At 39.9% G+C, this 72089-nt stretch overlaps 2 protein-coding genes across 3 annotated transcripts; one reads left to right on the top strand and one right to left on the bottom strand.

Moving 5' to 3' along the window:
- Positions 1-13649: 13649 nt before the first annotated feature.
- Positions 13650-40571, top strand: PCGF6 (polycomb group ring finger 6; the record flags this gene model as incomplete). Of its 2 annotated transcripts, XM_079721089.1 has the most annotated exons (10): positions 13650-14012; positions 14729-14828; positions 14921-15017; positions 15811-15866; positions 15966-16025; positions 16982-17090; positions 21722-21749; positions 31118-31216; positions 37056-37142; positions 40515-40571. In XM_079721089.1, the coding sequence occupies 10 exons, from the start codon at positions 13650-13652 to the stop codon at positions 40569-40571; spliced, it is 1056 nt and encodes a 351-aa protein (XP_079577215.1). The 2 variants fall into 2 exon arrangements, with proteins under 2 accessions (XP_079577215.1, XP_079577216.1); XM_079721090.1 differs by lacking the exons at positions 15811-15866; positions 15966-16025; positions 16982-17090.
- Positions 40572-55987: 15416 nt separating this feature from the next.
- Positions 55988-67230, bottom strand: INA (internexin neuronal intermediate filament protein alpha; the record flags this gene model as incomplete). The annotated part of the gene is made up of 3 exons (XM_079716213.1): positions 55988-56297; positions 58385-58509; positions 66166-67230. 3 exons carry the CDS (start codon positions 67228-67230, stop codon positions 55988-55990), a joined length of 1500 nt encoding a protein of 499 aa, XP_079572339.1.
- Between the last annotated feature and the right edge of the window lie 4859 nt (positions 67231-72089).

The following is a 72089-nucleotide window of genomic DNA, read 5'->3' as shown; positions in this document are numbered from 1 at the left end:
TCTAAAGAGCTGTGTTCTGCACCACGTGTTTCTCACACTGCTCTGTGCCTCAGCTGAGGTGAACTGAGGTGGCCTTGGGCTGGAGAGCATCCTGTCTGGTAAGCTGTGACTTATGCTTAAAAACTTGTTAGCAAAACTGAGCTGTGCCAATCCAGATTCTTCTTTTTGGAACAAGAACAAGACAGTAGCTGCTAGAGCTGACAGAAAGGTCTTGAGGCAGACCTGGGGCTGCAGTGTCTGCTTGGGACCATAGGTACCTGGAGGCTAGGAGGATGCTGGGTGATAGAGAGTGAGGAACCTGACATGGATGGATGGTTGGTCAAAACACACAAAAGATCTGCCAAAGGTAGCCTCACACCCCTGGCCTCCGCAGTGTCCTCCAGCGTCGTGCCCATCCCGGGGACCTTCTCCTGGCCACTGGCGTCCCGCAGCAAGCCTCGTAGGGGCATGCTGCATCTAGCCGTGTTCTCCGACGTGCAGTGCAAGGTGCTGGAGAAGATGTTCCAGAAGCAGAAGTACATCAGCAAGCCTGACTGCAAGAAGCTAGCAGCCAAGTTGGGCTTGAAAGACTCACAGCTCAGCTTCCAACATTTTATCTTTCGATGTAAAATATCTCTGAGAGTTCCTTTAGTGTAAAATTTTATCCTGGTGTCACTTCCTCTGGGATGTCACCCTTTTCATCACAACTATATTCCTCATTTCTGTCCATAAGTTTGCGTTCACTAACTCCATTTATGGGAATTTCCCTTCTAGTTTTATCACTTTTCCTTTTTTGTTGTACTTTCATCTTTGTTGGCCAATTCCTTCTTTCAATTATCCAGTTTTGTAAACTGTCAAGTTAGTTTATCACTGGCAGACAAGGAGACAAGGCAACTACTGCTGATAACAAAATTGCAGTGACCAATGACCAGCCAACTTTAAAAGTAGTGAGGTGATGGTCACTGATCACAGTGTGCCTCTGTTGTTTACTTAGAAATTTGTGGACTGGAGAATTGTATAGCAAAGCTTATACGATTACTCATGGTTCTTATACTATGGTAACTTGAAATTTGAACCTTGTTATTGGGGGACTGTTGTTATTTGACTAAAATATGGTAATTGAAATTCATGGATATCAGAACGGAGCAAATGTGAGGACTTTCTGTGCTTTTTTGTCTTTACTCTGGAGGCATATAGTCCAAATTCTGTACTCAAAAGTAATTTGATAACCATTCACAGTGGTTATCTTTTTCATTTGAAATATGCTTTGGTTCATTTATTTCTCTTTGTATTCAGTTTTAAAAGTTTCTCCCATCCTTGTTGATTTCTTTCTTTCTTTCTTTCTTTTTTTTGATGTGAAAGGACTATGTGAAAAGGTATAGAGAGAGAAGTGTTATGTCCACTCCCTCTATCCTTTCCACCCCACTCTTACCAAACCCAGAGGTTCCAATCATAGCCTGAGTGTGATGGTGGTTATGCAAATCTTTTTTAAAAAATATTTATTTATTTATTTGGCTGTGTTGGGTCTTCATTGCAGCATGTGGGATCTTTCATTAAGGCACATGGGTTTCTCTCTAGTTGTGGCTTACAGGTTTTCTCTTCTCTAGTTGAGGCTCATGGGCTTAGTTGCCCCAAGGCATGTGGGATCTTAGTTCCCTGACCAGGGATCGAACCCACATCTCCTGCATTGGAAGGCGGATTCTTTACCACTAGATCACCAGAGAAGTCCCGGTTATGCAAATCTTAAATTGTAACTGGCTTATCTTTCTTATGTTAATTGTTGCTCATATATGCAGATAGATGTGTATTTCCTTCTCTCTCCTTTCTTGAACAAAAGGTGGTATGCTATACATACTCTTTTGTATTTTGCTTTTTTCATTTAACAGTGTTTCCTGGAAATCACAACAGTTTTTAGAGAACTTCCACATTCTTTTTTTTTAAGAGCTGCATAGTACTCCATCTCAAGGGTATTCAGTTGCTTATTCAGCAACTCTTTTGTATGGGGCATTAGCTGGTTTCCAATATTGTGTAATTACAAACAAAGCTGCAGTGAATAACCTTTTGTATATGTATTTTTGTATTGTGGGATTATATATTCAGAATAAATTCCTAGAAGACTGAAATTGAACTGTTTTTTTGGCATGCAGTTCTGTGAATTTCCACACATCTTCTAGATTTGTGTCACTACCACCACACTCAGGATACAGAACAATTCCATCACTCTAAAAAAACTCTCTCATGCTGGCTCTTTGGAGTCAAATCCTCCCGCCACCTCTAACCCCGGACAACCACTGATCTCTTCTCTGTCCCTATAGTTTTACTCTTTCCAGAATATCATATAAATGGAATCATGCAGTATGTAGCTTCTTTTTTAAAAAATTATTTATTTTGGCTGCACTGGGTCTTCATTGTGGCATGAGGGCTTCTCTAGTTGAGGTGCGTGGGCTTAGTTGTAGTACATGGGATCTTAGTTCCCCGACCAGGGATCGAACTGGGCCCCTTGCATTGGGAGCGTGGAGTCTTATCCACTGGACCACCAGGGAAGTCCCTGTAGCTTCTTTTTTTTTTTTTTTTTTTTTTCAGTACGCGGGCCTGTCACTGTTGTGGCCTCTCCCATTGTGGAGCACAGGCTCCGGACGCACAGGCTCAGCAGCCATGGCTCACGGGCCCAGCCGCTCCGCGGCATGTGTGATCTTCCCAGACCAGGGCACGAACCCACGTCTCCTGCATCGGCAGTCGGACCCTCAACCACTGCGCCACCAGGGAAGCCACCCTGTAGCTTCTTGATACCAGCTTCTTTCACTCGGCATAATGCCTTTGAGATTCATGCATGTCATTTCATGTTTCAATGTTTCCTTTTTATTGTTAAATAACATTCCATTGTATGGATGTACCACAGTTTATCTTTTTTACCCTTGTGTATTGGTTTCCCAGGGGTGGCATAACAAAATACCAAATTACTAATATATAGCAATATGTTCATTGCTGGTATACAGGAATAATGGTGATTTTGGCATGCTGACCTGGTATCCTATGACTTTTTTTTTTTTTTTTTTGGCCATACCATGCTGCATGTAGGATCTTAGTTCCCCGATCAGGGATCAAACCCATGCCCGTTGCATTGAAAGTGTGAGGTCTTAACCACTGGATACAGAGAAGTCCCCTATGACCTTACTTAAATCACTTAATTGTTGTAGAAGTTTTTTGTGTGTATTCTCTAGTGACAATCATGTCCTCTGTGAATAGGGACAATAAAAGGGAAAACACACTTTCTTCTCTATTCTCAACACGTGACACCAGATGTGTGGGTTTTTTCCCACACTGACCAATTGTCTGACACTAGCTGGTATCCTACAGTTCAGTTCTGACACTATCAATCTGAGGTTGGTATCTGCCCACCACCCACCACCAAATGCCAGTCATAGGTATAGGCCTTCCATGTTTCTTACCAACCTGCTATAAACTGGGGTCCCCATAACCCTCTCCTCCTGATAATTTGCTAGAACAGCTCACAGAACTCAGAGAAATGGTATACTTACTAGATTACCAGTTTATTATTAAAGGAAACAACTGAGGAACATCCAGATGGAAGAGATACGTAGGGCAATGTATGGGAAAAGGAGTATGGAGCTTCCATGCCCTATCCAGGTATATCACCCTACCAGTACTTCCCTGTGTTCAGCAACCCAGAAGCTCTCTGAACCCCTTCAGTTAGGATTTTTAATGGAGGCTTCTTTATGTAGATATGATTGATTAAATCATTGGCCATTAGTGATTAGCTCAGCCTCCAGCCCCTCTCCCCTCCCCAGAAGTCAGGATGGTGAGGCTTCTAATCACATGGTTGGTTCTTTCAGGAACTGGACTCCATCCTGAAGCTATCCAGGAATCCTCAGCCATTAGTCATCTTACTGGCATACAAAAAGACACATTATTTCAGAGATTCCAAAGGTTTTAAGAGTTATATGCCAGAAAGTGAGTGGGGGAAGTGAATAGAAACCAAATATATATTTCTTATTATGTCACAGTTTTTATTATATTCTTTCCAATCTGTACGCTGTTTATTTCTTTTTCTTGCCTTCTTGCACTGGTTAGAATTTACAATATGGTGTTGAATATGAGTGGTGAGGTGAAAGTGGACATGCTTAATTTTTTACTATTAAGTGTGATATTTACTGTAGGGTTATTATAAATGCCCTTTATCAAATTAAGGAAATTCCTAGGCAGTGGTATACCTTGTATCTTAGTTCTCAAAACCTGTGGAACACTGATTAGATTCAGATCCATGCATATGATGACAAAAACTCAGCCTCCGTGCACCAGTGCCAAATCAAATCTCAGAGACAGTTTCGGGTGAAGTAGAAAAGAATAGCTTTATTGTTTTGCCAGGCAAACAGGGGCACAGTGAGCTCCTGCTCTCAAAAACTGTGTGTCCCAACCCAGGAGGATTTGGGGAGGAGTTTTATAACAATAGTTCAGGGGTGGGGTTGCTCATAAGATTAAGGTGTGTGCAGGGCCTGCACTCCTTTAATCTGGTCTCAGGTAATCTCTTGATGAGCTTCTCTGGTTCCTTTAATCTGGCCCCAGGTGGTCTTCTCTGGAATGAAGAATGCTGACATCTTCCATTTGTTGGGGGTTTCAGTCCTATAAAGAGCTTAAAGGTACTGTTATGTGTATCCCTTGAAGAGGAACCAGGCCCCTGCCCCAAGGCTACACTATGGTTTTTTGGCTGTTCCTCCCTTGTCTCTGCATCCCCTCCCTTCCCTGATTAGCAGCTGCTTGAATCTACACTTTGGGACTCAGGGAAGGTCATGGAGGCTGTAGTCTGTTCCTTACAAACAAGGAACAGGGGACACAGAAAGGCTTCTGTGCCCAGGAGCCCCACAGGGTCCTGCTTGGTTTCACATATGCTGCTTGAAGGTCAGCCTACAAGTTCATACACAACTCTATGGTACCATTTTATTGACCTCCTTAATCTCCCCAACACTTGCATTTCTGGCTCTCTGTCTTCCTTGCTGTTCTGTGCACTCCTTGCAAATGCAACTGCCCTGGAGCCAAGCAAGAGGATAAACAGTGAAAACAGCACTGGGGGTAGCCCCTTGCTCTTGGGATCTGAGTTCTCTCAGAGTTTTAGGTGCTGGCCTGGCCTCCTCTGTCTTCCCCTCCATTGCTACTGTGGATTTTCCTGTGGACTGGTGTGGGAGAGAATGGGAAAGGAAAAACAAAGGAAACTTTGGATTCCCCTCACTCTCTATGACCTACAGGGGCCTCCTTTCCTGACACTCAGACTGTTAATAGAGGATTTCTCTTAGAGTTCTATCTGTTCATACCTGGTGCACAGTTCTGGGTTTCAGCTAGTTTTTGAGTTCAGGCCAGGAGATACCAGAGGAAAAACAAAATGGGAAACACAGTGATAGTTCAGTGGTACTTTGAGTTCTGGTTTCCTTCCCCAACCTGCCTGTTAACATTTGTATTCTGCAGTCTTCAGGTAGCTGTTCCATGCATTCTGTCCAGAATTTTTACCTGTATTCAGTGTGGAAATACAAAGTAAATAAAGTTCTTAATATCCTGACCAGAACCCAGTAATCTCAGTGTCATTTTAATTTATGTTTTCTCTTATCATTAGAGAGTTTGAACATCTTTCTATATTTGGGGAGCTGGGTTTTTTTTTATTACTTTGGAGAATGAAGTTTTATCTTTTTTTCTCTAATTTTTAAGTTTTTAAAAATCTATTAGGTATATTAGTTCTTTATCCAAGTAAGTGTTGCAAATATTTTCTCCCAGTTTGTCCATTGTCTTTTGATACTGTTTATGTTTTGGGAGCCATGCAGAAGTTTTTTTTAAATGAAGTCATACTCATCAATCTTTATTTTATTTCAGCTGGATTTTAAATCTAGATAGAAATCCTTTTCTTTCATCCAAGTTAAAGAGGAACTCACCCATGTTTTTTCTCTAAAGCCTATATAGTTTCCAATTAGCTCTCTAATCAATCTGAGACTGAATCTTGTATATGGTGTGAGGTATAGATCTAACCTTATCTTTTTCAAAAGTGTTTCAGAAGTCCCACAACCTCTTCAAGTTCGGCAATTCACAAAAGATATACACAATATTCAATTGCAGGTTATACTCAAGGCTAAGGTTTATGACAGCAAAGTATGCAGAACAAAAGCAGCAGAAAAAAGATGTATATTGGCAGAGTCCAGAGAATAAATTCAGGCTTCTGCATCTTTTCCATCCAGGACTGCACAGGACATGCTCACTCACTCTCTCTCTCTCTCTCTCTCTCTCTCTCGCATCAAACTACAGGCATATGTGGTATATGTCTCCCCAAGGAATCTTGTTTGTGTTTTAGAATCTGAGTCTTTTGTGCAGGGCAGCTGGTCATATGGGAGGCACATCCTGCTACACAGCCAGCCATGGCAACAGGCTGGACCCCAGCAATGAAATCAGTTGCATGCAAATCATCAATCTTGATGTTTGTGCAAAGCAATCTGACAAGCTGGGACAGCATGGTCCATTGCTCCAAGTGTACACAGCAAATCATCAATCACTGTTATAAAAGAACATTCTGAGGGGCATATTCCAAGAGGTTTACAAAAGATCACTTGTGGTTCTAGGTTCCCTGGAAGATAGGAAGGCATACACGAGACCTGCTATTTTAACTCTTTCCTTGCAAAAAGACTAACCAATTTTCCTAAGGACCTTTATGAAAAAGTCTGTCTTTGCCCCAGTGATTTGAGATGCCACTTTTATCATATACTGAAGTTCTATATGTACTGCCATCTATTTCTGGATTTTCTATTCTATTTCTGGTTTATCTAGTTATTCATACAGTAGTACACATGATGTTTTTGTGGGGTTTTTCATTTGTTTGTATGTTTGTTTTGGGCCGCACCTCGCGGCTTGTGGAATCTTAGTTCCCTGACCAGGGACTGAACCCGAACCCTTAGCAGTGAAAGCGAAGAGTCCTAACCAACGGACCACCAGGGAATTTCCCACAATGTTTTCATTAGAAAGGTTTTATAATGTGTTTAATATTTGTAGAGATTGTCCATTCCTAGTGTTTTCCTGGTTAGTCTTGCATGTTTGTTTTTCCATTTGAAGTTTAGCATCAACATATCTATTTCCATGAAGAAACTTGTTTCTACCTAGGACTTCCTTTCCTTTGATAATTTCTAACTATTTTCTAATCTTTAAACAAATATCATTTTTTTCTACAAAAATAGAAAGCAAGAATGACAAAGAAAAGCCACATTAATCCCAATACTCTAACATAACCATTGATATCATTTTGTTACTATTTCTTCTTACCCAATTGTAATTATACGTATTTTAATCATGTTATTAGAGTCTTCATAACCATCATTTTTAATGACTGAGGAATATTTGAACAAGGAGATAGTTATAATTTTTTCATGACATATTTAATCATTCCCTTATTGAAGAATATTTGTTATGCCCAAATTTTGGCTATTATAAACAATGCTAAATATTACATATTCATTTATTTATTTCCTTGGGGTAAAGAAGCCCGAGTGGAATTGCTATAAGGTAAAAGGTGTGAGCATTTTCAAGTCTCCTGATAAATGTTAATAAATCGCTTTCTTTAAGGTTGTACTATTTAAACTGCCACCAGCAATAAAAGGGCCTATTTTCACTACATTCTTACCTTTCATTGTATACCCTGGCTTAAAATAAAATAAAAACTTGTCCATTTCAATGTGTGACCAAAATGTAAAATATTTCGACCTTCTGACCCACCAATTCCACCTCTAGAATTATGGAAATACTTATCTGATATGCACATACAAGGATGTCCACTGAAGAATGTGACAGTGTGATACCAGGTACCCTAGAAACATAAGTGTGTTAAAGTCCATGTAGAGGATGATCATGGGGAAAGACTTCTGTATTTTACTTTATACACTTCTGTGTTATTTTAATTCTTCACAGTGAGAATGTATTACTTTTTTAAAAAATTGTGGTAATATGCATAACATGAAATCTACCATTTTAACTTTTTTTTTTTTTTTTTTCAGTACCCGGGCCTCTCACTGTTGTGGCCTCTCCCGTTGGGGAGCACAGGCTCCCGACGTGCAGGCTCAGCGGCCATGGCTCACGGGCCCAACCTCTCCGCGGCATGTGGGATCTTCCTGGACCCGGGGCACAAACCCGCGTCCCCTGCACCGGCAGGCGGACTCAACCACTGCGCCACCAGGGCAACCCCCATTTTAACTATTTTTCAGTGTACAGTACAGTGGCATTTAGTTCATTCGTATTGTTGTGCAACCATCTCCATGACTTTTTTCATCTTCCCAAAATGAAACTCCATAACAATTAAATGATAGTCCCTCCTCCCCAGCCCCTGGAAGCCACCCTTCTACTTCCTGTGTCTAGGAATTTGACTACTCTAGATACCTCATATTAGTGGAATCATATAATATTTGTCCTTTTGCATCTAGCTATTTCACTTAGCATAATGTTCTCAGGGTTTATCCATGTTGTAGCATAAGCATATTGAAGCAATGTTTAAAAAGCATTCCTTCCTTTTTGAGGCTGCATAATGCTCCATTGTATATATACATACTACATTTTCTTTATCCATCATCTATCAAAGGACACTTGGGTTGCTCCCACCTTTTGGTTTTGGTGAATAACGCTGCTACAAATATGGGTGTACAAAAGTCTCTTCGAGATCCTACTTTCAGTTATTTTGGGTATATACCCCCAAGTGTAATTGCTGGATCTATCTGGCTTTTAAACATTGATGTTCTTCAGGGCTAGATCCAGGACCCTGTTCGCTCTCTGTGATTTTCCCCTTACGTTATCTCACTGATTTCCATGGGATTTAAATATCAAGGACTATCCAATTTTTATCTCTAGCCCATACCTCTCTCCTGTATCTCTAATACTTTGTTCTATATTTCCTCTTGATGATTATCCAGCATTTTAAACCCAGTGTATCCAAAACTGAACTCCACACTTGCTCCCTCCCTGTCTCAGTAATTGGCATTGCCATCATCCAGGTTTCTCAAGCCAGTACTCATTAACCCATATCCAATCTTCTCCAAGTCCTAGTTTGAAATAGATCTCTATTTTGGCAACATATTTCCCTCTTCACTGCCATCACCCTAGACCAGACCATTAATTAGCAACTGTCATCTGGATTATTGCAGGAGGCTCCTAAAGGATCTCTTTACTTCTTTTCTTACTCTCTGTATTAGTTTCCTGAGGCTGCTATAACAAATTATCACAGGGGAATTCCTTGGTGGTCCAGTGGTTAGGACCTGGCTCTCTCACTGCCGTGGCCCCGTGTTTGATCCCTTAGTTTGAGAACTAAGATCCCACAAGCTGCGTGGCATGGCCAATAAAACCCAAATTATCTCAAACTTGGTGGCTTTAAACAACAGAAATTTATTCTCTCACGGTTCTGGATGCCAGAAATCTGAAATTAAGGTGTTTTCAAGGCCGCGTTCCCTCTGGAGGTTCTGTGTGTGTGGCGGGGTGTGAATTGAAACCTGATTCGTCTAGCTTCTGGTATTTACTGGCATTCCTTGATGTTCCTTGACATGTGACCACACTACTCCAATCTCTACCTCTGTCTTCACATCACCTTCTCTGTGTGTCTGCTTCTTTTCCTCTTCTGTCTGTCTCAAATCTCCCTCTGCCTTTCCTTATGAGAACACGTGTAATTGTATTTAGGGCCCACCTGGATAATCCAGGGTTAGATCCTCATCTCAAGATTTTAATTGCATCTGCAAAGATCCTTTTTTCAAATAGGTAACATTCACAGGTTCCAGGGATTCAATGTGGATATCCTCCTGGGGGCTTTGTTTCAGCCTACCACATCCCCTCTTTTCACCCAATAGCTAGAGTGATTTTTTGAAATGTAATTTTATTTAAAATTTTACATGCCTATAACCCTTCAGTACCTTCTCACCCCAGTTATAATAATATACAAATTCTTTCCCTTGGTCCCCAGGCTCCTGCCTAATCTGAAGCCTCTCTCAAATCTCATCTCCCATTCATCTGCTACCCACTTTACCTAGGCAGCACTTCCCCCAACCTCCATTTTCATACAGTTTACTCCTATTACATCTTCTCTCTCCATAAGTTAGCTTATCAGCTGGTGTGGGAGTCCACACCTAATTCTAGGATGTTAGTTGTTCTACAGCAGGAGTCAGCAAACGTGCCGTTTTTTTTTTTTTTTTTGGCTGCGCCACACGGCTTGTGGGACCTTAGTTCCCTGATCAGGGATTGAACCCACACCCCCGGGGTGAGGGCATGGAGTCCTAACCAGTGGACTACCAGGGAATTCCCAAACCTGCCTGTTTTTATAAATCAAGTTTTATTGGCACACGGAATTCTTTGTTTATGCATTATCTATGGCTGCTTCTGTGCTACAGCAGCAGAGTTGAGGGGTTGCAACAGAGACTGTATGACCCACAAAGCCAAACATGTTTACTACATATGGACCTTTCCAGAAAAAAAATTTGCCAATCTCTGTTCTAGGGTATTGGTTTCCTATTTAGTGCTCTCAGGTCCACTATTTGGTTTCCTCAACGTCTTTCCAGGTGCTATTGCTGCCTCCTCTAGTAAATACTCTAAGTTTTCAATAACTTGTGTTTATTGTAGATTGTGTTGCTTGGTCTCTTAATAGGACATGGTGTGACTTGTGGAACAGGCAGCAGACATCAGGCAGCCACTGATCTTCATCCATGCCAACGCAGCCCTTCATAATAAAGAGAAGGGGTGATCTCACCCATCATGAGGGAATTTAAATAACTTGCACATTTTTATCTTATAAAGGAGTGACCATTTCCCCACTTCGCCAGCTCCTGTGCCTGGGTCTGTGACAGGCCCTGACTTATGAAAGAGCATGCCCTGTTTACTATGCCCAGCAGGTGTCTATATCCAAAGCCAATGTTGCTGGCCTGCAGACTCGGTACTTGCATCAAACTGTCTTTCTCTCTGTCTAGATACACTGTTCTTTATGGAGCGAGATAAGCATGACCCACTTCTCCTACAATGCTGGAGCCCTGACCTGGCTCTTCTGTGGGAGCCCATCCTTACTGGGGTGTGTGGCTGACTGATGCTTTGTCCCCTCCTGCCTGAATATCCTGCAGGGCATGGACCACTATGCTCCAAAGTGCAAGCTCTTCTGCCATTTACAAGCATAGGACTTGGCCAAAGCCATGTCTGAAAAGAGGCTATCAGCTCTTCAAGTCTTTTCTGACTCCCACCTGGTAGAGGTTTTTCCTCAGAATTCCAATATTTTCCAGTGGAACAACAGCATATCTTCTTACAAGGGGAAAATGAAGTGAAAACAAACTCCCAAACCTGAGAAACTGCTGCTTGGATGACTTATACAGGATATGCAAAAGTATTCACTTTCAGCTGTTGGTTAAAGTGTTCTCTACCTATCTGTACCCAAAGTGATCTTAAGGAGATTGTTCCTTTACTTAACTATGTTGCAGTGGTTTACCACAAACTGGCTCCTTTTCTTTCCTCAGTGGGCCCTTCTGATAGTAGTCTCAACCAAGAAGCCATGGGTTGCTTTATCTTGCCGAGTATCTAAGTATCTTGCAGAGCATCTAAATTAAGCTAAACCAACATTGTGTCTACCAATGTATCCACACGCCCACCCCAAATGACAAGACTCTTCCTTATACACTTTAAAATATTTGGATCTCAGAACTATCAGTTGGAGACATTTCATTAGCACACACACACACAAAACCCCCTTTAACTATTTTATTTATTTTTTAAGAACAGGAAGGGGCTATCTAACATTCCTTAACACATGATGATGTGTACCAAACATATATCTGTGGGTTCACGAAACCATGTTAGAAAAACTGTGCTTAGTCTTATTTAGTCTCTGTTTCTTTGGTCCAGTGTCATCTTATGTGACAGACATTTTTTAAATTCGGGAATTATTTCTATTACACAATTTTTATGACCTCTTTTTTGAGCATAATTTTGAAGAAAAAGTTTAATGTAATCATAATGTACTATTTTCATATTTGCCATTTTACTCTCACTTTTAACTATCTTTATTGAGTATAATTCACATACCATACAATTCACACATTTATAGTATATAATCCAATGTTTTTTTGCAGCCATCATCACATTAAATTTTCATGCTTTTCATCACCCCCAGAAGAAACCCTGTACCCATTAAAAATACACGCCCCATTTACTCCCATCATGTCAGCCATCGGCAATCACTATTTTCTGTCTCTATGGATTTGCCTCTTCTGGACATTTCATATAAACAAAGCCATACAATATGTGGCCCTTTATGACTGACTCCTTTCACTTAGCTTAACGTTTTCAAAGTTCATCCGTGCTGAAGCATGTAACAGTACTTTAGTTCATCTTGTGGCTAAATAATATCCCACTGAATGGATATGCAACATTTTTTTTATCCATTATCTTGATGGATATAGGAATGTTTTTTGCTACTGTGAATTATGCTGCTATGAACACTCATGTAAGAGGCGTTGTGGGGACATATATTTTCATTTCTCTTGAGTATATACCTAGGAGTGGAATTGCTAGGTTATACGGTAACTTTATTTTTTGGCATGCATGCGGGATCTTAGTTCCCCAACCAGGGATTGAACCTGTGCCCCCTGCAGTGGAAGCGTGGAATCCTAACCACTGAACGGCCAAGGAATTCCCCATATGGTAACTCTTAGGTTTGGGTTTTTTTAAAAATTAATTTATTATTTTTTAAATTTAGTTTTGGCTGTGTTGGGTCTTCGTTGCTGCGCGCGGGCTTTCTCTAGTTGCGGCGAGCCAGGGTTACCCTTACGTTGTGGTGCGCGGGCTTATGTGCGCGGGCTTATCATTGCGGTGGCTTCTCTTGTTGCAGACCACGGGCTCTAGGCGCGCAGGCTTCAGTAGTTGTGGCTCTCGGGCTCTAGAGCGCAGGCTCAGTAGTTGTGGCACATGGGCTTGGTTGCTCTGCGGCATGTGGGATACTCCCGGACCAGGGCTGGAACCCGTGTGTCCTGCATTGGCAGGCGGATTCTTAACCACTGTGTCACCAGGGAAGTCCCTACAGCAGACTCTTAATAAGTGTTTGTTGAATTAAATATAATTGACTTTCCTTTATGTGATGGGGAATAATAGATGGCCTTCAAATTTTGATTAAATTTCCACCCTGTGTTAATACAAGCGTTAATTCCTCCAAATAAATAAACTTACATATTTCAAAATAGGAACTAAATACTTCCTAACGGAAATAATCTTACATGGAAGAAACGCATAATTGGTACTCAAATTGAAATCATTATTATTCGTAATGCAGCATGGTTATAGCACCTATTTCAGTTCTCTGTGCATCAGTCAGTGCAAACAGAATATTGTTGTCTAAAAGGTATCAATTCCGTCGTTTTCAGAAGGCAGTGCAGAGAGCGACAGCCTTTCAAAGGAAAAAAAATGGGTGAGATTCCTCTAAGATGCGGCCTGCAAGCCCCGCCCCATATACCTGAGCGGCTCCTCCTACGCCCCAGCTTAGGTGCGGGTGGTGAACCACATTTCCCAGCTGGCCTTGCAGGCCCCCCACGCCTGCGCACTGTCAGCTCAGGCAGGCGGGCGGAACTCCCGCGCTATCGAGCCACCTGGTCTCGGTCTCGCCTCGCCTGGTCTCTACCCCTGGCATGGAGGGGGTCCCTGTGATAACGGCAGGCACCGCGGGCTCTGCCAAGGCCGAGGGAGCCGCAGCCATGCCGCCCCCGCCTCCCGTCTCCCCGCCTGCCCTTACCCCGGCGCCCGCAGCGGGTGAGGAGGGCCAGCCGCCACTGCCCGAGGCGGGGGCTCCCGGCTGCTCGGGCTCCCGGCCCCCTGAGCTGGAGCCGGAGCGCAGCCTGGGCCGCTTGAGGGGCCGCTTCGAGATCGAGGACGAGGAGTTGGAAGAGGATGAGGACCTGGAGGAGGAAGAAGAGGAGGAAGAGGAGGAAGAGATGAGCCACTTCTCACTGAGGCTGGAGGGGGGCCGGCCGGACTCCGAGGACGAGGAGGAGGTATTGATAGCCCCTGTTTGACCACGCCGGGCCTCCTCAGTTAGGGCCGGGTTCCCCGCTCGCCGCTGAAGCCTTTGGCACTTGCACGGACCCTCACCTCTCCTTGCGCTGCCTGCTTGTGGCGCGGACCGGCCTTCTGTCCTGGCCCGGTTCCCTGCCGACTCATATTGTAACATTCCTGCAGTCCCTTAAGCTCTCTGGGTCCGACTCACTCATTATTGAAGCTACTGCGTGCCAGGGATGTAGGCGCCAAGGGTACCGGCCTGCTGCCCTCCAGGAGCTTACGGTCCATTTCTACAGGGTGTTGAGAGGATGGGAAACCCTTCCCCACCTAGTCAGTCTCTAATGGGGAGATTTTTTTTTTTAATGGGGCAGCGCATACTTCATAAAGTTAGACAACATACCTAGCCACTCAGAATTAATATTAAACACCAGTATCTGGAAAGTTTGTCCATTTTGCAATAATTCATATAGTAAGATGCCCCTCATCTGGCAATATACAGTATCTCCAAAAGAATGAGATCTTTTTGGAACATTGGTTTATATTGTGTTATTGTAACTTTGATGAGAGTGTTTGAAGGGTTGGAGGTAATGTAACATGTTTCCATGTTGCAAAGTAAGCGACACATTGTTGATCATATAATTTGGGGATTATCGCTTAAGAATTTGAAAAGGCAAGGACTTGTATTTTAAAACTATTTCCATTGCATTTGCAGCGCCTGATAAATCTCTCTGAGCTGACCCCATACATCTTGTGTTCCATTTGCAAAGGTTACTTAATAGATGCAACTACCATTACAGAATGTCTTCATACATGTAAGCATATAGTTCATCATATTTCCAAATAATATGTTCAAGTTTTGAAATGTCTTGAAAGTATCCTAATTTCAACATTTTTTTTCCAACAGTTTGTAAAAGCTGCATTGTAAGACACTTTTACTATAGCAACAGGTGTCCAAAATGCAACATAGTAGTACATCAGACACAGCCTCTTTACAACATAAGGTAAGAATATATAAGTAAAATTTATATTTTAGGTATACTTTTTCTGAAAGCTTGAAATTGTGTAGTTGGTAGTAAATTCTTGACCTATCTCAAAATGACGAGAAAGGGAAATACATGTTCTTTAAAGAAATACATATAGAGCACTTACTGTGTACCAGGCACTGTGATATCCACTGGAAACTTTAAAAAAAAAAAAGGCACAGATCTCTTCTCTTGAAGATTTTAATTTCATCAGTCAAGTTGATGAGGCTAGTTTAGGCTTATCCTTTTCTGTGTATCTAGAATTCTATTTTTAAAACTAATACCTGAAATAACTGGCCTCTTTAGAAAAGCCTGTCTGTCATAGGTCATTGTGGCTTATTAAATTTTCAGTTCATGCTCAGTTTCCTAAGGGAAGAAAAACACTAAAGGTGACCTGCTTTCATTTGTTTAGCAAATACTATTATGTTTTTACTACCTTCATAAAAGAGTGTTTTGCAGATGATACACAGATTTTCAAAATACAGTCTCTGCCCTGAAGCTTGCATTCTTATTAAGGGAATAAGACCAGTTCACATGGAGCAATTTAGCAAATAGTTCAAGAGTCTATAATTACTTGTAATTATGACCACATACAATTACTTGAGTTTCTCTCAGATGAGAACCATGAGTGCTACCTTAAAAGTAACTCAGCTCTGAGAAAGGAGATAGTCACCCCTAAGAGAAAACAGTTACTTACAAAGAGCATCATTCACTCTGTACCAAATGCATTTTTCTGAATTCTGAGGTATTCTCCATCCTTTCCTTTTATTAGGTTGGACCGACAGTTACAAGACATAGTGTACAAATTAGTGATCAATCTAGAGGAAAGTAAGTTTATTTTATTACATAGTTGTGAATCCCAGAATCTCTCTGACTCTGCTAGTTACATTTTAAGTGTAATTTAGTCTGTGTTTTATCATTTTTTAGGAGAAAAAAAGCAAATGCATGATTTCTATAAAGAAAGAGGTCTAGAAGTACCTAAACCTGGTAAGTTTGGGTGTATACCATAATGTATTTATAGATTAAAGAATACTAACTTAATAAAATTTACTTCCTTTGAGGTTCTTTTTGGTGATAGCTGGTTATTTTATGATCAAAGAGAGAGAAAGATTTTGAAGGTCATGATTTACTGTAATCCAATTTAATTATTTATAAGGATTAAAGAGTACAGGCTCTGGAGCTATATTGAGTGTGATCCTAGCTCTGCCGCCGTACTAGGTGTATGACTTTGGCAAATTACTTCAATGTCTCAGTTTCCTCTTCTATAAAGCAGGGATAATCATAACACTTTATAAATTGTTGTAAGGATACGTTGAGTAATACAAAGCACTTAAAACAGTGCCTGGAACATAGTAACTGCTCAAATATTAGTTTTTATGATGATGGTAATGTCACAGTATGGAAGTTAGATTTGGGTTTAAATCTTCATTCTTCCACTTACTATGTGAGAGACTTTAGGCAAATTGCCTAATCTCATTAAACTGTAATCTCATTTTCTTTACAGTTAAAGTACACAAAATTGTAAATCAACTATACTCCAATAAAATTTAAAAGAAAAAAGCATTAGTACCTATGCCATGCAATTATAATAAGGGCTAAATGAGATGGTGCATGTAAAGTGCTAAGCATGAGCCCTGAGCCCTGGCACATAGTAGTGCTTATTAAGGGCTACCTACAGCTATTGTTGCTATTATGCTGAGCTCTTTCTGTGGCCCTGATAAACCAGCCATACATGTCTGCCTTCCATTGTGGAGTGCTCCCCAGGCTTGTCACTAATTTCACTGGCTTTGACAGATTAACTGATATTATTTTAAAAAGGGAGAGTGAGTGCTTTGTGATGTTTTAAATAGTCAACATAGTTAAATTTCTGTAATTATTTTCCAAAGATCTCAGTTTATGATATTTATATTCTAACTTAACTTTTTTGTTTGGCTATCAAATAGCTGTTCCACAGCCAGTCCCTTCGAGCAAAGGAAGATCTAAGAAAGTCTTAGAATCAGTGTTTCGTATTCCACCTGAACTTGACATGTCTTTATTACTAGAGTTTATTGGGTGAGTAACCCTAAACCTCTACCCTAAACTTTAAAATAAAGAATTTTTTAAGTCCCAACAGTTACAAAATCATCCTGAACTAAGGTCATATCGAGTTTTTCTGATAGCCTTTTAAAAAATAATTCTGAAATATTTAAGACTTAGAAAAAGGTACTAAAGAGTAGTAAAATAACCACTTGTATCTCCATCATCTGGCTTTTGAAATAAACCATGCTAATATGGCAGGAGGCACTTGGCTACCTCTTCCTGTTCATTCCCCCCTTCCCTTAGGGGTTAATAACTGTTCTCCTAAAAGTAATGATTGTCATTCCCATGCATTGTTTTTGTGTGTTTGCCACATGTGTATCTATTTCTAAACAATATGTAGAATTGTTTTTGGCCACTTAAAAACTTTAAATGGTATCATACCATGTTTTCTAACTTGCTTTTCTCACTCAGCATTGTGTGATTCATCCATGCTAAAATGTATAACTAGTTCACTCATTTTCACCATTGCCTGGTATTCCCTTAAAATAATTATACCATAATTTATCTTTTCTTGTACTGTGGAACACTTTGTTTCCAATTTTTTTGCTATTATAAACACTGTTGTTTTAAGCATTTTTTACGTATCTCCTTATATATATATATGAGATATTTCTCTAAGAGTGTAGATTTGCTGTGTCTTGGGATATGTTCGTCTTCAGCTTTACTTGGTTTTGCCAAATTATTTTCCAAAGTAGTTGGATATCTCCCTAAGTAATAAAAATTGCTTCTTTCAAACACTGTAGCATATGGTGTACTCCATTATCCTGCAATATTGTTAGGCTGACTGTCATCATAGAGTTGGCCTGTATCAAACTGTAGTTTTCAAAATAATTCCATAGTTTGCAGGATAAACTAAAATGCCTTTCTTGGAAGATCTAGATCTTCCATTTTATGTCACTGATGACTATTTGACTTCCCAGTCACTTCCTCCTTATAACTCTAGGTTGCCTGTATTATTTATTTAGTATCTAGCTTGTATTATGTTGTATTTATCTCTTTATGTATTCATCCTGTGTTCTCAACTGATATTAAGGATCCGTGAGAGGTGAGAAACCTTTCTTATGCCTCCACAGAGCCCATGTAGTAGTGGTTGATGATAATGAAATAAAGATCTTTTTAGAAGAATGAGAAGAAATCATGTAATACCAGACTTTAAACCAGCAATTTCTGTTATTAAAGAATGTGTTCCAACCTAAATGTCCAAAAGGGAACTGGTAAAATAATGGTATATAGCAATGAACATGTGCTAGTAACGCATGTGCTAATATGGAGCTATTGCCAAAATTCACTTTCTCAAGTGAAAAAAGCAAGATGTGGAAGAGAATATATAGCATGTACTCTTTATGTTTTTTTTTAAAAGCGGGTGGTGGGCATATATACATATATATATATTTTTTCCCCACAGGCACAGACCATTCCTGAAAGGACATATAAGAAAATGTTGATAGCAGTTGCTTCTAGAAAAGGGCACTGGAGTGTATGAGTATAGAATTGGAAAAAGTCTTACTTTTCATTGTATTTGACTTTTTACCATGTAACTTGATTTTTAATAAGTCTAGTTAATTAAAATTTGAAAATTGAAAGGAATTTCTATTTCTAAAAAAAATATTTTCGGGAAATGTAACCTTTTCCACTAACGCACAGTTGGAACTGACAGTTTTTTTATACCTTTTTTGAAAAGTGGCAGTAATGCAAAGATGGCAAATATGTGACAGGTGTGCTACATTACCTCTGTCTGTCCAAAGGAGAAATCAATACTTAATCATGGCAGGCTTTCCTAATGAGTGAGACTTGAGTACTGTCTGTGGTCAAAGCAGTCATTACCACTTACTGGAGCTGTTACATTGTTAACACATTCCCTGCTGTAGAAAAAAAGAGCCCTCACTTGGAATAAGAAGATCTATATAAGTCCTAGCTCCTTTGTTATATAGCTTTGTGAAATTGAGCTAGTCGCTTTCTGTTTATTCATAAGATGTTTACTAAGGTCCTGCCGTGTACCAGCACAGCACTCTGCTAGCTGCTGGGAATGTAATTGGAATAAGTCAGCCATGGTCCTTGCCCTCATGGAACTTGTATTTTTAACTTCTCAGAGCTTCAGCTTCCCTATCTGTAAAACAAGAGAATTGAACCTTATATGTTGATGATTATGATGAGTAGTCTGTCTACATCATAAAATAGTCTTTTATCTGTTTTCAAATGGTTATGGGGAAGAAAGCTTCCAATGTGGCAAAGAGTCCTTTTGAAGAAGTTGCCAGTCCTCGGAGTTAAATCCCCACATGTTTACTACATTGAAAAGCTTGGCGTTACCACTGAAGTCAGGCTACTGAGGGTAACCCATAGGAAGCTCTTTCATGGCAGGACAAATGGCAGGTGAGTTTTAACAAGTACAAGGGCAAATTTGGTCCAGCTGGTGACCCTGCTTGAATTGGATTAGCAAAAATCCTGAGGTAGGTTCAGCCCGTGGAAGTGATTTTTCAACCACTGGAATGAATATGAGATTCCCCGCTCCCCTAAATTTGGTATGCATGTTTTGTGATCTTAAGATAGTCTTGTACAGTACTTCTCCTTTTTGTTCTTCAGTTTCTGTGTGTAAAGTAGAAGATTATAAAAAGAAATAACCTTAGGCAGTATAGTGTATATAGAAAGAGCATAGACTTTGAAGAGTGTAACTAAGGTATGTAACCCCTAGGATGTAGCTTAACTTCTCTGATCATCAGTTTCCATATTTCTAAATTGGGGATTATAATACCAACTCACAGGATTGTTATAAGAATCAACATATGGTATTCCTAACATGTCTAAACTATTATCAGTATATGAATATTGAAATAATGCAGGGTCATTCAGAAATAAAGGTTAAAGTAGTCTGTGGTGCTGTAATGTGTACAACATCGGCCTAGTAAAGAAAATGGACTCACATGAAATAAGTGTATGAGAGAAGATATGGCAAAAATTTAATGCAATCTTAAACTCAGTGGTGTTTAGTAAACCAGGGAGGTGCTATCCCACTGTATGCTATGTTATCCAACTGGGGTGTTATGTTCAGCTCTAGGCACTACATTTTAAGAGAGATGTTAGTAAACTGCGGTGTAATCAGAATAGTAAAAGGTGTGAAAACCATGTCATGTGTAGTAGCAGAAAGATTGAATCTAATTCACAAGAGTACCAAAAGGCAAAACTAGGACCAATAGATATAAGTTACGGGGAGAAACATATTTGATTCAGTGCAAGCAAGCAATATCTAACAAAGTTGCCCACAAATGGAATGAACCGACTTGTAAGTTAAGAAGCTATCTCTTTAGGTATTCAAGCAGAAGCCAGATGCCCATAAATCATGGATTCTATAGAGATAATTCTTATAATAAAAAAGATATTTTATTTATTTATTTATTTTGGCTGCGCAACTTGCAGGATCTTAGTGTTCCCCAACCAGGGATCGACTTGCGTCCTTGGCAGTGAAAGCACGGAGTCCTAACCACTGGACCACCAGGGAATTCCTGAGGATATTTTATTTTGTAACTCTTAAGATATTATAATCTTAGATTTACATCTATATATAATGTGTATACATAAATTATGTTTTATGTTTGTCAATGTAACATTCTATAAATAGATATTTATACTATCTATATTGTATATTAATATATTTCTCTATATTTGTATTATAAGAATACTCTAGGTGATGCAATCGTGATATTGCCTATTCTTCACAACATGATAGGGAAGAAAGAATGTGAGCTTTGGGAATTCCCTGGAGGTCCAGTGGTTAGGACTCAACTCTTTCACTGCCCTGGCCCAGGTTCAATCTCTGGTCAGGGGAACTAAGATCCAGTGCAGCATGGCCGAAAAAAACAAAGAATGTGGGCTTTGATATGTACACCCGCGTTTGAAACCCAGCTTTATTACTTACTAGCTGTGTGACCTTAAGCAAGTTATTCCACCTCTCTGAGCTTAATTTTCCTTATCTGTAGAATGGTGATTCTAATGCCTGACTTAAAGGGTTACTGTGAGAACTGAATGAAAAACATGCATAATATATGAAGACCTAATATAATGCCTGGTGCATAGTAGATGGTCAAAAAACGTTTGTTCCTTGTCTCCTCATGATATAAAAGTAATGGATTTAATCAAGAAATCTCTTTGTACTTTTAGGGGAAAAGCAAACTGAGTAAATCATGCCCAGGTGATTATGTTACAAGTAAAACAACAGGAAATGTAGCAGCTTTCTTGTAAGGACTCTATCTTGTAAACGTTGCTATCAAGAAAAAAACACATTAATTATGACAGAAAAAAAAGAAGTTTTACTTTAAGCTAGAAAATGTTAGAATGCTACATGTGGGGGAAATATAAATATTAAGAGTATACTTTTAACTCCTGGAAGTAAATATACAAAGCAATGTAAAATACTGTATAAAACTGCCTTTGCCTTACCACTAGGTGGCAGATATGACAATTAACTACATTTGTTTATTTCATAAAGGGTTAGGTGACCATGTTTTAAAATTAAGTTGATGTTCCTCAAATATGTGTATTTATGTTATTTTTCTGTGTTATATAATTAAACATATAGTTCAAAACTGATTAATTTTGCTTTCGTTTTTCAGTGCTAATGAAGGCACGGGACATTTTAAGGTATTTTATTTTTCATTTACTTTACAAGAGTACCCTGTAGCACACAAATTTAAGATTAGCAATCACATGGAGACTGCCTTCAATTACAGTCTATAAAATTTGTTCTATAAATAAAACTTGTTGAAATATGAAGTACATTCAGTAATGCTCTCTTATAATAGGTTTATGAGAAAAGAGTTATTAAGTAGGAATTTGTTATTAATTCAGAACAGTGGTCTAAGGAAAAAATAAGTGAGTAATTTTTAAAACTGAAACCAGATGCTGTGTTAATTCGGTGATTAAAAAAATGTTTCGGAGCATTTTTTGCATATTTGGCATTTAAAGTTAAATATGAGCTTAAAATTTCATTTGCATGTAACATCTTTGGTTGAAGTTAGCCTGCCCCAACTTGTTACTTCAATCATTTACTGAAACTTTAGAGGTAAGAATGAACTCTTTTGTAACATACTTAAGTTCAGAGTTGTCTTAAAGGCTTCAGTATTACAGGTGCCGTTGTACACAGTGTTGCTCCTATAGTATGAGTCACTCAGGAAAAGGTGACTTTTTTAAAAGGGGTAAATCAGGCCTATAGTTACTTGGGATTATAAATATATAAGGAAATAGTTGACTTTGATCTGCTTAGATTTTCAGTGACTTTGTCAAAGTCTATACTAAAATATGGGTGGGGTTTCCCTGGTGGCGCAGTGGTTAAGAATCCGCCTGCCAGTGCAGGGGACACGGGTTCGAGCCCTGGTCTGGGAAGATCCCACATGCCGTGGAGCAACTAAGCCCATGTGCCACAACTACTGAGCCTGCATTCTAGAGCCCGTGAGCCACAACTACTGAAGCCCACGCGCCTAGAGCCCATGCTCCGCACCAAGAGAAGCCACCGCAATGAGAAGCCCGCACACTGCAACCAAGAGTAGCCCCCGCTAGCCGCAACTAGAGAAAGCCTGTGCACAGCAATGAAGACCCAGTGCAGCCAAAAAAATAAATAAGTTCAAAAAAATAAATAAATGAAAATAAATTTTAAAAAAAAGAACACCTAATAAAAATTTAAAATAAAATATGGGTGAATTATACCTGGTTGGGCATAGTGTTTTGTTTTGTGACTATAATGGCTTAGGGGACATGAATTGAAGCATAGGAACAAATGAGTACTTTTCTGAATGAAGTATATTATAGGTTTTTTCCAGAGATCATTGTGATGGAGGGAATGCAGTGTTAGGTTTGGTAACTTTTTACCTCTTCTAAGTTGTAAAATACCAAACTATGGTGATTAACTTTAGGAAGTCCTTTCATAGTGTGCTGGGTGGGAAAGTAGCATATAAGTTTCTATATGGGACAAGTATAGAGTCATATGCTCCTAGAGTTCACTGAAGACACCTGTCCAGTGACCTGTAGTAGCCAGACAAGCCAACAGAGTATAAAAATCTCATGAAGAAAGAACTAAAATTAAAATATTAGCCTATTGCTTCCATGAAAGCACATATGCGCTTAGAATATTTATGTAGTTCTGATCCTCATACATCAAAAAAATATGACACTACCACCTATGAAGTGTTCTTGCCAAAAGAAATGTGAAGCTGATCATACCCCTAGATTACTAATTGACAGGAAATCCAGGGGACACAGGAACTTTTTAAATTACTCTGTAAGAATATATAATAAGCCAAATCTAGACAGTGGAAAACTGCAGGACAAACAGTTCTGTTTCTTCAGCAAATAAAAGGGAAAGACGTAAAGAGGGAACATGTAGATAGAACATACTGATTAAAAGAGACTCAAGGGACATCAGTGTATGGCGTTTATTTGGATTGGATTTGAAAATAAACTAAGAAATTTATGAGATGATAGTCCCAAATTGTAAGTAACCCAAATGTCCATCAACTGATGAATGGGTACACCAAATATGATATATCCATACAATGGAATAGTATTTGGCAATAAAAAGGAATGAAATATTGATACATGCTACAACCTGTATGAACCTTGAAGACATGTTAAGTGAAAGAATCCAGGCACCCAAAGACCATGTTATATGATGCCATTTATATGAAATGTCCAATATAGGCAAAAGCATAGAGAAAGGAAGTAGATTAGTGGTTGCCAGAGGCTTGGGGGAGAGGGGAAATTGGGAGTGATTACTAATTGGTAAGATTTTCTTTTTGGGTGATGAAAATGTTCTGAAATTAGATAATGGTGATAGTTGCACAACTTTATAGATGTACTAAAAACCATTGAATTGTATACTTTAAAATGGTGAATTTAATTATATGTGAATTATATCTCAATAAATCTGTTAAATTTTAAAAAACAAGCCAAGATCCAATAGAAACTTCGAATAGAAGCATTATTTGTAGTATATTTAGTGTATACATTTGAGAGTACAAAAATATATCTGATAAAAATAATATATGCATAAATTAGAATTTTAGCTTGAGTCCATCACTGGTTATTATATTTTGTGTGTGAAATCTTTGTTTTATTTTTATTCTCTCTGTAATAACAACCGTAAAAATAATAAAATCATTTTCTACTAGGTAAGAAAATTGAGATGGTGAAATTTGTACATTTACTGTCTATTTTCTGATATCAAGGAATTTTAAAGTATGATAGTGGTATTATGTTCTTAAAAAGAGTTCTTATTTTTTAGAGATACATACCGAAGTATTTACAAATGAAATGATGTGTCTGGGGTCTGCTTCAAAACAAAACTGGGGAATGGGGGCCAGGAAGCAGTTGGGGTAGGAAATGGGTGGGGTATATTTAAAACAAGATTGGCTTTGAGTTGATAAAGCTAGGTTTATAGAAGTTTATTATACTGTTCTTATAGTTTTGAGGCATTAAGTTTTCAGTGTTAACTAATGATACTGATGTTAAGTTGCAGGCTTATGTCTATAAGAGGTAATGAATATATTGTTTTAGAAACAAATGATCGTATTTCTGCGTATTTTGACTATTTTTACTTTGCAGCAAACAGTCATTTTTTATATTTTCTTAGCTAACACATGGGCAATCTTAACATTTTTCTTTTAATTCTGTATTTATAAGGGAGTTCTAGCTTTTGATATTATAGCTCAGTATTCTCTACTACTTAAAAAGCTGTTTTTATACCTTGTCTTTTATTTATTGTTCAAATAAATATGTCTGACTAGGATGATGCCTAGTTAAACTATTCACCATGTACACTTATGGCATGAAAATCATAAAGTCTGTTTGCTACATTTAATTTAAAAGTGTTTCGCCAAGCAGTAATATAGTTCAGAAAATTTTTTCTTTAACTTTTAATTATGAAAATGTTTTAATACACTGAAGAGTAGACAGAATAGAACCTCCGTGCATCCATTACACAGCTTTGCCAATTAACTAATGACCAATTTAATTTCTTTTATACCTCCATCCACTTCCCTCCTTTCTTTTTTTTTTGGCCTTGCCACACAGCTTGTGGGATCTCACTTCCCTGCCAGGGACTGAACCCGGGCCACAGCAGTGAAAGCACCAAATCCTAACTACTAGGCCACCAGGGAATTCCCACACTTCCCTTCTTTCTTTCTCTTTTTTTTTTTTTAATTTATTTTTATTTATTTAGTTTTGGCTGTGGTGGGTCTTCTTTGCTGCGTGTGGGCTTTCTCTCTAGTTGTGGCAAGCAGGGGCTACTCTTCATTGCAGTGCACATTGAGGTTGCTTCTCTTGTTGCAGAGCATGGGCTCTAGGTGCATGGGCTTCAGTAGTTGTGGCTCACGGGCTCTAGAGTGCAGGCTCAGTAGTTGTAGTGCATGGGCTTATTTGCTTCCTGGCATGTGGGACCTTCCCAGACCAGGGTTCGAACCCGTGTCCCCTGCATTGGCATGAATTCTTTTTTTTTTTTTTAATTTATTTATTTTTTATTTTTATTTTTGGCTGCATTGGGTCCTCGTTGCTGTGCACGGGCTTTCTCTGGTTGTGGCGAGCGGGGGCTACTCTTTGGGCACGGGCTTCAGTAGTTGTGGCTCGCAGGCTCAGCAGTTGTGGCACGCGAGCTCTAGAACGCAGGCTCAGTAGTTGTGGCGCACGGGCTTAGTTGCTCTACGGCATGTGGGATCTTCCTGGGCCAGGGCTCGAACCCGTGTCCCCTGCATTGGCAGGCGGATTCTTAACCACTGTGCCACCAGGGAAGTCCCTTCTTTCTAATATTGTTCTGAAAGAAATCCCTGGCATTTTGCCATTTCATCTGTAAAGTGTTTCAGTACTCTTAAAAGATGAGTCTCTTTTTTTAATGACCATGTAGCATACCAAAAAAAAGTTACAAAATGTCAGTGTTGAGAAAGATAAAAATAAAGTGACAGACCTATTCTAGATTAAAGGAGATTACGGAAACATGACAACAAAATGCAGTGTGTAATCCTTCATTAGATTCTGGATTGAAATAAGAACAACTTGTAAAGGACATTATTAGGACAACTGGAGAAATTTGAATTTTGACCCATTTAGATAATTGCATTGTATTACTGTTATAAATTTCCTGATAATTATATTGTAGTTATAGAGGAGAGCCCCTTTATTCTGAGATGATAACTGCTGGTATATTTAGGGGTTAAATATCTCAATGTCTGCAAGTAACTTAAATAATAAATGTACACATATATACACACATATTACATACATTGGAAGAGATGAAGCAAATATAGCAATATGTTAATCATTTGTAAAGTAGGTGAAGGCTATCTGGATCTTCATTTACTAGTGTAACTTCTTTGTAAGTTTGTGATTTTTCAAAAGGTTGAAGGTGGCGAATAAAAAGAAAATAAGTTTCTTACCAAATATCTAGTCAGTGTACAAGTTTTTATCTCAATCGTAGTGGGTGTTTTGTTTTGTTTTGTTAACATCGTAAATCAGGATCCAAATAATGTTCACACATTGTAATTGGTTGATAGGTTTTTAAATCTGTAAGTTTTCTGTTTCTTTTTTCTTGCAATTCATTGTTGACAAAGCTGGGTCATTTGTGCTATAGTTTCCTACAGATTGGGTTTTGATGTTGCATCTCTGTGCTATGATTTAACATGTTCTTCTGTCTTTCCCGTAAACTAGTAGTTAAGTCTGAGTGTTAATCAGACAGGTTTGATTTGAGGGAACCAAGAATACTTCATAGGTGGTGGTGTTTTTGTACATCTGGAGGCACATTAATGTCTGGTTGTTTGTGTCTTTGTGTTGTTAGCAAAAATTGGTACTCAATGTCTGAGCCCATTACCTGAATAGGGTTTGGGAAATGATTCTGTCATTCCTCCTCCTTTTATTAAAATACTTCAATAATGAGGAACTTCTATTTGATTAGCCAGTGGTACCATTCATATAGGAAAGAAAGAATAAATGCTGATTCTTCCCCTTGACTTACAAGGTTCAAAATAATGAGTTGGTTCATTAACATGCTCCAGTCATAATCAATTAGGTATTTTTGTTTTTGTTTTTACTTTAATATGAACTCATGCATTTAAATATATTTGTGGTTTAAACCCATTTTAATTATTATCTTTATTGATGTTCAATTGTCTTATCATAGATAATCATGGTCTATAACAGCTTCCTTGCTATCTGATATGACAAGATGTTCCATGCTCAACTCATACATCTCTTGCCCCAGACACAGAATCTGTCATTTTTCCAAGGTGTCTTTTGGTGGTATTTCAAATTCACCATCTGGTTGCTAGGGATTTACCTTGCGACTGGGTTGGTAACTATTTTCAGTTGACAGAGGTAGGGATATTTTCAAGGTAAAATGAGTTGTTACCATCTTTTTTAAAAGATATTGGGTTGGCTAAAAAGTTCACTTGGAAAAACACGACCAAACTTTTTGGCCGACCCAATATTTTTAGTGGTATGCATTTTCTATAGTCAGAAAATAACTGAATGTCTCTTAAATCTCCCTATAGATTCTACCTTATTGTTTCAACTTTCTTCTCAAATTGACCTTTTGTGTTATAGATGGTGGGGAAGATTGCTGTGCTTAATTTCAAAGAAGTAAAATTCTTTTGTGGAATTTTTCTTTCCTGTTTATATGCAGATGGTAGGAGGCTATTAGATGCAGCAGGAAAAAAAAATGAGTTGACTATTTAGGTGAGAACCTGCTTTGTAGCCTTAAGAAAAAAAAAAGGCAAAAAACAAAAGCAAATTGTTAAAAAAGCTGGATCTGAATTATATCGGAAAAAAATTCTGTTAAGTTGTGAGCCTAGGGTATGAAGACTAAGGTTAACCACGTGAGAACCCAACTTTGAAAGCCAAGGCCAATGTTTTTCTTTCAGATACTGGCAGATCTCATAATTCTGTTCTAGGTGGTCTAAAAAGTACAGTATTGATAAGTTTAGCTAAGTTGGATTAATCTTAATAAACACTTGGGGGTGAAGTGCTTACCAAGAACTATAAATGATGAATATTGAATTGTCCTCTGTTGGTATACCTGAAGCCTACTATTGAAATGGTAAGCCCCAGAAATTGACCTTCAGAAATGCACTGGTTGCCAGGCAGGCATCTAGCTAGATTACCCAGAATAGCAGCTTCTCAAGGCACATGATGGGATTCTCATGCTAATCAGGCAGTGCCACCTACAATGCGGTACCTTCATCAGGACTTCACCTGGAGCACTGCTGTATCTGCTCCTTAGTGAGAAAGACTGCCTTAGATTTTCAAGATGATTCTTAAACCTGCGTTAAAAGAACACAAGCCTTTGCCATTTTTGTCTAGATTATATCAGTATCCATGATGACAACTAGGTTCTCTAATTAGATTCCTTTACATAAAGAACAGAATAAATCAATACACTAGTAATAACTAAGTACTTACTATGTGCCAGGAATTAATAGTTATTTACATATATTAGCACACTTTCCTTATGATAATTCTATGAGGTAGGTGCTATTAGTATCTCTATTTTAACAATACAAATGGGGAAATGGAGACACAGAAGCGTTTAGCAACTTGTCCAAAGACTTGCAGCTAGAAAATGGTAGAACCAGGGTTTAAACCCAGGCAGTCTGTCTCTGGAATATCTGCACTTAACATGCTATCTGCTGCACTGTGGTAATAAGGGATAGATCTATTGTTAGGAAAGTTCTTAAGAAACCAAATTACAGATAAGAGAGCTGAGTGCTGTTACATGGAAGAAATGTGTGCCTAACCTGCCTGGGTCCTCTTGGTAGCAATTCTGGGCTCCCTCTCTGCTAGTGCAAGAAAAACATTGTTCACGTTTTCCTAAAAGGTACCCTTTTAGTTCTTATTACCCCAGCTTTTCATTTTTATTAATAGTAGTATCCTTAAAATTGCCTCAGAGAGAGAGTGGCTAGGTAAGCATTAGTTTCTACTTTAAAAGCCTATGGTCAGGGCTTCCCTGGTGGCGCAGTAGTTGAGAGTCCGCCTGCTGATGCAGGAGACACGGGTTCGTGCCCCGGTCCGGGAAGATCCCACGTGCCGTGGAGCAGCTGGGCCCGTGAGCCATGGCCGCTGAGCCTGCGCGTCCGGAGCCTGTGTTCCACAACGGGAGAGGCCACAATAGTGAGAGGCCCGCGTACTGCAAAAAAAAAAAAAAAAAAAAAAACCTATGGTCTCTCTACCTATCACCTTAGACCATTGGATCAGATTCCAGCCATATAAGTCTAGATGTTATTTTTTATTTATTTATTTTTTTTGCAGTATGCGGGCCTCTCACTATTGTGGCCTCTCCCGTTGCGGAGCACAGGTTCCTCAGGCTGCGCAGGACGCGCAGGCTCAGCGGCCATGGCTCACAGGCCCAGCCGCTCCATGGCACGTGGGATCTTCCCGGACCGGGGCACGAACCCATGTCCCCTGCATCGGCAGGCGGACTCTCAACCACTGCGCCACCAGGGAAGCCCCGTTAATCTTTTTATTTTCCACTTTTAAAAGAAAATTTCAGACTCATACAAAGGTAAACAGAATAGTAAAATGAATGCCCATGTATACATCACTTAACTTCAATAATTATAAAATCATGGCCAATCTCAATTCATCTATACCTTTAACACTTCTCTTATATAATCTTGAAGCAAATCCCACACTATATATCATTTTATCAGTAAATAATTGTTTGTTTCTAAAAGATAAGGACATTTTATAAAAACATAATAATGATACTATAATTTTTATTTATTTTTATAACTTGTATCTGAACGTGTAAAGCAGCTTTTTAAATATTTATTTATTTATCTATTATTTATTTTGGCTGTGCTGGGTCTTAGTTGCAGCATGTGGGATCTTCGTTGTGGCATGCGGGATCTTTTTTTTTTTTTTCTAATATTTATTTATTTATTTGGTTACACCGGGTCTTAGTTGCAGCATGTGGGCTCCTTAGTTGTGGCATTAGAACTCTTAGTTGCAGCATGCATATGGGATCAAGTTCCCTGACCAGGGACTGAACCTGGGCCCCCTGCATTGAGAACATGGAGTCTTATCTACTATGCCACCAGGGAAGTCCCACATGGGATCTTTAGTTGCAGCATGCAAACTCTTAGTAGCAGAGTGCATATGGGATCTAGTTCCCCGACCAGGGATCTAACCCAGGCCCCCTGCATTGGGAGTGCAGAGTCTTACCCACTGGACCACCAGGGTAGTCCCCAATACTATCATTTTTAAATTTTACAGTAATTCCTTAAATATCCACATGCTATTTAATTTTCCTAGATTGTCTTATGAAAATTGTTTTAAAGATTTTTAAAAATCAGGATCCAAATAAGATCCATATATTGTAATTGGTTGATATATCACTTATTTATAGGCCTTGTATCTTTTTTAGTCTAGCGGTTCCTCCTCAGCCTTGGTTGGTTTTTTTTTTTTCCCTGAAGTTTTCTTGTTGAAGAAACCAGGTTGTTTTAGACATTGAATCTTGGGTATTTGCTGTCAATAAATTTTACTCTAAGTTTTATTCTTGATGAGGTAGTAAAACAAATCAGTAAGCCTTTCTATTAAAAAAAATTGTTGACATACTTTTGGAGAGGTGAAGCTAAGCAGAAATTCTTTTTTTCTTGTTTGATAGATAAATTAACTCAAATTTCATAGTGATTTTTCTTTCATAAATCTATTGAGGGCCTCCCTGGTGGCGCAGTGGTTGAGAGTCCGCCTGCCGATGCAGGGGATACGGGTTCGTGCCCCGGTCTGGGAGGATCCCATATGCCGCGGAGCGGCTGGGCCCGTGAGCCATGGCTGCTGAGCCTGCGCATCCGGAGCCTGTGCTCCGCAACGGGAGAGGCCACAACAGTAAGAGGCCCGCATACCACAAAAAAAAAAAAAAAAAAAAAAAAAAAAAAAAAAATCTATTGAATTATCTTTGCTATAAAATGTGCTTTAAGGTTTATGCATTTTATGTATATTTAATCTGAAATTGGTTTGTTTGTTTACTTTTGTAGCCATTGGAAAAGAAGTTTGTCCGAGTTTCAGGAGAAGCAACTATTGGACATGTAGAAAAATTCCTCAGAAGAAAAATGGGTCTTGATCCAGCTTGTCAGGTAGAGTATATGTGTGTAAAAAGACAGGAAGTTGGGAGATTACCTTTAACATATTGAAGAAAGAACCGTCTCTAGGATTTCATGCAGTGGCTTTTATTTTATGACATTGTAGATATTGTAAATGTTAATTGAATATTGGTACAAAGTGATCCCCACCCCCAAATTTAATCACATTTGACTTGCTGCCATTGGTGACCATCTATGGGTGTCAGAGAAAAGCTGAGGGTGTGAGAACGATTAAAGAGCTTCTAGAGCTTCAGCTCCAGCTCTTTTCTTTTTGATAGTAGAGCACAAGTTTACTTTTCCATCCATTCACTTCTCTTCAGAGGACATCCTTGGATTTATCAGTGTTTAGCTCAAGACACCTAGAAAAGTGAAACAGCTGTCTAATATAGACTCTGTTAGTTTCCTAAGGATTGAAAAAGATCTCTCATTCTAGCTATATAATTCTTTCTTGTTGTAAGATGGAAATCTCAAACCTCATGTATTGTTGCATATAAAGTGTAAGTAAACTCGTAGTTTAATAATGTGGGCCAGTGAAAATGCACGTTTATATAGCTCTGCTTTTTCATTAGTCAAATTTAAAAGGGGTTTTTGTTATTCTCCATCATGTGTAAAATTTTATAGAATAATTTTTATCTAAAATGTCTATTTGCTGTAGATCTGAAATTTTGCTAATGTTTTTAGTATCAATATCTGCTGGTACTAAATATATATTAAATTTAATTAAATGTGATTTCTCTTACTGACTTTGACATAATGCTAGCTGTATCTCATGGCAACTGAAAATTGGAAATGACTTATCTATCACCTTGTAGCCAAAGCATACTTGAGGTTATTCTTAGACTTTTGGTTAGAAATAGATAGCTGTTTAGGGACTCCTGAACAAAGAATTGTGAGTAATCCCATAATAGTCTACTATTTCTAAAAGCAGAAATCAGAAGACTTGCACCTGATTATATAGAATAAGAAGTGGCACCCAAGAGGGCTTTCTTTAGGATATAGATTATTTCCTCTGTGGCTAGATATTGATCAGAGCCATTTATAAGTTTCACACTGGTGTTTTAAGAAATTTGGTTGCCAAAGCTCTAAATTGGTTTTATTGTGTAAAAATGTGGGCTTATTTTTTCCTCATATCACAGAATTCAAGGCTTTTAACATTTTGAAATAAAATGATGTAAAATTTGTTTCAGTCTTTAATTTTGTCTCTCAGCTCTTCGCTCTTTAGGTAAATATTTTTTTCTAATTCAGGTACTATATACCTGGTAACATTCATAAATTACTATTTCACCAAAATTTTAAAATAGTGGAACAGAGAATTATCAAATATGCAGACCCATTTGTGACTAAAATTGTTTAAGCCTTCTAAATCCAAGAGAGAGTAAACAAGAGTTACTTCTAATATGAACAAAACATTGAGCTAGTTAACCATTAAACAAAATAAAATTCTTGGTCAACCCAGTCACTTGAGCCTTCTGTGCTGACCTTCCTTAAAACCATTTAGTCCCAAATAGAAAATGTATTCTTTGTTTACAGATATGTGACCTTCATAAATGGTTATTTACTAGCAGGAATGAATGTTACTAGGGGACTATTAAATGATAAAATACCTTTAAAAGTATTATTTATTTGTGGCAGATAAAAATAAAAATGGAAGACAGTTCTGAAAGATAAAAAAAATGTAGACATGTGTTCTTAAGAGATTTAAGTTAATTCAAATCAGAAATCAATAATTAGTAGGGCTTCCCTGATGGCGCAGTGGTTGAGAGTCCACCTGCTGATGCAGGGGACATGGGTTCGTGCCCCGGTCCGGGAAGATCCCACATGCCGCGGAGCAGCTAGGCCCGTGAGCCATGGCTGCTTGAGCCTGCGCATCTGGAGCCTGTGCTCCGCAACAGGAGAGGCCACAACAGTGAGAGGCCCGCATACAGCAAAAAAAAAAAAAAAATTATCTGAGTAGATTTCTTTCACATAAGAGAGCCCAGTGCCTCTGGATCACCATGGTTGATTTAGTGGTGTTTTGAATTTATTGCTGTCTTATTGTATCTTGTTTTTTAATAACTCTTGTGTTCCTTTGTACATTATTTGATCTTCAGACCTTATTTTGCTTTTTTGAAATGATTACCACATTGATCACTAAATATTCTCTATATAAAAGATGTGGTAGTAGATTTTGTTGTTAATCCTACCAAAATTAATTCCATCTTAAAAGATAGGTTCCTTTTTTTTTTTTTAAATAAATTTATTTATTTATTTATTTATTTGGCTGAGTTGGGCCTTCGTTGCTTCGAGGGCTTTCTCTAGTTGATGCGAGCAGGGGCTGCTCTTTGTTGCAGTGCACTGGCTTTCTCATTGCGGTGGCTTCTCATTGCAGAGCACAGGCTCTAGGCGTGCGGGCCTCAGTAGTTGAGGCTCACGGGCTCTAGGGCGCAGGCTCAGTAGTTGTGGCGCAAGAGCTTAGTTGCTCCGTGGCTTGTGGGATCTTCCCAGAGCAAGGCTTGAACCCGTGTCCCCTGCATTGGCAGGTGGATTCTTAACCGCTGCACCACCAGGGGAGCCCAGGTTCCTTTTTTTATTATTTATTTAGTATATGACCTTAACCCTATCATTGAATTGTTTCCAAATCATTTTTCAGAGACTCTAACATGTCATATGGTGTATCCCTACCATTCATTTACTATCTATTGGTACTAAATTGAGCATCTATGTGCTTGGTCTCCAGTACAAAGATGAGACAGAAAATGCCACCAGGTGACTCCGAGTTGTGTGGGAAAGATGTAAAACTAAACAACTGAATGACAATAGGATATGATGAGTGCCACAAGAGCACAGAGTGAATGATTTAACTCTGGAGGGGTCAAAGAAAGGATTGGAAGAATGGATTTTTTTTTTTTTTTTAGCCAGACAAAGAAAAAAAGAACGTTCTATCAAAGAAAAGTATGTATGAACAAGGAGGAATGAGTGTGGCACTGGCTCAATCAGTGAAAAATCCTGTCTTGAAAGCTTTAGTGTGATCTTGCTTTTAAAAAGATAAGGGTTTTTCTTCCCTTAAGACTATCTTCACATTACAGTTTCTGCTCTGAGATTCAGAAATATCGTAGTTATTCTTCCTAACTAAGACTTAATACTCCAAAGGGTAGAAAGATTATGCAGAAAAGAGTTAACAAAGCAGACCTGAGGCTGCTGCCTTTAGAAGGGCTGGCTTACAAGGTTGGCCCTTGCCTAGCTTCTAGGAAGTTGGCTTGTAAAAAGTTCCCTGTGCTAATATGAAAAGTTACCTAAACTATTAAGGGTGTTTCCCTGTACCTAGACTGTACAAACAATGGGTCTATGATGAATACCTGCTTTGCTTCTGGGAGTCTGGAATTTGGTAGTTGCTAGGCAGATAATGCCAACATGACCATCCCTCAATAAAAACCCTAAACTCTGAACCTCAAATGGGCTTCCCTGGGCAGAAACACTGCACAAATTGGCTGCATTTCCACTGCTAGAGAAAAGAGTGTGTGGGTGTTATCTCCTCTTGGACTGGGAGGGAAGAGCATAGGAAGCCTGTGCGTGGATTTCTCCAGACTCTACCTACATCTTTTTACCTTACTGATGATCTGACTGTGTATCCTTGCTGTGTTGCTGTAATTACTCATAGCTGTGATCATGCTGAGTCCTGTGAGTCCTTCTAGCACATTATCAAATATGTGGGTCATGTTTGTGGCACCCTCAGAGATGTGATTCTGTTTGAATGAACTAATTTATGAAGTATTTACAGTCAAGTAACTTAAAAATCAGCATGTAAAATGAGAAGTAGTTTAAATGTTTATCAGGAGGATGGATATATAGTTTATGATATATTCATAAAATGGAACACTATGCAGCTATTAAACACAGAGAGCTAACTATGCATTCCAAAAGATTCCATAGTATATTAAGTTTTTGTTGTTTGTGTGTGTCTGTGTGTGTTTTAAGAATATGTAGAACAAAATATGTGACATGATCCCATTTCTAGAAAAACAAAACCAAAATCCCCACATGCACACATTGCACCTAGGAGCATATGCATCAGACTGTTAGTAAATGGCTAACCTCTGGGGGTTAAGATTAAGTTGAAAAGAAAATTGTAGTAACCACATCATAAATATATACCATGCGGCGAAGCCCACTAAGAGTGGTGGTCTCTGGATTGTTGGATACTTAATAAAAACATAATGTTAGTTTCCAAGTTCTTTAATTTTTCATGGACCTAGTTCTGTGCATAAGATCTGCTATTATTGCTTTCAAGTCCTTTTGCAAACAAGTATTGCTTTGCCAACTTTGAAACTGGTAAGCATAAAACAAAAGTTGTTACTAATCGGAGGTTATTCATTGTGAGATACCACAGGGCTTGACTAACTGACCTATGGACCAAATCTAACCTGCCATCTTTTTATGAATTATGTTTTATTGGAACAGCCATACTATGGCTGCTTTCATGCTACAGTGACAGAATTGAGCACATGTGACAGTGATCCTGAGTCCCACAAGCCTAAAATGTTTATTATCTAGCTCTTTGTAGAAAGTTGGCCAACCCCTGACATGCACTTATCTGTGGAGAAAGATAGACCTGGGGACAGACCTGGGTTCCAATCTGAACTTTGCTACTTACTAGCTTTGTGACCTTAGGAAAGTTTAATGTCTTTACTTCTTAGCGTCCTATCTGTAAAATGGGAATTACAATACCTAGCTCACAGGAATGTGAAAATGAGATGAGATAACATATGTCAAATATATAGTGTAACAAATGCTGTGCATAGAGGCTACTCAGTTAAATGCAACTGCTTTTACTATTCTTACCCAACCATGCTGAAGGTTTTAGGGAAACTAACATGTTGGCAGTGCATAGGATTTTTAGAGTAAACGGAATTTGAAGGTCGGAAATCTGGTTAGGAGACGGTTTCAGCGGTTTAAGCCTAAGAGCAGCAGTTGAAAGAATGATATGAACTTAAAAGGCATGGTGAAGAAGGAAGCAACAGGACTTGGTAACTGCATGTGAGAAGAAAGGAAAAGGAGAAATAGGAGTTAGAGCTGATATTTTTGTTTGGAGCAAGGAGAAATTTCATGCTGTAAGCTAAATAGGGACATTAGGAGGGGGAGCCTGTTAAGTGATATGTATTAACAAGATGTTGAGGACCTGTTCCCATTTTAAGGCATTGGGAAAGGAGTACTCAGTGAAAAATAATATAAGGATTTGCATTTCTGTTTCTAGCAAGTGAGTATACTGGAATCATATTACTATATAATATATAACTGTACAACCATATCGTTCTTTCTAGAGCATTCTATATAAAAGTAGATTTATCTTAGAGCTTTGACCTTACTAAAAGGGCTGAAAGGACCTTGTTAAGATTGTTCCATCTGTAAAACAGTTCCCTTATTGTGTACTTTATGTCAGTCGTAGACTTTCCACTGTTGGAAAATGAGATATTCCTCGTTAAGAAAATTATTCAAATAACTAAAGATTGCCTTTTTAAGCATTATAAGCCCTTTTAATCATTGTGTCATGAAACTTTTTTAAATAATAGACTTTTCTGTGCCTTCTTGTGCTGAACATATCAAATATGATTTAACTTGTTCTCAGAGATTCAAGGAAATCATTTTGAATGTCTGTAGTGTTCTTTGTCCTGCTATGTCCTCTAATGCTCCTTCCATTTTACTTTATTTGTAAAAAGTTTCTAAAATCTTTCTTGAGAGTGTTTAATCAGTCTAAAATAGCAAAGTCTAGTCTAAAAATAATTATGTTGATCTTCCTCATTTTGTCATATGGTTTTCTGAAGCAGGAAAGCAAACTTATACTCTTATTTGCCTGTAGGTAGATATCATCTGTGGTGATCACTTGTTAGAGCGGTACCAAACTCTAAGGGAAATTCGACGTGCAATAGGTGATGCAGCAATGCAGGTAGGTCTTAGATTTTACCATATTTATGCCTAATGGACAAGTTATTTAATGAAAGAAAAATGTTTCATGTTATCAATAAAGTTCTAATAAATATTCTATAATTTTCTTGAAATTATCTGGACTGTAAATAATAAAGCTAATGTTTATTGAATGCTTGCTGTGTGTCAGGCATGCTTCTAAATGATTTGTATCGATTAGTTCTCTTATTCCTCATAGTTTTATGAGGTAGGTATTCTTTTTTTCCCAATTTTAAAGATAAGGAAACCAAGGTACAGAGAGGACATGTAACTTACCACAGTGAGTGAGTGAGTGAGCCAGGGCTCAAACCCCAGGCAGTTTGATTCTAGAGGCCTTTTTTTCTTTTTTCTCTGTCCAGTATTGCAGTAGAGCTTTGAAGACTACTGGGCAAATGTATCTGCAAGGACATTTCTTTAAGAAAAATTTGTAGAGACTCATTAGGCTATAGAGATTCACATACCATTCCTTGCTCAATTGGTAAGAAGCCATGGTAGCCGTTATGATGTTTTAATTAGTCTATAATGTGAGTGGGAATATAATATGAAATCTGGTCAGGATACATGAAAAGCAAGATAAGACAATTTTAATGAAGAGAAAGATCTAGTTTCTCTTGGAACTTTACCCTCTAATTCTAAAATCCGTTGGTGGATCATATAGATGAGGAAACTGGTGTAGAGAGATTAAGTAACTTGCCCAAGGTCACTTGGCTAGTTAGTGGTAGAATCAAGGTTCACCTATTAAAAAAGTTGACCTTAAAGCTTAGAATCTTAACAAAAGGGTAGCTGAATACTTATTTGGGTGATTATTTGATTATTCTTACATGTTTTTAGAAATATAGCACCATACCAATTGTCTACATTTTGGTAACAAATAATTCAAAAGATTCTTCATAAAATACAAAAGCAAAATTGTTTCTTGGTAAAGCATACTTAGAGATATAAACAAAACATTTCTTAAAATTTTTATAAGGTCAAACTTCAGAAATCTTAGAAAAATTGTCTTTTTTTTTTTTTTTAATAAATTTATTTATTTATTTTTGGCTGCATTGCGTCTTTGTTGCTGCACACAGGCTTTCTCTAGTTGCAGCGAGCGGGGACTACTCTTCGTTACCGTGCGCGGGCTTCTTGTTGCAGAGCATGGGCTCTAGGCGCTCAGGCTTCAGTAGTTGTGGCACGTGGGCTCAGTATTTGTGGCTCATGGGCTCTAGAGTGCAGGCTCAGTAGTTGTGGCGCACGGGCTCAGTTGCTCCGCAGCATGTGTGATCTTCCCGGACCAGGGCTCAAACCCGCATCCCCTGCATTGGCAGGCAGATTCTTAACCACTGCGCCACCAGGGAAGTCCCGATTGTCTTTTTAAAAGTTAAGCTTGATTAGAGATGTAAGAATCTAGGAGTAAAATCGCAAAGTCAGTGGAGTGGGTAGAAAATATGACTTCAATTTAAAAAATATTTACGGAGCACTATTCTAGACATGGGGAGATTCAGAGATGAGCAAGTCCCAGAACTTAAATAACCTGAAATATAATTAATTAAAGTCCTCATTGATAACAATGTGTCATGTAATCTCAGGACCTCTTAGCTAAATGAATAACATATCTCTGCAGTGGGAGAGCTAGGAGGTAACAAGCGAGGGAGAGAATGGTAGGAGCTGAGATCTGAGCAGTTGGAATAAAACCATGCAGGACTTTATAGGCCATAGTATGAACTTTGGATTTTAATTGAGTGAAGTGGGAAACTACTGATTGGAGAGATTTGAGCCAAGGACAGAAGAGACATAATCTGATTTACCTTTTAGAAGATTCACTCTGGTTGGATAGTTTAAGAAGACCATGAATGGAGACATCTAAATATAAAATATAAATAATATTTATATATTTCTATATATTTCTATGGAATATAAACATAATAGACATAGATTTAAATTTGAATTATAAGGAATTATCTCATTTCATAAAATGCAATTTTATACATGTATTGAAGTTTTGAGATTTTGAAACAGCTTGTAATAGTGAAATATAACTATATGCAAAAAAATTGACATTATGTAAAATGTAATTTGTATTCATGTAAAAATGTTAATAGAATCCTTCTGTGTGTGTTAGAATACAAATTCCTTTACTTTGATTAGACTAGTTAGTCTAGAACAGGTCTGATGGTCTGTGGGCCAAACATGGTATAGGACTATACTTTATTTGGCTTATTCTAATTTTTGAGTTTAAATTCCTTTAGCTAAGCATCTGCTCTCTGGTTTACCACTGGTCTCAACATACCCTATTTGACTACATACATGACTCACATATTCATTTATGTTACTTTTCTGGCCTTTGTGGGCATTTGAATTGGTGAACCCCTTTCTAGAATTCTGGTGAGTTTTCACCAAAGTTGCCAGTAACAGTAGCCAGATTGCAGTGAGTTGAATAGTGAATGAGAAATGAGGAAGTGGAGCTATGAAAAAGCTTAATAAAGAAGGAAGAGAGAGCGATAGCTAGCGAAGGGTTGGAAATGCAAGGCGTGCATGCCACCACTCCCTCTATATGTTGCTCAAAGTAGGCCCATTGCCCATGGCATACTTCCCCAGTGAGCCTTCCTTTTAAGCTAGTTTTCCAGTTCATAGTAGATTAGAAATAACACCTTAAAAAGCACACTTTTAAGCAGCCTTGGTGAGAGCACAAAGAATTAAGACCTGATATCAAGAGAGGAGACATAAAAAGACTCAGAAACAAAGCATCTGGAGTCATTTACTGTCAGGTTATGTTTCCCACGACCCCAGAGGACATCACTGTGTTACAGCACAGTGTAGTTACTGTTCATAATGATGACTCTGGATATCAAAGAAAAGGTAAATTGTATTGAACAGACTTCAAGGAGGAAGTAAAATGTATGATACATTAAATGGGTAAGAGTTCCAAAATTTTCTCACTTGTTTTAGTTGTAAGCTGCATTTATGTAAGAAATAAATGTTTTATTTTCTTAGCAGATCCATGATACTTTATGATAATTGAGTCTCTTTTAGAGAAGTCCAGTGCTTGGGTGATATATTAAGTAATCTGTGCAGAATGAAATGTGTATCTTTTAGTTCTTTTTGAAGAACTGTTTTGCCATAAACAACCGTGACTAACTGTGGATACCTGGTAGTTTCAGAATTTTCTTCTGAGAGTCATTGAAAAGGCACATTAACAGGGAGTGTTTAGTAATGAAGTGAGTGAACAAGCAAGTTTATTTATCTTGGACCCTTTATTCTCTTTAAATCAAAGAATTTCACATTAGTGTTGGTTTATGAAAAATAAACTATCTTTGACTTGATCATTTACATAACTGATTTTTAAATAACTGCAGAACACTTTTTTTCTTTTCAGGATGGTCTGCTGGTCCTTCATTATGGACTTGTGGTTTCTCCTTTGAAAATTACTTGAAGATTCTAAGGGTATTATGAGGAGGGAAACAAAATAAGGAGACTTCTGCAGGATTGCATCTCACCAAAGATTTCCACGAAATGTGTAATTGCTATCACTTTGTGCTGTTCGAGACATAACTTACCTATTTTGAGCACCAAGAATCATAGGACTTATAATTACAACTTGGTATTATAGAATGCATCTGTTTTACTAGAGACTATATATAAAAAGCGTCCACAGCTCAGGGGGAAATTTTTAAAGCAATGAATTTTTATGATTTCAAATACTTTGACATTGATTTTGTTTCCTAATCTTTGAGGTAAATCAGTTGCTGTTTTTGTTTTTGTCTTCATTGAGCCATACCCCTTTCAAGTTGGTGGTTAGGATTCTGCTCCCTGAAATGGCATCAGTTGGTCAGTCATCCTTTTGGAAAAGAAGTGTGCTTTTGAACTGAAGATTTAAAGCCAGTCTTTGTTAAATTACAGAATGTACCTCTTAGACAAAGACCAAAACTATGGGCCACTTTTGTATGTTGCCATCTTATTTCGAACTTGTAACTTTTTTTTTTTCAACCAGCAACACTACTAAAGAGATATTATTTACTTCTAAAAGGGATGGATTATAATTTTTCTGTGTGAAGAGACTGTCTCCTGTAGGGTTTACGGCCCGTACCATAAGCGTTCAGTGTAATAAAGACTCCTTTAACATACCTTACAACAAGGGGTGCCTCTTTGCAACAGTATTTTTATTTTTTGAATGTTAGTCTGATTAACATTCATTTTGAGTACGTAATGTGATTGTCAATACCTTGTAATGGCACTGCTTTTGAAAGTAATTTAAAAATTTGAGTGAATTTGAGAAGTTTACAGAATACTTGTTCATTGTTTCCTCAGTAAGTCAGTTTAATGTTCATTTTCACGTTACTTTGTCACTGGGATAAAGAATACGGGTGTTTGAGAGCTCACTCACTTGCATGCAAATATTTCAGTTTTAAAGACTATTTTGCCTAAAATTATCATTGTGATGCTTTCTAAAAGAAATATTTTGTAGACCTTATTTCACTGCAAAATTTCCAAGTCTGCATAAAAACAATTACAATTGGAGAAAGATTGGCAATGTTTTATAAAGAATTTGTGAATTGTGTATAAATCTCTTCTAACATTTAATACAATTTTTTAAATAAAAATTTATTTTAACCTATTTTGAAACATTTGTGTTTATTGTGGAATTTTAAAAAATAACCAAAATTCTTTAAGAGACGACATAGCCAAATCAAAGTTAAAGTGTGCCATAAAATAGATATTTTATAAACATCTTTACCTTCACTGGTTATACTAGATGCCTTTATTTGACAATGGACAGAATAGCAACTATGGAACTCATTGCCTCTTAAATGTTTCTTGCACAAATTGCTTACTATTTTTATTCTTGTCCCATGTTAACATCTGTGTTGGGGATCCGCAAGACCACTCTCAGGTTTAATGGTTCACAAGAAGGACTCATGGGACCCAGAAAGCTGTTATACTCTTGGTTATAGTTTATTACCGTGAAAGAATACAGATTAAAATCAGCAATGGGAAAAGATGTATAGGGTAGAGTCCAGGAGAAACCAGGCACGAGCTGCCATTTGTCCTCTCCCAGTGGAGATGCAGGGAGAGTGTTTAATTCTCCCAACAGTGATGTGTGACATGTGTGAAGTGTTGCCAACCAGGGAAGCTCACCTGAACCCTGGAGTCCAGAGTTTTTATTGCAGTCAGTCACATAGGCATGCAGCATTGATACCCCAGCGCCCACCATTTATGGTGAATGCCTATTTTTGTACACCTGGGCATCTGAGCAAAGATGCCCAGAGGGCTGGGCTGTGGTAATAGTAGCTCGGCAGAATGTGCGCTTGGCAGTTTTCTCAGTTCCTCCCTAAATGCCATCCCAATCTTTTCTCTCTGGTATCATCATTTCCTCTGACCTTGGGCTTCACTGAGCTTCCCCTCTGCTTCCACTGCATTGCCCTTCCTTCCTGATTGAGTGAAATACATTCTTATCTAGTTTCTGACAATCTCTCCTCTGGACTCAAAGTTGACGCAGACCTTGCACACACTCACACAGTGACTCTCCTACAGCAACTTTGGCTTTGAATTCTTGAAAGTAATGCCATTGACCAGTTTACTTGTCCTATTCAGTCTACCCAAAGTATAGTCTCAGTGATCAATCCTAGATGAATATTCTTGTAGGATGACCAGGTCATAATTGCTTATTAGATATATGTGTGACTAATTAAAAATTTTTTTCCCTTTCAAGTTCTAATAGTTGCAACCTCTGTGGTGTATTTTATTATCTTGGAAAGCCCTAGCAGTAGAGAAGATTCAAGCAGATGCTGGTTCTGAATGTTTATTTTTGCTGTCTTCAGCAGATCATGTCCAAAGGGTAGGTCCTCATTTTTAACCTTTTTCAACATGTTGTTGTGTACATGAGTTTTATTTTTGGCCTCTCTTCAAAACTGGACTGATGAAATCTAAATTTTATCATCTATTGACATTAATAGTCCATGTGTAAATGAAATGCCATATTGATCTTCTGAAAGCTTGCCAAGTATTTACTTACATAGAATGGATATTATGGTTTGATCTTTACTTAATTTTGATTTCAGTTTGTTGGTGTCTATTGTTTTAGAGAGGTTATAATTGTGATACTATTTTCATTTAAGTGAGAAAAGTTCTTTTCTTCTGTTTCTAAGAAGGTGTTCTCCCAAAAGAAAAGCTGGTTAAATAACATTTTAAATCAGAAGATGAAGAAGACAGTGTTTGCCAGGAACAGATTTTACCCCCCAAAAGACACAGAGGCAGTATTGCACACTGGTTAAGGACATGAATTGTGAAGCCAGACTCACAGCTTTGACTTCCAGCTTTGCTATTTTCAAGCTGTGTGATCTTGAACATGTTATATAACTTCTCTGAGCTTTAGTTTTCCATATCTGTAAACTGGGACATGGTACCTAACTCAAAGACTTATGAGAATTAAGGCACTCAGAACAGTGGCTGGCATATAGTCTATTTTTTCAAATTCAAATATGGTCCCTATATAGTCACTTCTTAGATTACTTTGCTGAGTTAGCTTCTAATGAATAAGTAGGTCCATTATTATTAAAAGATTGATGTTAAACCATCTTTTCCCCCCTTTTTTCTTTCTTACATATTTTCTCTATTCACTTCTATTAATTACTGGATGAGGGGTGGGGATACAGGCTCTGAAGTTGGACTTGAATTCTGCTTTCACCTTAATTCTAATCTTACCTCTGCTGTTTCTACTTCACAGACTAGGTCAGTCCATGGACAATTTCAGTTGCCAGAAAGAAGTTCCTTTTGCTGAGCTTACATCTGGCTTAAGATAAAGACAAAAGATTGTCTAGCCCTAAAGGACATCAAGAATTCTGTATGTCATGTATGAATCCTTATGCCAGGAAATCATGGGAGATGGAAGTTACCCCTTTCATTTATTCATACTTATGGCATAGCAGATAAATCTGAGTTCAATTTGTTTTAATAAGCCCTTCTAAGGAAAAATGCTTTTTTTGCCCTGTGTAATAATCAGCAATTAACTAGACCTGCTACTGATTGTATTCCAGAATTCCAGCCCTCATATTAATGATTTTGGTTACACTCTGCTGAGCATTCTCTAACCCCTAGGAGAACGTGATAAAACTGGAATGAAATGTCTCGGAACAGAGACCACTTGTCTCATCAGGGGAGAGAGTAGCCATGTGGTGATCTACAGTAATTAATCAATGAGGAAGGGAGCCTGGAGGCCCTTCCGAGATCAATCTTCATTTTTCTTTGTAGCCTGAGCTTTCTCTATTTTGTTTTATTCAGAATCACTGAAGCACTGTAGAAACATAATTCTTCAAATATCTGTGGTGTGACTCACTGTTTTATGACAATCCTGGTGTGTGTGGATGTGTGTGTATATTTCAAGGGATTGAAACAAAGAATTTATAAATTTTAGCTCGTCCCCACCCCCACCTAGTAAGCTTGTGAAATAGCATAAAACATGAGGGCAACCAAGTCATCTTCTAGGAGATGGACAGAGGAGAAACCTTTTGATCTACATAGTAACCATTCCTTTCTCCCTTTAAGTGTATGTGGCAGGGGTTGGTAATGTAATAAAAACAGTCCTTTGTTTGGCTGGATTCAGGAGCACTCACCCCATTTGCAAATGGCATAGCCATGTGAGATATTGGAAAATAGCAAAAGGCATGGGTGACATCAATCTAACATGTACATTAAATCTGAATATGCAACAAAGCCAGTAATGTATTGTCTATAAAGAAAAATAAAATTTCACATAGGATCTCTGTTTTAAGATCCTGCAAAGCTCCCCTCAGTTATTTCCATTTTAAATTGGTACTGTGCTTTCAGGTATACCAATTTATTTGGTTCTAAGAAACAAAATGTATTCTTATGATTTAGATGTTGCTTAAAAGCAACTTAGAGATTTCTGACGATATAATAATAAAAATAAAACTAGTTGGAAATCAGTGATTACCACTCATAAGCAAGCAACATTTCTAGCTATTCTTTCTTTCATTTACATCCAGGGAGATTTCTGGCTTTTTCTCCAGGCTCTGTTTTGAAATCAATACTACTCTTATTAGATCTGGCTTATGTGTTCCTAATGGAATCGTTTCTAACTGGGTTGACCCAGGTGGCTGTACATAATGGTCTCAGCTGGAGCAGAAGGTATGGTAGACTTCATAATTATATTTTTCTGATAGTTTCATAAATCGTCTATCAATGGATTTTTAAAATTGAGGTGAATTTACATGACATAAAATTAATCATTTTAAAGTGAATAATTCAGTGGCATTTAGTACATTTGCAATGTTGTGTAGCTACCACCTCTATCTAGTTTCAAAACATTTCCATCATTCCACAGTAAAACCCCATCCCTGTACCCATTTTTTCCAGCCCTAGCAACTACCAGTGTGCTTCCAGTTCTGATGGATTTTAAATACATTTGAAAAACTCTCATGTTTGCCTTTAGATCCATGAATGGTGGTTCTGGGCTCCCTGCTTATGTTCACAGGTAAGTTCTAGAAGTTCATCCCCAGGACTTTGTGTAATTTGCATTATCTCTGGAGGTAAAATTTGGACTCTAGCTTCCAGACTATTGTTCAAATCTTGCCCCCCTCTTTAGCCAGTACAGTAAAATGAATTATAAATATCCTGGATTTATTACCCCTTGAGGAGTGGTCCCTTCTGTAATATTCCCTTATTTCCAGGCTCTTTGATACTGAGCTACATAAGTCCTTTAAATTATTTTTTAAAACTCCTTTTTAAAAAATAGGTAAATAGCCCCCAATTCTATATAACTTTTAGCAGGAGCAAGGGGAGACTTGATTTGATAGGCCCAGAGCCCAGTTTTGGCCTGCCACCACCTTACTGCAATACAGGAAGGCAGTAGGCTCAGGAAGTCTGCAAAGTGTAGCAGTTTGCCTTTGGGGCTTGATGTTGCCAAGGATTTCTGGGGCAGAGAAACCTTAAGTGAAACCTGGTGAGGAAGGGGTGAAAAAGAAGATAAAAAGAAAGATTTTTATTCCCTCAAGTGAGTGGACTTTCTTTTACATAGAAAGACAATGAAGGAAAGAAAAGCAAGCATTGTAAAGTCAGAAGGCCAGGGTTCAACTCCCAGCTCTGTTACTCACTATGTGGCATCACACAAGGGTTTTAACCTTGTCATTCCAAGGATCTATTCCTTCATTTGTCAAATGGGTATACAAATACTACACCTAACGAGGGTTGTGAGGCTTAAATGAGATCATTCTATGTTTACTGCCTAGTACAGTGGCTGGCACATAGTAAGTAGGTACTGAATAAATAATAGCCATTATTAATACATCTCAGGATGCAGAGGATCACATTGCCTAGTGACTCTGAAAGTCATATTGGATATCATTAATGTACTTTGTGGACAGGCTTCCCCACAATCTCACAGACTCACTTTGTTGTCCTGTTCCATCATAACAGTTGATGTTGCTGCTTCCCTTTCCTTCTCCTCCCTGACTTATGAGTCTGAACACCATGTTTCCCTGTTACTATAATTGTTCTGATTTAATAATTTATCAACTCCATAATTTGCTTTTTTTCCCTTTAAATCACAGTGTTACTTCTGCCATTCTTTCTTTCCTTTTGTACAAACACACTTTTTTTTTGGCTGCGTTGGCTCTTTATTGCTGCGGGCGGGCTTTCTCTAGTTACGGTGAGCAGGGGCTACTCTTTGTTGCGGTGCGCGGGCTTCTCATTGTGGTGGCTTCCCTTGTTGCGGAGCACAGGCTCTAGGTGCGCGGGCTTCAGTAGTTGTGGCACGAGGGCTCAGCAGTTGTGACTCGCGGGCTCTAGAGTGCAGGCTCAGTAGTTGTGGCACACGGGCTTAGTTGCTCTGTGGCATGTGGGATCTTCCTGGACCAGGGCTTGAACCTATGTCCCCTACATTGATGGCGGATTCTTAACCACTGAGCCACCAGGGAAGTCCCCCATAATATGCTTTTAATGTCTTTCTTTTATAAACGAGCTCATGGCAATTAGTGGCGACTCATTGAAAATAGGAGATACAAATGAGTCAGAGCCAGAAATTATATAAATTAATGAAAGGACTCTGGTCCTGCATAGAGAAGTATCCATTAACCATCTAGTACTATTCTTAGAAGCGGCAACCAACATCTACATTACAAACCCGTGTCTTGATGAGACTGTTGTTCCTTAATAGGCCCTGAAAGATGTTTTGATTACTACAAAACTCTCATTGTTAGTGTGCAACTAACATCTTTTTTCACTAGCAGTACCACTAATGTATCTTCAAGTGGCATGAAACTGCCCTTAGCCAGATGGACTAAGAATGACAGTATTGTTCAGGATTCAGCAAGCTCCAGCTTCAACCACTAGCACCAGCTGTGAATTGCATCCATATATCCCCTCATTTGCAGTCTCCATCCTGGAACCTGGCATGGCATTAGGGAATCTCAACTTGGCGTCCATGGACTCCTGGATACCCCAAGTAGATAGTCCTAAAGGAGTCACAAGCCCCTGATCTTTACAGTTTTGTGTGTGTATTCTTTTTTGGGAAGAGGATCCATAGCTTTCTCCAAGGGGTGTTTAATCCCCAAAAAAGGTTAAGAATCATTAGAGTAGAGGAAAATTCTATTACTGCTGCCCATGTTCTACCTAGACATCTGGGTTCTGCAAAAGTATAGCCTCATTTTTAAAGAAGGAAAAGATTCTTATCATTTTGAAGAACTTTTTATCATGTGCCTTCTGCCAGTTCATTCTCAGAAATCTTCACCAAGTTAAGCTAGTTAAATTATTATCCAGAATGCGATTGGTTCAAGGTGGCAGAGTAGAAGGACGTGTGCTCACTTCCTCTTGTGAGAGCAACGGAATCACAACTAACTGCTGGGCAATCATCGACAGGAAGACACTGGAACTCACCAAGAAAGATGCCCCACATCCAAAGACAAAGGAGAGGCTGCAATGAGACGGTAGGAGGGGCACAATCACAATAAAATCAAATCCCATGACTGCTGGGTGGGTGACTCACAAACTGGAGAACAATTATACCACAGAAGTCCACCCACTGGAGTGAAGGTTCTGAGCCCCATGTCAGGCTTCCCAACCTGGGGCTCCAGCAACAGGAGGAGGAATTCTCAGAGAATCAGACTTTGAAGGCTGGCAGGATTTGATTGCAGGACTTCAACGGGACTGGGGGAAACAGAGACTCCACTCTTGGAGGGCAAGCACAGAGTGGTGTGTGCATGAGGACCCAGGGAGGAGCTGTGACCCCATAGGAGACAGAGTCAGACCTACCTGCTAGTGTTGGAGGGTTTCCTGCAGAGGCAGGGGGCGGCTGTGGCTCACTGTGGGAAGAGGGACACTGGTGGCAGAAGTTCTGGGAGGTGCTCCTTGGCATGAGCCCTCCCAGAGTCTGCCATTAGCCCCACCAAAGCACCTGTAGCCTCCAGTGCTGGGTCACCTCAGGCCAAACAACCAATAGGAGGGAACTCAGCCCCACCCATCAGCAAACAAGTGGATTAAAGTTTTACTGAGCTCTGCCCACCAGAGCAACACCCAGCTCTACCCACCACCAGTCCCTCCCATCAGGAAGCTTGCACAAGCCTCTTAGATAGCTGCATCCACCAGAGGGCAAATAGCAGAAGCAAGAAGAAATACAATCCTGCAGCCTGTGGAACAAAAACCACATTCACAGAAAAATAGACAAAATGAAAAGGCAGAGGATGATGTACCAGATGAAGGAACAAGATAAAACCCCAGAAAAACAATTAAATGAAGTGGAGATAGGCAATCGTCCAGAAAAACAATTCAGAATAATGATAGTGAAAATGATCCAGGACCTTGGAAAAAGAATGGAGGGAAAGATTGAGAAGATGCAAGAAATGTTTAACAAAGGCCTATAAGAATTAAAGAACAAACAAACAGAGATGAACAATACAATAACTGAAATGAAAAATACACTAGAAGGAATCTATAGCAGAATAATTGAGGCAGAAGAACGGATAAGTGACCTGGAAGACAGAATAGTGGAATTCACTGCTGCAGAACAGAATAAAGAAAAAAGAATGAAAAGAAATGAAGACAGCCTAAGAGACCTCTGGGACAACATTAAATGCAACAGCATTCACATTATAGGGGTCCCAGAAGGAGAAGAGAGAGAGGAAGGACCAGAGAAAATATTTGAAGAGATTATAGTTGAAAACTTCCCTAACATGGGAAAGGAAATAGCCACCCAAGTCCAGGAAGCACAGAGAGTCCCAGGCAGGATAAACCCAAGGAGAAACACACCGAGACACACAGAAATCAAATTGACAAAAATCAAAGACAAAGAAAAATTATTAAAAGCAACAAGGGAAAAACCACAAATAACATACAAGGGAACTCCCATAGGGTTAACAGCTGGTTTCTTCAGCAGAAACTCTACAAGCCAGAAGGGAGTGGCATGATATATTTAAAGTGATGAAAGGGAAGAAACTACAACCAAGATGACTCTACCCAGCAAGGATCTCATTCAGATTCAATGGAGAAATCAAAAGCTTTACAGACAAGCAAAAGCTAAGAGAATTCAGTACCACCAAACCAGCTCTACAACAAATGCTAAAGGAACTTCTCTAAGTGGGAAGCACAAGAGAAGAAAAGGACCTATAAAAACAAAACCAAAACAATTAAGAAAATGGTAATAGGAACATGCATATTAATAATTACCTTAAATGTGAATGGATTAAATGCTCCAGCCAAAAGACTGAGGCTTGCTGAATGGATACAAAAACAAGACCCATATATATGCTGTCTACAAGAGACCCACTTCAGACCTAGGGACACATACAGACTGAAAGTGAGGGGATGGAAAAAGATATTCCATGCAAATGGAAATCAAAAGAAAGCTGGAGTAGCAATACTCATATCAGATAAAATAGAGTTTAAAATAAAGACTGTTACAAGAGACAAGGAAGGTCACTACATAATGATCAAGGGATCAATCCAAGAAGAACATATAACAATTATAAATATAAAAGAGGAAACTGACAGTAATACAATAATAGTGGGGGACTTTATCACCTCACTTAATGGACAGATCATCCAGACAGAAAATTAGTATGGAAACACAAGCTTTAAATGACACAAGAGACCAGATAGATTTAATTGATATTTATAGGACATTTCATACAAAAACAGCAGATTACACTTTCCTCTCAAGTGCACATGGAACATTCTCCCAGATAGATCACATCTTGGGTCACAAATCAAGCCTCGGTAAATTTAAGAAAATTGAAATCATATCAAGCATCTTTTCTGACCACAACGCTATGAGATTAGAAATAAATTATGGGGAGGGCTTCCCTGGTGGTGCAGTGGTTGAGAGTCCGCCTGCAGATGCAGGGGACACGGGTTCGTGCCCCGGTCCGGGAGGATCCCACATGCCGCGGAGCGGCTGGGCCCGTGAGCCATGGCCGCTGAGCCTGTGCGTCCGGAGCCTGCGCTCCACAAGGGGAGAGGCCACAACAGTGAGAGGCCCGCGTAACGCAAAAAAAAAAAAAAAAAAAAAAAAAAGAAATAAATTATGGGGAAAAACCCCGTAAAAAACACAAACACATGGAGGCTAAACAATACGTTACTAAATAACCATGAGATCACTGAAGAAGTCAAAGAGGAAATCAAAAAATACCTAGAGACAAATGACAACAAAAACACGACAATCCAAAACCTATGGGATGCAGCAAAAGCAGTTCTAAGAGGGAAGTTTATAGCAATACAATCCTACCTCAAGAAACAAGAAAACTCTCAGATAAACCTTACACCTAAAGGAACTAGAGAAAGAAGAACAAACAAAACCCAAAGTTAGTAGAAGGAAAGAAATCATAATGGTCAGAGCAGAAAAATGAAATAGAAACAAAGAAAACAATAGCAAAGATCAATAAAACTAAAAGCTGTTTCTTTGAGAAGATAAACAAAATTGATAAATGTTTAGCCAGACTCATCAAGAAAAAGAGGGAGAAGACTCAAATCCATAAAATTAGAAAAGAAAAAGAAGTTACAGTGGACACTGCAGAAATACAAAGCATTATAAGAGATTACTACAAGTAACTCTATGCCAATAAAATGGACAACCTGGAAGAAATGGAAAAATTCTTAGAAAGGTATAATGTTCCAAGACTGAACCAGGAAGAAATAGAAAATATGAACAGACCAATCACAGTAATGAAATTGAAACTGTCATTAAAAATCTTCCAACAAACAAAAGTCCAGGTCCACATGGCTTTACAGGTGAATTCTATCAAACATTTAGAGAAGAGCTAACACCCATCCTTCTCAAACCCTTCCAAAAAATTGCAGAGGAAGGAACACTCCCAAACTCATTCTATGAGGCCACCATCACCCTGATACCAAAACCAAAGATACTACAAAAAAAAAAAAAGAAAATTACATACCAATACCACTGATGAATATAGATGCAAAAATCCTCAACAAGATACTAGCAAACAGAATCCAACAACACATTAAAAGGATCATACACCATGATCAAGTGGGATTTATCCCAGGGATGCAAGGATTCTTCAATACATGCAAATCAATCAACGTGATACACCATATTAACAAATTGAAGAATAAAAACCATATGATCATCTCAATAGATGCAGAAAAAGCTTTTGATAAAATTCAACACCAATTTGTGATTAAAAACTCTCCAGAAAGTGGGCATAAAGGGAACCTACCTCAACATAATAAAGGCCATATATGACAAACCCACAGCAAACATCATTCTCCATGGTGAAAAACTGAAAGCATTTCCTCTAAGATCAGGAACAAGACAAGGATGTCCGCCCTCGCCACTCTTATTCAACATAGTTTTGGAAGTCCTAGCCATGGCAATCAGAGAAGAAAAAGAAATAAAAGGAATACAAACTGGAAAAGAAGACATAAAACTGTCACTGTTTGCAGATGATATGATACTATACATAGATAATCCTAAAGATGCCACCAGAAAACTAGTAGAGTTAATTAATGAATTTGGTAAAGTTACAGGATACAAAATTAATGCATAGAAATCTCTTGCATTCCTATACACTAACAACGAAAGATCAGAAAGAGAAATTAAGGAAACAACCCCATTCACCATTGCAACAAAAAGAATAAAATACCTAGGAAGAAACCTACCTAAGGAGGTCAAAGACCTGTACTCAGAAAACTACAAGACACTGATGAAAGAAATCAAAATGACAGAAACAGATGGAGAGATAAACCATGTTCTTGGATTGGAAGAATCAATATTGTGAAAATGACTATACTACCCAAAGCAATCTACAGATTCAATGCAATCCCTATCAAAGAACCAATGGCATTTTTTACAAAACTAGAACAAAAAAATCTTAAAGTTTCTATGGAGACACAAAAGACCCCAAATAGCTAAAGCAATCTTGAGGGGAAAAAATGGAGCTGGAGGAATCAGACTTCCTGAGTTCAGACTATACTACAAAGCCACAGTAATCAAGACACTATGGTCCTGGCACAAAAACAGAAATATAGATCAATGTAACAGGATAGAAAGACCAGAGATAAACCCACGCACCTATGGTCAACTAATCTATAACAAAGGAGGCAAGGATATACAATGGAGAAAAGACAGTCTCTTCAATAAGTGGTGCAGGGAGAACTGGACAGCTACATGTAAAAGAATGAAATTAGAACACTCCCTAACACCATACACAAAAATAAACTCAAAATGGATTAGAGACCTAAATGTAAGACCAGACACCATAAAACTCTTAGAGGAAAACATAGGAAGAACACTCTTTGACATAAATCACAGCAAGATCTTTTTTGGACACACCTCAGAGCAATGGAAATAAAAACAAAAATAAACAAATGGGACCTAATGAAACTTAAAAGCTTTTGCACAGCAAAGGAAACTATAAACAAGCTGAAAAGACAACCCTCAGAATGGGAGAAAATATTTGCAAATGAATCAACGGACAAAGGATTAATCTCCAAAATACATAAACAGGTCATGCAGCTCAATATTAAAAAAACAAACAACCCAGTCAGAAAATGGGCAGAAGACGTAAATAGACATTTCTCCAAAGAAGACATACAGATGGCAAAGAAGCACATGAAAAGCTGCTCAACATCACTAAGTATTAGAGAAATGCAAATCAAAACTACAAGGTATCACCTCACACCAGTTAGAATGGCATCATCAGTAAATCTACAAACAACAAATGCTGGAGTGGGTGTGGAGAAAAGAGAACCCTCTTGCACTGTTGGTGGGAATGTAAATTGATACAGCCACTATGGAGAACAGTATGGAAGTTGCTTAAAAAACTAAAAATAGAATTACCATATGACCCAGCAATCCCACTACTGGGCGTATACCCAGAGAAAACCATAATTCAAAAAGACACATGCCCCACAATGTTCACTGCAGCACTATTTACAATAGCCAGGTAATGGAAGCAACCTAAATGCCCATCAACAGACAAACGTATAAAGATTATGTGGTACATATATACAGTGGAATATTACTCAGCCATAAAAGGGAACGAAATTAGGTCATTTGTAGAGACGTGGATGGACTTAGAGACTGTCATACAGAGTGAAGTAAGTCAGAAAGAGAAAAACAAATATTGTATATTAACGCATATATGAGGAATCTAGAAAAATGCTACAGATGAACCGGTTTGCAAGGCAGAAATAGAGACATGTAGAGAACAAACGTATGGACACCAAGGGGGGAAAGCGGGGGGTGGTGGTGGTGGTGGGATGAACTGGGAGATTGGGATTGACATGTATACACTAATATGCATAAAATAGATTACTAATAAGAACCTGCTATTTAAAAAAATATAAAATTCAAAAAAAATTATTATCCAGGTACAGAACACACTGTCTTTCATCATCTGATTGATTTCCCCACTTCCTGCCATGAACTGTCCACTTAGTGCATTATGTGTTTCAGACCAGACAGTCTGCAGACTGCCCAAAGGCCCTGGCAGGGAAAAAACAAAAAACAAACAAACAAAAGAACATTAAACGAAACTAAACGTGGATGCAGGAAACAAACAACATATGATTTCTGAATGACTTGGGGGTACACCTGTCTCATTGAACCAAAACAGTGCTTCTCTCAGTTAAAGCAGCAAAAACCACGAAACACATTATGTTGGTGGGATTCATGTGACTTTTAATTCTCATTTTACTAACATTTTACAGTAAGTGTGGGGCATAAAGATGGGATGGAGTAAGGGAAAGGAAGAAGAGAAAAGTATTCTTTCAAGTTCCTTGAATGACTGAAGCACATGCTAGGATAAGAAAGTTCAGTAGAAGCATCATGTCCTTTTCACCAGAGTTCCTAATGGAGATGTGTGACAGAGATATAGCAACTCTTTAGATCTGGTGGAAGTGACTCCAACAGAGAATTAATTCTGCATCAAACTTGGCACACATGGAAGACTGGGCAATGCAGCTGCTATACAGCTGGGCAGATGAAAACTGGACTCTCCAGAATCTACTTCCTAGCATGTGAGTAGGAGCATGTGTGCCCCTTCTCTGGTCTGAGTATCTCTTTGTCTCCAGCAGGGAACGGAGACCCCACTAACCATGCAGCAGTGGGAAAACTGTTTGGGCAAGACTCTTTTAGAAAAGAGAAATATTTCTTTTTTATATTTGCTGGTGGTGTTGATTGACCAGAAGTGACTTCTTTTACTTTTGGGCAGGAGCATTGTGTCCTGGTGATAGCATAATCTATACTTAGCACTCTTAAAAGGCATAAGAGTGGAAACAAGGCCTCCTTAGGACCTAGACTAGTGGGAAGGGGAATATGTGGATTCTGTCTAAGGGTAAAGGCATGAAACAGCTAATTCTCTATCACCACAAATGAACTGCCACAGATAAATGAGACCTTGGCCTTTCCCCTTCATACAAATACCTCAATACCTCTTCTAGCTTATACTACTAAATCTAAGGTCAGCTTAATCACAGTTTGGGATTAACTATGACTGTGCTTCTAAAGGTGAAAAGCTACACTCAATAAAGTATTCCTTTTTCCTAATTAAATGGATTTGAATAAGCTAAAAGCCTAAAATCTAGGGACTTTTTTAAATATTTTATTTGTTGGGGGCAACCCATAAAACTTATCACTGCCATTTCTTTTAAACTATAGCAATAGAAGGACATGAAATGGACAGGGAGAAGTCACTACACAAATCACAGAAATGGTCAGCATGCATCTAATTCTACCTATTGAGCAGAGAGAGCTAAAGGGGGTAAGTTCTTTTGAGAAGAACCGAAATGTATTTCAAAGGGATAAATACTACACTAGCCTTTTTTTTTTTTTTTCTGAATGGAAGAAAAGGATATATGGAATTGAGGGGGGATGGGAGGGAAGGAGTCCATTAAACAAACACCTATCATTTGTGAAACAGTTCTATCAGGGTGGTGTCAGGTGTGGTGGGTTTATCTTTGGCAGTGACCTTATGTTTTAGGTATCTAGAGTGAGATTAAATAGCTGGGTAATGGCTGGGTATGGTGAGTGAATATAGGTTTTAATTTCAATTCACAGCAAAATGATGATGATCACAGATTTAGTACCTTAGTTTGTACTTCCTTTGTACCTGAATCATCTATTGCTGTGAAGCCTAAGGTTTAGGTGAGAAAGCTGCATTCTTAGATAACTCCTCTGTGATTGCTCTAGGACTGCGGTTTGCTCCAATCTAAGGTGTGGTTTTCTTATTAGAGAAAGTAAGTATTCAATGCTAAATATGAGACTGAAGCCTTGAAAACATTGTGTAGTGGTGACAGGTGCTTTGGATCAGGAATAGGCTGTTTAACAAGTCAAATGCATATTATCCCCTCTTAAGCATTAACTTTTTTCAAGCAACAGAATTATATTTTTTGGCTTGAAATGGTGTTTTCTTCTATATTTGATTTCTCGGTTTTCTTAGCAGATATCACTGTCTCCTCCAATATTTCTTCAAAACTTTCCCCTATCTGGGAGGTTTTCTTCATGGCTACCTTAGAAGCCTCCTCTTCCTCCTCCTCTTTCTTAAGAGACAGCCCACTGGATGAGACTTTGGAGGTGGTAGAACTGAGGATTCTAGGAGGGAGCAGATAACTTGGATTGGGAAGTGGATTCAGCCCTGAAATGCTTAATCCACTGGTGCTAAAACGCGTCTCTTCGCCTTCCAGCAGTTTCCTGTAAATCCAACAGAGAAAAACTCTCAGGAAGTCAACTTGAAACTTTTAAAGAATTTAACCCTCCAGCCTCTATTCATTTTAGAAAGATTTCGCAGTTTCTTCATGAGATTGAGGCCAATAAATATTGAATTTCAAGGCTCAAAGACCTGGACTTTATCTGGCACGTGCACACACACACTCACACACTCACACACACACACACACACTCACAAATCTTTAGCACAAGCTGCGTTTAAAGCACTGTCAAGGGGAAACCTATCCTATTCGCAAATACATTTTAAAAAACCCTACGACTCCCCTTGGTCTCATCACACCCATTTTTGGCACTTAGAGTCTACAAAGCTCTAAGGAGAAGTAATTTCACGAATTAACACCTTAAATGCAACAGGGATAAGAAGGTAAGAAGTCCACAAAGGAATTGCCTAATCAGCCTGAACTTGAGATTTGTATTTTTTTCAATGTGTAGGGGTACAAAGGAAATGGAATCAGCAATAACAGAAACCAGTGAATTAAACTGTTTCAGATACCAAGCTTTTTCCCAGCCTGGCTTAAACAGCATCATAAAAGCATGGCCCCAATACCTTTTTTTCTCGTAACTCTAATAATTTTTATCATCTATTTTAAATCAGAAACTCAAAACACTATCAACTCCTCTTGGAGCTTTGGTTTGAAGTAGTATACATAGTGTAAGGAAAAAAAGAAAAAATTTTCAGACAGATCTGGGGTTGAGTTTGAGCTCTTCCATTACCAGCACTGTGACTTTGAGCATGTTGCACAGTCTGTGGTTCAAGTTTTCTCATCTGCAAAATGGGAATAATATGACTTGATACCTAGATAATTTATATGCAGAATCTAATATAGTGCCTGGCACACAGTTGTCATTCAAAAAATAGTAGCTGCTGTTATTTATTTATTTAGAAATTTATTTATTTTTTTATACAGCAGGTTCTTATTAGTTATCTATTTTATACATATTAGTGTATACATGTCAATCCCAATCTCCCAATTCATCACACCACCACCACCACCACCACCACCATGTATTTATTTTTTTTAGAGGTAAATGTTCACTTACATATTGCTTGAGTAGGAATCTAGGGGGATACCTCACCTACTGGGACTTTCTATGTTATATGAACCTTATTTTTATTTTATTTTTTTTTGCGGTACGCGGGCCTCTCACTGTTGTGGCCTCTCCCATTGCGGAGCACAGGATCCGGACGCGCAGGCTCAGTGGCCATGGCTCACGGGCCCAGCCGCTCCGTGGCATGTGGGATCTTCCCGGACCAGGGTACGAACCCATGTCCCCTGCATCGGCAGGCGGACTCTCAACCACTGCGCCACCAGGGAAGCCCCGAACCTTATTTTTTTTTTTTTTAAAAACCAAGAGGTGATTTTATTTATTTATTTATTTATTTATTTATTTATTTATTTTTATTAGTTTCTGCTTTATAACAAGGTGAATCAGTCATACATATACATCTGTTCCCACATCCCTTCCCTCTTGCATCTCCCTCCCTCCCACCCTCCCTATCCCACCCCTCCAGGCGGTCACAAAGCACCGAGCTGATCACCCTGTGCTCTGCGGCTGCTTCCCACTATCTATCTACCTTACGTTTGGTAGTGTATATATGTCCATGCCTCTCTTTCGCTTTGTCACAGCTTACCCTTCCCCCTCCCCATATCCTCAAGTCCATTCTCAAGTAGGTCTGTGTCTTTATTCCTGTCTTATCCCTAGGTTCTTCATGACATTCTTTTTTCTTAAATTCCATATGTATGTGTTAGCATACGGCCGAACCTTATTTTTAAAGTTAGAGTCTGATGGATTTTATGTCAACCTCTGTGCACTCACATTATCCCCTTAAATCCTTGCAGAGGTAGGTAGACTACTCCAGGCCTAGTAAGGTGGAGCTGGGATACAACCAAGTCGAGGGACATAAGGGTCAGCTCACCTGGAAGGAGCCCGTGATGACTTTCCTTAACCCCCCCTCACCCATCGGAAATCAGAGAGACTAAAACCACTTATTTGGGTAGAGATGCCCCAGGTGACGGGATCTGCTTGGGTGAGCATGCCCTGTGACATACCTGTAAGCTGCTATCTCAATGTCAAGAGCCATTTTGACATTGAGCAAGTCCTGGTATTCCCGAAGGTGGCGCGCCATCTCACTCTTGGTGTTCCTCAGATCATTCTCCAGCTGCCCAATGTTATCCTGAAAAGCAACGCGTGTCCAACATATTTAGGCCAAACCAGCTGACATTCACGGAGGCTGAGACTGAGGCTGAGAAAGCAAGGATTCTCAACCCTGCCTACACATTAAAAATCCAGACCTGTCCCCCAGCCCAGATTCTGATTCATTTGTTCTAGGGTGGGGTCCCAGCATCTGCATTTTTTCATAAAGGTCCCCAGGAGATCTGGATACATTTCTACCACGGAGCACACGGTTCTAAACTGAATACTGGGGAAATATTTATTTTTTACTTACTTACCGTCCCTCCCTTGCTTGTTGTATTACTGCTGAATCACTCAGTTGTTACATGTACTTTCCCAAACCAAAGGCTCAGGTTAGGAGCTTAGATTCAGAAAATTCCAACTGTGGAGAGCACAGAGGGGATGGCAAGTCTTCTCTGCCTCCATTTGTTTTGATGGTTTCCTGGAAGTCTGCTACTCAATCACTTTACTGAAAGCATTTTACATGACAGATAGGGAGGAAGCATAAACACTCCAAGGAATTTTTTTTTAATCCAAATGGCAGATTGAAATTATAATAGTTTTTTAAAAAGAAACTAAGTTCATATAATACTTTTGCTTTAAGTTCCTCCAGGTACAAACCCAGGCACAGAAGAAAAATAGCTTTAAATCTGTGATTCTTGAGAAACCAGAGGATCTTTTAAAAACACAGTAGATCCTATTGCTCATCTTCCTAAAACCCTCCAACAGCTTTGGAATTAAGTCCAAACTCCTCAGCATGGCCTCTACTTTTCCCCTTGCTCAATGTGTTTCAGGTACCCTGGCCCTCTCTTTTGCTCCTTAAACTTACCAAGTTCATTGCTATCCCAGGCCCTTTAGGCTAGCTATTTCCTCTGTTTGGAATGCTCTGTAGTGGGTCTTCGCATGACTGACATCATGTCATACTAGATTCAGTTCAAATGCCCTTTACTAAGACAGGTCTTCCTCAGCATCCAATTTAAGTACCCTTTCCACACTGATCTAGCACGTGATTTTACCTTAAACCAGGGCAGCTGCTAGCCCATGAAGGAACTTTGTGTAAATTAGAAAAAGGCACCTCCAGTGGGAAGACAAATTAGAAAAAAGCCCCCACTTGAAACTGGCCACTCTGCTTTTTATTTATTTATTATATTAAAAAAAATAGATTTATTTTTGGTCGCGTTGGGTCTTCGTTGCTGCGCGTGGGCTTTCTCTAGTTGCGGCGAGCGGGGGCTGCTCTTCGTTGTGGTGTGCGGGCTTCTCATTGCAGTGGCTTCTCTTGTTGCGGAGCGCCGGCTCTAGGCACGTGGGCTTCAGTAGTTGCAGCACGCGGGCTCAGTAGGTGTAGCTCGCGGGCTCTAGAGCGCAGGCTCAGTAGTCGTGGCACACAGGCTTAGTTGTTCCGCGGCACGTGGGATCTTCCCGGACCAGGGATCTAACCCGTGTCCCCTGCACTGGCAGGCGGATTCTTAACGACTGCGCCACCAGGGAAGTCCCCACTCTGATTTTTAGCTCTTATCATTACCTGGGTAATTCCTTGTTGTGGGCGGCCGTCCTATGAACGTAGGATTTTTAGCAGCATCCCTGACCTCTATCCACTAGATGCCAGTAGCACATGCCTTGCCTCCCAGCTGTGATAATCAACAATGTCTCCAGACACTGCTAAACGTCCCCGGGAGGGGGAATCACTGTTAGAGAACTATTGCACCAGGATGTAAGTTACATGGAAACCTGGACCCCTTCTGTCTAGTTCACCCCTGGAAGCCCACAGCCTAGCACAACGCACACTGTAGATGCTCAGTGAATGACTGTTGAATGAATGAATGATGCTACATAAGCATTTCTTTTCTTATTCTGAGCACATAATTTATATAATTCAGTTGCAACTCTGTCAACATGAAGAGCACAGTGACTGAGAGTTATTTTTATGAAGTAGTGATGCAGATAAACACATCAGAAACCTCAAGAAAGTAAGCGCTGAGGAACGCTTTGAACTTCCCTTGTGGGGATGTTGAAGTGATGGTGAAAGGCAGGGCTGACACATTGGGGGTACAAACTTCCAAATCAAGAGAATCTGCAGAAAGAACAAAAATTCATACCACCTACCTGTTCTATAAATATTGACAGGAATACCACAAAGAAGAAACTCAATTAACTGGTGGGTACAGAGCAAGGGATGATAAGCAGTGGGGAAAATACATAATACACTGGACATTGATGAAAATATTCCAAAGTGTGTTAAGAGACTATGAGAGTTTAAAAGGATTTTTACCAAGAAATTTTACTGGATGGTTGCTATATTTGAGGTTAAACTAGCCTACAAGCAAGTCTGCTAATGATGCATTAGAGGTAAGAGAATATTATTGTGGTAAGGGGGAAAAGAGTCTAGGGTGAAGGAAAAAGGAGAAAGGGGAGGGAGTATATTCATTATGCAAAGGAGCAAGAGAAATGTTATATGAGGAAAAAAAGAGGATTTCATCAGGATCTTTGGGCTGCATTTCTTGCCCTGCCACAAACATCTAACATACCTCAGTCAGTTTTCTATATTTCAGTTTCTTTGAAACTTCCATTTCTGTATATGGGAAATTACAGTGTTTATTCTTTTCTGAGGTGTTCTGAGATCCTCAACTTAGGATGCCAATTTAATGCACCTCACATTATTATGTGATGAATCCATTATCTGTTAAATTAGATAACAGGCATTAGAACAGCATATGGCACCTAGGAATGCTCAATAAATGTTAGTGATTTTTATTATTGTTAATATCATACCATGTGACCCTCTACCCTTATAATGATATGGACAAATTAATCACGAGCCCTCCCTACAACCCTTTAGATAACTAAGGAAGGCAACGTAAAATAAAATTTTAATACTGGAGAGTTGGAGGCAAACCCCTTAAAGCACCACATTATTATTTTTTGTTTGTTTTTCATGAAGATGTACATCTCCGTAACAGATTTTTTAAAAATCACAATTTTAAATAAAAACCTTTCTGAAGTGGTTTGTAGTACTCTTACCTAGGACACTAAACATAATGCAACCTTTCTCAGCAACTAAGGATTAAGATAATGATCAATTATTTTTCTATAATGCTATAATTTTCTATAATTTCTATAATATAATTTTTCTATAATGTGATGTGATTTATCTTTTAGGTCAACTAAGATATATCAGACTGTTTATTTCTACCCTAAATGGCCCCTTAGAGCAGTATTTTTTTTAATTTTTAATTAAAAATTTTTTTTAATTTTATTATTTTTTATACAGCAGGTTCTTATTAGTTATCTATTTTATACATATTAATGTATATATGTCAATCCCAATCTCCCAATTTATAGAGCAGTGTTTGAGTTAGTGTTTGCTACGTATTGGTTTTCTTTGTCCTGCAAGCTTAACTGATCTGTTTCTACTCGTTCTTGACAATGCCTGACTCCAGTGGTTCCTCTTCTTTATCTTGCTGCAGACTTGAAATCCAAATAGCAAAGTACTTTAGAATCATGTAAAGTTAACAATAAACAGGCTGGGGGCAGCAGAAGGGCCAACTTCCCAATATGTGATTTAGAGATAGACGTTTTGTCACATCAGCAGGTTAATTAGGTCCTTTTCAAAAAATTATTTTTGTTTCACAGCTGTGTTTTCTGAATGAGAGGTTGTTGGGGACCTGAGTTCCAGAGAGATGAAATTTCCTTCAACTTTTCTGTTACACATTTCACATGTCTATTTTATGGATCAGTGTAGACAGAAAGCACAACTTTGCTCCTGTTAGAAGGAACTGTGCTGACTGCTGACCACGGCTCCTCAGTGTCCAGTCTCCTTGTCTGCACTCTCTTTCCCACACCAGGCTGTCTTGCACTGCCCTTCAAAAGCCCTGCCAAAGATGGCCTCCAGCTCGAAATGTGAGCAGAGCGCTGCAGTCTGCTCCCTCCCCCAACCACGCAGCTACTGCTGGATTAGCCTGAGGGAGTGGGAGAGAGGCACTCCCAGCTCCAGCGGGGGTGGGGGGGTGGGGGGGGTGGGGGTATCTCCTGGAATGGCTAAACCAAGTGCTGAGCATCTTCCTCAGGGCCAGAAGGAAGGATGAGGGCTGGGAGTAAAGAGAGAGAACTGGCCACACTAGCATCTGCAGTGGAGCATAGGAACAACAGACAGTGCTGTGGGTTTCATCACTTTGAGGGGCCCTCAGCCAGGTGAGCAGTAGTGAGTGCGGCATTCACTGATTGAAAGAGGCTGTTCAGAATTACTGCTCTGCCCGATAAATGAAGGTGGGGAGAGAGGATTTCTACATATGGTACACTCACAGGTCACTGTGCTGCCTTTTCTCACTCCTGTCTTTGCTTCATCCCATATATTTTTTTTCCTACCATACTTTAAAATGTTGCATTATATGTATTTCTATAGGCTGGTTTACACTGGGAAATGTGGTTTAAGTCAATGCACACCCAAATCAGTCTGAGGAATGACGGTGCTTTTATCCAAATTGCGTATTCCTGGGTCCCACCTGCAAACTGCTGAATCCGTATCTTTGGGAGTGGGCCTGAGAATCTTTCTGTTAAGCGCCCAGGTAACCTTGGTGGGTCAATGGGTTTAGGAACCACTAGTTTTTTTTTCTGTAAAGGATCTATCAGGATGGCCCAGGTGACAATAATAGAGTGAGGTAGAGGGGGCAAAAACAGAGCAAAAGAAAGCAAAAAGCACATGGATGAGTTGAAAAAAAAAAGAGAGAGGGACCAAATGAAGCTTTTTTCTTGAATTCTAATTTCAGAAATGGATCTATCAAGCTATAGATTTTTACTCAGCCACTGCCACCCCCAATCTCCAAGGGGCCAGCCCCTTCCTCCTATTTAATTAGGCTGCATTCCAATCTCATACTGGAGAGAGGAGGGCAGACTTGGCTCATCTCCCTGGAGAGCATTAACTAATGGTGTGATCTTGATTGTTCAGCAAGGTCTTTCAAGGAAAGCTTCAGCTTTCCAAGACTGACCATAGTATGGGGCCAGGGCCCCCAGTACCCTGCAAAAATGTCCTTAAGACATCTTTGGCAGAGCAAGGACTCTAATGGTGGTGAAGCAGCTATGCAGGAACCAGAATCACCCTGTGTCAGAAATGGAAAACCTTCAGCTAAAGAGGGTGGCTCTGTTTGGCTTCTGAGGACAACAGCCCTAACTCCTCATGATTTTTCCTGTTACCTGATTCAGGCTCTCTCATACACCATTGTACACTTACTATGTCACCTTGAATCATTCATCACCCTTTCAAAAGTGTGATAAGCTTTCTTTCCTCAAATAGGCTGATAGTTCTCAGGAGCAGGGAAAATGTGACTTTAATGGGGCCCTCCTCTGCCTCTAAGAGGGTGGCAAACTTGCAAAGGAAGATGAGCCTACCACTAATCTCTGAAGCAGAAGAAAGAACGGCCTCCACTACTGCAGTGAAAGGGGAGGGGGAGGGGGTTAGAGGGCAAGAAAACAATGGCTGAATCTCACTGTGGAGGAGGCTTTTCATCTCAGTCAGCACTGCTAAGACTGTTACAGAGAATAGCCTGATGACTCCCTTGTGGCTTCAGGACTTCAGGATCCCCAGGTGAAGATGTGAGCCCCACCTCAGCCTTAGGTCCTAAGAGGTAGGTAGGATATATATATATATATATACACACACATATATATATATACACATATATACATATATATATATGTATATACGTTGTCTGATCTTCTCTTCCATTCAAAGCAGGTCCACTGAGGCTCTGAGGCTAACGCTGATGGGGGCAGCACTGCAGAGCTGCAGAAGCTGCAGTTTCTGTTGTTTTTTGTTTTCTGCAGACTACATCTCCATGACCCTACTATTGTCTAACACTGAAAGCCTTTTAAAGCAAACAAAACAAGCCAGACAATACTGTCACTACCTCTCAGAATACAGGGGCTATAATGAGCAAACAGAGGACATGGCAAAGCCCAATTCAGATGGCAGTTGTGGCTAAGTTATCCTTTTTAGAGAAATACTGGGCTAGCCCTCCAGAAGACCACCTAACTCATCCTTTGAAGCTTCTAGAAGAAAACATGAAGTCTCAATTAACTAAATGTGATTAGTTCAGGCCGTCTGGGACCTAGGCCACATAGTGAAAAGTTCAAGTTGCAGATATTGAAGTGGAATAGAAGTATTTGAATATTACTGTAATTCCAAACACCAAAACAAATGGTCTAAGCAAGCTTCCTTCCTTTATCAAAGGGAGTAATTTATAATGAACAGCAAATACTGCACATCAATAGCTCCAGACTCAAATACCATTTTGAGGTTTCACTCCTTTCTTGATTGTATTTTATTAATGTTCCCAAACCCCATTAATTTTATCAAATGTAAACTTTGATCTTGGCTAGAATGAATTATTGCAAGTTTCCGAATTATTAGCATTCTATCCCATGGAATTTTTATTGCACTTTGAAACTGAACCACACTATTTAGATTCTTTTCTACACTTTTCTCTTGCCTCTGTGTCCTTTGTGGTCATAAGCCCAGAATGTTCTATGTGGTAAAACTGAAGATGCAGTGGCCTTTGTTTGGAGAGAAAAGGAGGAAAGAGCCAATCGATACCTTCACAGGGGCTTAGAGGGCAGGCAAAGACGGAAAAAAAAGAATTGACCGATAACAAAGATGAACCCATCTCTGTGATTTATCACATGCACGTAGGATGGAAAAATGTTAAGGAAATGGGCATTTTCGAGTGGGACTTCACTGCTGCTGAGCAGATTAAGTGGTTTTTGTTAAGTGCTAAGCCATCCATGAAAGTGAAAATTGATGCTGTCCACGAGGTGACCCTTTTGATTGCAGGTAGCCAAGACTGATGCGTTGGTGTTGCAGAAGAAAAAAAAAATCAAAGCAGTTAATTGCCTAGAGACTCATAACTGGGACAGGAGACAGGAGGGAAATTCTGAGATGGGAAGAACTAGAGATCAGCACCGAGGACAGCGACCGACAACTCTCATTTGCTATCGGCTGCAAAGCTTTCTTTAGGAAGAAGTAACATTACTCGGTCGAGGAGGGAACCGCGTATGTGTGTTGGGGGAGGACAGCAGAGCGGTTATTACGAGCCCAATCACTCGTCTTGTTGGCTCCCAATCTCTACTCCTTTGAGGGCAAAAGTCAAGACAATGGGATAGAACCCTTCCCAGTTTAGTCCCTCATTCTTCCCCCAACCCATGGGCAGAACTATTTCCAGGGCGCACAGAAAGCCTTTCAAAGTCAATCAAACAAGCCAGACAGCGGAAACAGCACCACCAGCCATGGAGAGGCTGTGACCCACCCCCGTTGGGCTCACTCCTACTTTGGGTGGGTGCTGTTCTTCAGGTCGCCAGCGTGTTTATGCCCACTTGCTGCCAGGGAGGCATGAGGTAGATTTTAAGACTCCGAAGAACAGAAGCTTGAGGGCTTCTTTGTTAGAAGGGCTTGGACAGGGACGTTAAGTGAGGGGCAGGGAAAGAGGGCGTCCAGGCCCCTAAAATTAGCGAGGGAGGCTCCAGGGCTTTTTGTTTGCTAATGTCTCCAGGCGGGGCTCTTTCTGTCCCCTCCCTTATCCTCTCCTTGGTTTCTAGGGCCCCAACTGTGCGGGAAGTATGAGCGGGAGAGAACAGGACTCCCCTCCCTACGCAGCGTTCCAAACTTTACCTGGTAGCTGGCCACCTCGGCACTGTGACGCTCCTCCAGCTCCAGGATCTGCCTCTCCAAGGACTCGTTGGCCCCGCGCAGCCCCTCGATCTCGATAGTGCGTGCCTGCAGCTGGCGCCGGTACTCGTGAATCTCCTCGCGGCTGGCCCGGATGGCCTCGGTGCTGCGCGCCGCCTGCTCGTTCAGGTTGGCAAACTTGGACTTGTACCACTCCTCAGCTGACTGCAGGTTCTTGGCGGCCAGGGACTCATACTGGGCGCGGATCTCCCTCAGCGCCGAACTCAGGTCTGGTTTAGCCACAGCCACGTCCACCTCGGCCGCGGCCTGCGACGACGCCTGCAGCGTGGCCAGTAGCTCGGCCACCTCCTCGTCGTGCACCTGGCGCACGAAGGCCAGCTCGTCCAGCAGCGACTCCACCTTCTTCTCCAGATCCAGGCGGGCCAGCGTGGCGCCGTCCACGTCGCGCTGCTGCGCCTTCAGGGCGCGCTCGGCCCCTTCGCGCCCTCGGCTCTCCTCCTCGCAGCGTGCCCGTAGCCGCTGCACCTCCTCCGCCAGCCCGTCGCGCTCCAGCAGGGCCTGAGCGCGCGCCGAGCTCGCCTCCTCTAGCTGCGCGCGCAGCTCGCGCAGCTCGCGCTGGAAGAGTTCGCCGAGGCGCGACGGCTCGGCGTGGCGCTGCCGCAGCGCGGCCAGCTCGGCCTCGAGCGCGCGGTTCTGCGTCTCCAGCTGGTGCACCTTCTCTATGAACATGGCGAAGCGGTCGTTGAGGCCCTGAAGCTGCTCCTTCTCGTTAGTGCGGATGATCTTGTACTCGTTGGTGCGCGCCGCCGCCTGACTCAGGTCCAGCCCCTCGGACGCCGGAGACCGGCGGTAGGCCAGGCCCAGGCCGAGCGACGAGGCCGAGGAGCAGGCAGGCGAGGAGGCCACATTGCAGCGGGACAGCGACTGCGAGCGGAAGCTACCCGCGCCGCCGGCCCCGGAGAGGCGCGAGGACAGGCGCGAGCCGTCTCCGAACACCTTGCGGTAGGAGGAGGCGGCGCCCAGGTAGTGCTCCGAGCCGAAGCTCATGGTGCCGGGACCAGGGCCGGGAGAGCGGCTGCGCTGGAGCTGACGAGGAGAAGAGAGGTGAGCCGGCCGGGACGCGGCGGAGCGGTGTGCACCGGGTTTTAAGGCGTGGGGTGGCGGGGTTGGGAGGGGGGTGCCTGGGGCGGTGCGTTGTGGGCGGAGCTCCTGCTCCGGGTCTGGCGGAGAGAGGGAAGGGGGGCATCCAGGAGCGGGGGCGGGGAAGCGCAGTGACTACCGCAGCTGCGCGCGCCACGGACCGAGGGCGCGGGGACAGAGCCATTTGTGTAGGAGCCACCGCCTGTCTGAAGCGTCCGTCCCCGAGAGTTGTCTGGTTTGGAAGTGACTTGTGCGGAAGGGTGCCTAAACGATGGGGGTTTCCCATCCGGAAACCACACGGCTCCATCGCGTCCCTTGACCCTGTCCACCTTGCCCCCTTTAATCCCCTGGGAGGTTAGTGTTTTCTGGGAGGTATGCTGTACGCTCATCGCCACCCTGGAGCTCCCGAGCGTGAGGCCCTGTTTTTCCAGACAGAGTGTGGACCCTCAGGGCGCGGCTTTGGCTCCTCCCTCTGCCCGCTTGGGGTTCCCAGGGGAGAAGTGGGTCTACGTCAGAGAGCTTCTCATCAGCTGTTCCTCTGCAGCTCTCCGGAGCGCCCGGGGTTGGGTGGCTGTGCTGAAAGCCTGCGACGCCCTGGAAGAGAGGGGAGGAAGGTAAAGAGAGTGGGCCTGAGTTGCAGAGAGTGGAGAGAAGCGGAAGAAAGAGCTGGGATGGCCACGATGGACAGAGCTGAGGTGCCCCTGCCACTTGTATAAGCGTGCTCTCCTGTTCACCACAGTCCCCCGCCACTCTCCACTGAATAACGTCCACCTTCTTTATTCATTTACTTTACCTGTCTGGACCTGTAGGCATTTGAGATTTCAGTCTGTGTAAATGTTCATCTGGTTTAAGGAGGGCCCCTTCTTGTGGAGATCTGTCTTTGGACAAAAGAGGTCCCTGCAAACAGATTAAACTCCAAAAGTAGGGAAGAGTGCTGATGACTGAGCTGGCCTCCTTCACTACACAGTGGTGGATTTCCAAGAATGGGATCTGTAAAGATAAAGGCTGGGAGGAGGTCGGGTGGGGTCTTCAAACTTATAATCTCTCAGGATGTGGCTATGGCTTTGAAGAGGGAGGATGAAGAACTTTTTAGTAGATTCCAGAATTCCAAACTGAAGGCCTTTCTTGATCTTGGAATCTCAAGGATGTAGTTCTAGGATAAGTTTTACTTTCATGGAGGAAATATTACCTGAGACAGGCCACTAAAGGAAGGGGGAAATGTTTAACCATGTTATCAGGACTACCAAAAATCAGCAAAATGTCCTAGTTAGAGTTTCACCTTTCTTTTTCTTTCCATCCTCCAATAGAAGCAGTAATCCAAAGGCAAAACACACATAGAGCAGAAGGTGAGGCAAAAGGCCTGAATAATCCATCAAAGGGGTAGTGGCCCTGGAAAATCTAAAGTGGGCTGCATTTTGCAATTTCTGAATAGCTTACTGAGATTCCCCAGTGAGACTTGTGTCTCCCTGCCTCCCCTTTCTTGGCATACCACTCCGTAGGCCCAGATGTTTGGCTTTAATCATTTTAGCACAAAGCTGTTCTACCAAGGAGTGATCTTGGCTGAGTCTCAAACCACAACTCCTTCCAGCTGGCCAGGTCTCCTGAGGGAGTGCCCTGCCCTATGCAAGGGGTGTATATTCATCTTCCTGTAATGTCACTCAGGCAGACATATTGTTCAGTTATCCCCAGGTTCTCCCTCATACCACATTCTCTGTGGCCTCTGCATTTGGCAGTGCTCACTACTCTCCTGGGTTTCAAGGACTTAGTCTTTGGCCTCTGCTCTTCTCTCATAAATTCTTTTTTAGGTATGATGCCTCCCAGAGGCAGGGAGCCTTGTGATAAAGTTCTCTCCATAAGAGCTCTAGTTTTGGATCACAGTTCTTCCTAGCCATGGGACTTTGAACAAGTTGCTATTATTTGCTGAACCTTAGTCTCTTCATCTGTAAAATTTCAATAAGACAATCCACCTGAGGAGTCTCCAAACCTGACTGCTCATTAGAAGTACCTGGGAACTTAAATTCAGATTCCCAGGCATTACCTCAGACCCACTGAATTTAGGTTTGAGAACCCTTGACCTCTCTCTCATGAGATTACTGTGAGGTGTAAATGTGATTATGTATACAAAGTGGGTATCACAGTGCCTGCCATGTGCATGCTCAAGAAATTCCTTTAAAATTCCTTGGAATTTTTTCCTGTGCCCCCACTTCGGCTGTTGAAATCCTTAAGGCTCAAATGCTGCCTCCTCCGTGAAGACTTCCCTGATATTTCCAATGTAAAGTGGTCCTTCCCTCTCATGAACTCTCCTCCTCCTACCCACAGCCTTTGTAGTATTCACATAACATAATTGCCTCCCATCTTCTGCTGTAATTATTTGTGTGTAAACTGAACTGGAAGCTCCTTGAGCACAACTTCTACATCTATGTATCTCTCTCAGCATCTGTCACAGTATTAAACACATGTGAGGAGAAAAAGATGGTTGAATTTTTTCCTGTACAACCACTTGGGAAAACTCTTTGTCATGACACCAAGGGTGTGATCCATAAAAGAAATCAAGAAACTCGACTTCATAAAAATTAAAAAATCTTTTGCTCTGTAAAAGACCCATTTAAGAAGATGAGGGCTTCCCTGGTGGCTTCCCTCAGGGCTTCTTCCCTGAGAGTCCGCCTGCCGATGCAGGGGACACGGGTTTGTGCCCCGGTCCGGGAAGATCCCACATGCCGCGGAGCGGCTGGGCCCGTGAGCCATGGCCGCTGAGCCTGCGCGTCCGGAGCCTGTGCTCCACAACGGGAGAGGCCACAACAGTGAGAGGCCCACGTACTGAAGAAAAAAAAGAAGATGAAAAGACAAACCACAGACTGGAAGGAAGTATTTGCAAATCACATATCCAACAAAGGATGTGTATCCATAGTATATAAAGAACTCTAAACATAGCAGTAAAAAAATGAACATTCCAATTAGAAAATGGACAAAAGACTTGAGCAGGCATTTTACCAAAGAGAATATACAGATGGCAAATAAGCATATGAAAAATATGTTCAACATCACTAGCCTTTGGGGAAATGCAAATTAAAACCACAATGATATATACTTATTAGAGTGGCAGAGACAAAATACTGACAATATCGAGTGCCTACAAGGATTCAGAGCATCTGGATCTCTTATCCACTGCTGGTGGGACTGTAAAACAGTACAGCCACTCTGGAAAACACTTCGGCAGTTTCTTATAAAGTTAAAAATACATTTACTGTATGACTCAGCAATCTCACTCCTGAGTAATTAGCCTAGAAAAATGAAAACCTATGTTCACAGAAAAATTTGTATACGAATGTTCACATTAGCTTTCTTTATAATAGACAAAAACAGAAAACAACCTAAGTGTCCTTCAACAGGTGAATGGATAAACAAACTGTGATACATCCATCTAAAGGAATGCTAATCTGTATTAAAAAGAATCAACTATTGATGAATAATTCTCAACAACTTGGATGAATCACAAGGGCATTATGCTGAGTGAAAAAGTGCTCCATATTATGTGACTCCATTTATGTAACATTCTTGAAATGAAAAAATTGTAGTGATTGAAAACAGATCAGTGGTTGATGGATTAGGGTTAGGGGGAGGATACGACTATAAAGGGGTAACATGAAGGTTGTTTCGTTCTGTAACTTTGAGTTCTGTTGCTCAAATTTATACATGTGATAAAAATACATAGAATGAAAGAGGAGAGAGAGAGGAAGGAAGCTAGTGAAATCCAAATAAAGTCTGTAGTTGAATTAATTTGTTGTGTCAGTGTCATTTTCCTGGTTTTGATAATGTACTAAGGTTATGTAAGATATTATCATGAAGAGTGAGCTGGATGCACGGTACCTGGGAACTTTACTATTTTTGCAACTTCTTGTGGGTCTTAAACTATTTCAAAGTAAGAAATAGTTCTTTGAAAATTATATACATATCAAAAATAGGCAAATGTTCTTTGGAGGTATATGCTGAAGTATTTAGGTTTGCAATGTCATGATTTATATAACGTAGTCTCAGATGGTTTGGCAAAAATAGTACACACACACATACACACACACAGATGCAGGGGAGATAAAGCAAATGTGGCAAAAAGTTAACAGTTGGTGAATGCAGATGTTTATTGTATTAGTCTTGCAACTTTTCTATAGGTTTGGAAATTTCAAGATAAAAAGTTATGAAAATTGATTAATATATAGGTAGATAGGTAGAAAGATAAAGTAAGCAAAAAAGAATGTATTATCCAGAGCCTTCAATCTGATGCTCTACCAGCTTTGTCTAATTACAAAGTGCTCTCCCCGCTCCCCTCCTGCCCAACAATAGGAAAATCCTGCTCGTTCTGCAGTAACAACAACAAAAAGTCAGAATTTACACTCTGTTGGGAGTATTTTAAGTGCTATACTGAATCCTTGGTGTTACCATAGCCAATTAACAAATATTTACTGAACCCTGGCTATGTGCCAGCTGCTGGAATTATAGCAATGAATATAGCTAGAAGTGATAAAAAGTGTCCTTTTCTCAGATTAATTTTTTTTAGTAAATATAGAATCATACACATTTTATATATGTTCTACAACTTTCATTTCTTACCTCATAAATAGTAGCCATTTACCCACATCAGTTATGTAGATCTATTTACTTCATTTTACAGTTCGGTGTGGTGTGCAGTTATATGGATATGCCATAAGTTGTTTAATCAATCTCGTGTTGGACTCTTATATTGTTTTTAATTTTTCCACTATTAAAAACAC

The sequence above is a fragment of the Hyperoodon ampullatus genome, assembly GCF_949752795.1.
Source record: "Hyperoodon ampullatus genome assembly, chromosome: 1".
Taxonomy (NCBI): domain Eukaryota; kingdom Metazoa; phylum Chordata; class Mammalia; order Artiodactyla; family Ziphiidae; genus Hyperoodon; species Hyperoodon ampullatus.
The sequence above is the reverse complement of the archived record's forward strand: the minus strand, read 5'-3'. Positions and strand labels throughout refer to the sequence as shown.